Source organism: Phalacrocorax aristotelis, chromosome 3, assembly GCF_949628215.1.
Source record: "Phalacrocorax aristotelis chromosome 3, bGulAri2.1, whole genome shotgun sequence".
Classification (NCBI taxonomy): Eukaryota; Metazoa; Chordata; class Aves; order Suliformes; family Phalacrocoracidae; genus Phalacrocorax; species Phalacrocorax aristotelis.
In genome coordinates, this window is record NC_134278.1 from 48803142 (window position 1) to 48875230 (window position 72089).

Below are 72089 nucleotides of genomic sequence, written 5' to 3' on the forward strand. Positions count from 1 at the left end.
AAGGAAAACCTTGAAGAAGTCCTGCTTCCCAGTCTGGTCTGCCAGCATTAGGCAGACATCAGACCTTCCTTCTTAAACTGCCAGTATTACTGTATTTGATCTCAACTTTCTCCTCTACTTCCCCCACTAGGCCAGGACACACTATTCCTGTTCTGCCTTTCCTCCCCACTTCCCAAAAAGCTAAGGTACAGAAGCAAAACTGCAACTTGGGAAGCGGGGGGGGGGTGGGAGATGACAGTAAAACACCCCTATCTTCCTATCTTTACAGATTATAAGCCCTATAAGGTGAATATTGTCTCCATTCCGGAGACTGCAGTGGTGTTACAACAGGAGCAAAGTATTAAGATAAGGCATTCCTTAATTCTCTAGATGCCTTCCTTCTTCATAAAGGTGCCAAAAAAAGATTTGATTTGTGAATTCACTAGACTTTTTGAAATTATCAACACAAAAGTTGTATTAGAAAGTGGGATACACTAGAGTAATTTTTCAATATCCTTTAGTACTTTCATAATTGCTTGAAACATTTCTTTAATAGGATATTTTATAAGCAGTTATTTACAAAGTCTTTAAAATGGTGACTGGATGGTCTTAGCAAGACTTCTGAGTATGTTGGGCTTTTTTTTTTCTTAAGTCTAGAAGAAACATGAAAAATTTATCAGTGAGAAATTTGCCTTTTGTCAAGATTTGCTGACACACTATCAGTGGTAGCACCCTGCAAGGAATTCAAGGTTACTCTAGACAACAACCAAGCATAACCAAACCCAGTGTCTTTACTGAACCACAAATCCAGAACTCAGCAACTGTATTTAAATACCAAGAATAACTCACACAAAGAACTAAAATAGCGTTATTACAAAAATAGTTAATCCTGTTGGGAGCATGCAGCAGCTGCATTCTTTAGATTCAATCAGTTAAAAAATTTAAGCCTTGATCACTGAGGGAACTCTGGATTTTGCTCTTCAGCCACAGATGCCTGGCTAGCAGAGAGCACTGGGAGGAATGGAAGCAAGCCAGTGCCAGCAGAAGACCTGCCTGACCTGTAAAGGACCTCTGGTGTCCAAGAAGGAGAACTGCAAAGACTACTTTCCTTCAGAGTGAAGGATCAACCATCAACCCACTACGTTTACAAAAGGAACAGCAATCCCTTGGTTCAGTTCTACACCTCATTCCTGGAAAATCTGCTACACATGAAGACTTGGAGGAACACCTCCAGAGGACTGTTCACCTGCATATCATGAGGGACAAATAAGGGCTTGTTTATTTATTTATTCAAAAGGTTTAGGAAAGCAATCTGAGCAATCTTCTTCCCTCTTCCTTGCTCTATGCACCGTAACTCCAGGTTGGCTGTGACTGGAGAGAGCTTCCACTCCTGCTCAGGTCTGGAAGGGGAAGAGCAAGGCTTTTCTGAGGCACTACAGAATTCTACTGGCAGAGCTGAATCAGCTCATTAGACTACAATTTTGAGTTTATGCTCTTGCACAGAAAAGTTCACATGCTTCCAAGGTGTAGGTGGTTCTAATATTTTTTTACTGTATATGTAGAAGTCTCCAAGTGTCTGGAAAATTCAGGCCAACCACCTTCTCCCTCTCATTCCATTTTCAATCTTATTAACTATGGAACATACAGTAGAAGTCATTATGCTACATTTCACAGTTTATGGTTTTAATGGTTTTGCAACATTAGATGCACAACACATTTTCAAGCATCAAAAACTAGGCTTTGCTATCTAACATTTCATAAAGATAATAAAAGTTAATGAGCACTCATGATCTATGATCTGACAAGACATCTTCTGTTCTTTCCGAGATGAAACACTCACCCTGCCTTGCTCCGGCACACTGGGAGAAAACAAATATAAACCAATTAATCATTCTAAACTATAAGCTATATTAAGTTATAGTTTCTCAACAGGCTTTTCATACCCCATTGCTAATAGGGCACAGGTGTCCTAAAAAACAGTCTTTCAACACAATAATTAAATCCTGCTAACTTCACATGGTCAACTGCAGCGGACAGTACTGTTTAGCATTTCAGCAGGGAAAAAAACCTGTTCAAAACAAGCAATAACAAGGTTGCTGTTACACCAGGAGTCCAGTATCAAGAGCTCTGTTCCAATTTTCTACATATTTTCATCATGTTTTTTTATTACAGAAGTATTTTTAAAAAATTTCATTCTGACCTATCACGGGAGTATCTGGCACAAATATTACAAGAAATACTACAAGATACTTCATGCAGAACATGACTAACACCAGTATGGGGGAGGAAGGAGTAGTCTGCTTCGGAACCATTTGTGAGGCTGCAACAGGGAGATCTGTCATAGGGAACTGTTGAGAGAATTAAAATTCTGCACTTTGTTACATTTCAAAACCAGTTGCTGAGTGTTTTAGGAATACTATTTTGAGACCAAATTCAGCTTGTGATACCTTTGTCTATACCCACAGTATAATACAAAAGTATAGGTGCAAAGAAAAATCTGATTCTTTTTTGCCCCTTCACTCAGCCATATGGTATGATGTGTTTTAGACACCACACAGGAGCGTGCAAGATTTCTGATTCCTGCAAACCGCTCTATATTACCATGAAACAGAACACGTGAAATGAAAATAAGAAAAAAAATCAGACTATATAGTAGTTAATGAACAACAGTATTTACAGTAAAACCCTCGGATAAAGATAAAATCCCAGTTTACATAAAGAAAACAAATACGTAACTCCTAACACACACCTTATATTGCTCAAAACACTGTCCTGCAATCAATCTACCTTGCAGAGGCACACAAAGAAATAAGCTATAGAGCCAGGGAACCTTGCACTGCCCAACTGTGCAGAAAAGCAAAGTATTTTTGCTAACTGAAGGATCCAAGATAACTGGGATTTAATGCTAAAACCCCCACAGCCTCAAATGTCTAACCTAAATAGCCTAAGCTTCCTAGAGCATGCCAGAAAGAAACAGCATCTCTCCACTGACTGAAGCAATAGTTTAACCAGCTTTCACTGGATTGCCCTGCTGGAAGAACCTGCTCTTTCTGCTAACTAAAAGCAGTATTCTCCCGTAAACTGCAGTCACAAACACTGCATAGGAATTTAAACCAACATTTATGCGCGCACAGGCACAAACAGAACTGGAAAGGAAATAAAGCTACTAAGTCTATGTATTAAGCTTAGCCCAAAGGAAAGTTACTGTGGCACCACTGAATCAGATGGTCCACAGATTTCTCTCTCAAACCTCAGAGAGATTATGTATGCTTTAGATTAAAATAAATAAATCAGACCTAAAAGAACAGCACCAAGTAAGCAGCCTAGACAGATCAGCTGGTGAAGTCAGGCTACACACATATTAGCACTTACTGTAGGAAAACATGAATGGATTAGTGGCAAAGAGTTTGTGCTGAGGACCTGAACCTTAAAACTTACATGTTGGGGCGGGGTTCGCTATGCCTGAATAACTCTTCATATCACCTCTTCAGATCAGTTAGGTCTTGCAGACATAATCAGATATTCATCCATTAGCATTTGGTACATTTTTGGATCACTTTTTTCTGTTTGGTTGCACCTGGAGAGAATCCAGTTTTCATTTCCTGAAGCAAAAGCATGACAAGCAGGGTTGACCAGAAGAAAAAACAACAAAACCTCGAACAAACCACCACTCAGCCTGAGCCAAAACAATGATGTAGACCTACCCTAGGGTCCTTCGAAAGCAGTTATGTAAATGCATCATCTATCCCAACATGTGCAGCTACTTATCAAAAACACATACTGATAAGCCATTGCTGTGTATTTTTACATATTATTTGAGCAATACATTCTAATTTATACACATTTTGACATGAGATTCTAGTTATTATAGTCTTGCCAATAAGACCCCAATAAGGTCAAGTTCCTTCCTTGTGCATTTGCTTATGTCCATCCATACACTTCAACAATGTCTTCTTCAAATGCTGCTTCCATGACAATTTAAGTTATAGTAAGATGAATAAAATCCTTGGAAGAAAAAGAATAAGCCACCCACAAAGACACACAAACTTGCCACATCCAGATTCTGTTAAAAATATTAAAATTTAATAATACCTTTTGAACATACAATTATGTCAAGGAAAGAGTAAAGGCATTCAAACGAATGGATATAGATCTTAAATAATATTTACAAATTCTAAACTGCAAGTTGGCTATAAAGTCACAAATACTTTAAATATTTAGTAGAATATAGTGTAAATTCTAATATAAATTAGATATTAACTTCATCTGTTATTTTTTCCAGTGATAACAGTCTAATCTTTACATACTATATACATTAAAATACTAAAAAGTTATAAAAATTTATTTGTTACTGTGCAAAGAAATGGAAAATACATCAGATCTTACTGTACAATATCCAAATTGAACTTTCTATCATGTTCTCTGCAAAAATAAACGGCACTTTCACATGCAACAAGGCATAAAGTACAAGTCTGTCCATTAGCAGTATGCCATCTGAGTGCAAAGTAAACTAAAACACAAATGTCATTCAACCATATAGTTGAATATCAAAAGTAAAGTGTGGGAAGAGATTCTGACAAACTTTCTGATTCAGACCAAAGTAATAATGAGAAGCATGTAAACTGATTTTTCCATACAGATCTGTCATTTTTTTAAAAAATGGAAATACAGCATACTGAGAAGTTTGTTGTGACGGTATCAGTTACTTTGACAACACATAACGGAGGAAAAGCTGATGATCCCATACGAATACAGAAGCCCAGCCCTGCCAGTGGGCTGGGGCATCTAAGCTGCTTTTCTATTGACAGTTTGCAAAATTACTTCTGCCACTCTGAATTGCACATCGGTAGCCAGATGAGTTTTCTAGACTTTATTATGCCATTGTGTAACCATAGCTTCCACAGTGCAATGCCACAAGAAGCCTGTCCTTAAGGATTTCTTTGCTTGGGTATTCAGGTAACTTGAGCATGTTGATACTGGAAAAAAAACAAAAGCCACATCACAGTTCAACAAGAAACACAACAGTAAAGTTTTCTGAATAAAAACCCTGAAGATGTCACACTTATATAAGAAAACAAACCTGTGCTGCATTACAGTACCACCGAGCATTCAAATCTATTGCAGGAAATTAAGGGGGCTTTTCACTTCAGCAAATTGTAAAATGACAATTTAATATTCCCTTACTAATCCCACTGCCTTTAGTAAAGCAAAATGAAGTGGTAAAACAATGAGCAAACAATGTAACATCACCACTTTCATACTGGACAGTGAATACTCCACAAATTAAATCTTTTTTTTTGCCTTTTAGTGAAAATAGTCAAAAGAACTGTACTTTTGACTGAGTGACATGAAAAAGCCTTGTTTTTAAGGTATTTCAATGAGACTAGTTAACATACCATGTGCTTGATGTTGGTAAAAGATTTGCAGTATACGGCACAGCAGCAATTGTAAAATTTTGCAAGCCACTGCCACCCATTATATGGGCAAAGCCACCATGAGGCACCCTGGAACTGAGAAAATTCACAGAAATTAGACTATTACAAGAACATTATAAGCCAAAAAATATAATCTCTACACTGCAAATATCTCTTACTGCTAGTAATTAGGCAGTTACTAATACTTTTATCAAGGTTCCCCCCTTCTCACCCATATCACAATTCTCATTGTCCAAATTCTTTTAATTACAATATTGAGTGACACATTTGTTCATTTACATCAGGCATCAAATTGTTCAACTGATACTTAAGAGAATTCTGTTTGCAAAGAGAAGTAATTTCTACAACCAGTTTTCAGAACAAAATGTCATCTCAGTTTAGGCAAACATCTCGTTATTTACATTTACAGTTTAAGAAACACTGTATCATAAAAAAAGTTTATTCCCTGATTACTATCTGTGGGACAACTGACCAAAGCATTCTTGACATGTCTTTTCATTTACTACTTCAGACAAAATATTTCAAGTAACTAATAAAACCATTACATCAGCAAGCAACAACCTATGGCAAAACCAGAACACACAAGAAAATCACTAGCATATTCAGGAAAGCATTCTCAATCATATTACTTTTTTTTCCCCTTTTACCAATATATCATTCAAAGATTACTCAAGGTGAAAATGGCCAATAGCCCTGGACTCTTCAGAGTCCCTCCCTATAATGTTAAAATGACAAACAGAATAGAATTCATATATTTTTATAACATCAACTTAAGCTGGTATGCATTACAAAAAATAAAACACTTACAATGAAGGGATAAGAACTAATGAAGTTGAATGTGAGCCAGCAATGCATCCTTGCATCAAAGAAGGCCAGCAGCCTCTTGGGCTGCATCAGGAAGAATGTCACCAGCAGGTCAAGGGAGGTGATCCTTTCCCTGTACTCTGTGATAAACATCTGAAGCCCAGCTCCAAGCTCCCCACTACGGGAGGGATAGGGACATACTGCAGCAAGTTGAGGAAAGGGCCACAAAGATGGTAAGGGACTGGAACACCTGACACAGGAGGAGAGCAAGCTGGGGCAGTTCAGCCTGGAGAAGAGAAGGTTCAGGGCAATCTGATCAATGTATATAATTTATTCCTCCCTTCAGGTAGTAAGATGGAGGCCAAGTCTCATGAGGGAGCATGCAGTGGCTCCCGGTGACAGGACAGGAGGCAGTGGGCACAAACTGAAATCCAGGAAATTCTGTTTACACATGAGGAAAACTTTTTTACTGTGAGGTGGTCAAACACTGGAAATAAGTTGCCCAGAGAAGCTGAGGGGTCAGCACCCCGCAGAGAGTCAAAACATGACTGGACAAGACCTTGAGCATCCAGCCCTAGCTGACCCTGCCCTCAGCATATGATTGGACTAGACAATCTCCAAAGATCCTTTCCAATCTCAGCTATTCAGCAACTTTGTAGCTAGCAAAGAACCAATCTGATAAATAAAATAGCTTTCCATAAAATACATAACAGCTGTTAGAATTTTGGATTACAGGTACTTACATTAAAAACAATGCTCCCATATTCACAAAATCAAAGTTACTGTAAAAACCAGGAGCAAGAACAGAAAAGAAGAATGAAGTAATGTTCCGCTCACAGTAAAACTACTTGGCAGAAATGCAAAAAGAGTAAGGGTTGCTACTGCCAAATGTTAAGGAGCTAGGACAGAGCTCGCAATAATACTTTTTAAGTATACCTTTAGAGCTGTCTGTAGTATCCAACACACAAATCTCTATCACCTAGCTTAACAGCAGCAATGTCAGGCATATAGTTCTAGCACTGGTAGATATGGGGCAACTACTGTGGAGGGAAGTACTGATTATTTGCAGCATACTATTTCTGACATACAAGCAGAACTGTGCTCACAACCACAGCCCAGACAGTTGTAAGGATTTTACAGTGGCACTCTCTTGTACCATGGATTTGGCTTGCATTTCTAATACAGTGCTGCCTCCCCTGTGGTGACTTTTAACTCCGATGAACCAAGAGAATTCCACATTCAAGTTAGCAATAACACAGACCTAACTGTTGAAAATTTCTCATTCAGCCCACTATTATCTAAAAGTTTTTAAAATTGAACTTATTAAAGTGTTTCTCATACAACACGTCAAAATTGTATAGTATGATCAGGGATTTGAACATTTAAAAGTCAGTAGGTGGCTGCCAACTTATGCCTTCAAGAATGAGTTTTCTTTCCAAGCAAAACAGAGCCAATACAGTAAAGAAACCTTCCAAATATGTCCAAATTAGATCACAAGATCTTATCGCTCTTACTGCACATGCAAATAGCCTTCAGCAAGAGCAATAATATGATTTCATAGCTTTGGAAACTTCAACAATATTAAAATATTTAAGTTTACATCTGAATCCTAACTTTTCTACCTATTTTTCCACTTACAGACTTTGCATAAATTTACTTGAAAACAGTATAGAAGAGATACTTTAAGCCAGTTCCCTTATGTTTTTACTCTTAAAAGTAGTCATATATATCTATCACATTTGTTAAATATGCTGAATTTCCCTTAATATAGCATAAAGCTTTACTCAACAGAAACAATCCCCTAAGAAGTTAAACAGCAATCTGATAACTGCAGAATAAAAAAAAATAGAATTTACCATTGTAACAGTTGGAGGGAAGTGTTGACAGCTTAACTAAAAACCTGATCAAAAGTTGCCAATGGATAATTAACAATTTAGCCAAATGCTATTATAAACACCAAACAGATCAAGAGGGGAAACAAAAAAAAAGTAAAAGCATATAAAATTGGCAATACTATCTCAAGTAGCTGTCAGCAAAGAAAAAGTAGTGGTGCATAAGTAAACTTTCAGATCCCCAACATGAAGCACAAGAATAATTAGGCTTTTTCATTAGTTTGCTAAGACCTCCAAACACACAGAATCTGCTCTTCAAACATTGCTCATGACAATAACTTTACTGTTAAAAGAGGTCTCAAAATGAGTCTCCACTGAAGCTATCAAAGCAAGACTTCATTTCATTGAATAGAAAAAAGTGTAAGAATGGGGGAAAGCGACAACAGGCAAAGTTTAAGAAATATTGAGAGATGTCAGAGAAGCCCTGAAGACAATTTGTGAAGAGACACACACACACACAAAAATCAAGTGAATATGTAGAAGTGATTAAAGGGAAATGGAAAAAAAACAATGAAAGTTTTGAATGCAAAATTTTGTACTGTCAACAAGTACACAGAGAAACAAATTCTTCACTAAGGAAATGTGACACCAGAAAGAGGTCCTAGTTTGAAATCAGGTATAATTTTAAGTGTACAGTTTTACTTAAGATACCAGCCTGTACTAGATGAACTGGTGTTTTAGATCACAGACTACTCAGCATCTAAACCTTCCATGCCCAGAAACTAGGACTGTCTAGGGATTTATGTGCAAAAATGCCAGCTATGTACCAGTATTAGAGGGAACTTTCAAAGGTTAAATTCTTATGGAAAAATACACCTATTACATTTCTCCGGTGACTGAAAAAACACAACAGGTTCCTGCTAGCTGATACAGAAAAAAAGCTAAACAACTTGGGTTTAAATTCCACCCCAGAGTTCTTAAAAGACATACCAAAAATTTCTTTCCTACTCAGAAGAAATGGTTAAGAACAAGTCAGTGTGTGACTTGTAACCAAAGTTAATGGTGCTCAAGCACATATTAATCAAACAATATAATTGTTTACTTGAAAAAAGCATTCCTTAGCATCCAGTAGATTACCCCAAATACCATGAAAATAGTGAATGCAACTTCAGTATCATTTGGAATGTTTTAAGAAGCATTTGAAACACAACCTTACATCTTAAAGATCCTTGTTTGCTGTCTAGATTTAGAAATAGCTTAGTCCACTAAAAATGAAAGACCAGCAGCTGGTTGTGCAACAGATGTGCAGTTAGAACTGCAGGAATCATTTCTGCGGAGAACAGAAAGAAAAGATCCATGTGCACAGAACTAGCTTCTTAAATTGTCTGTGATCCCTAAAACCAATGAAATTCATAATAAATCAAGTGAAACTAATAGAATTTGAAGACTGTCCCTTTTGATGATACATGCATGACTGAAACTCCTTGGTATAAAAGACAAGGTTTGATGATCTTAATTCATATTTCACCATTGCTTAACCACAAAACTTACAAACAAAAGGTCAACTACTCTACTAATCCTAGAATATGAAGGGAACATCAAATTAAGATGGTGCGATCTCTATCTGCCACCAGAAAAAGACATAGATAACACAGCTTAGATTCCACATGTGCATCTATGGATCCACTTTGCAAAATGTCTGCACACACAAACTCGGCAACTCACCCAGCTCATAGGGGCGTTTATTGCTCAAAACCTTCCCCCACTGCCCCCAAACCATGAAGGAAATAAAGTGGCTTTTCCTGAAGAACAACGAGAATTTGGGACAGAAATCCTATATAAGGCACAGCCTTGCATAAGGTTCCATCTTCACTTGATCTTGACATGCTGCACTAATGTTAAATTCAACTCAGCTTTAGGAGAAGGATGTTCTGTTTACACTGACTGAAGTGATACCTAGTTATCTCATATATTAAAGCCTATATTGATTACTGGAGAAGCCAAGAGCCACATAAATATGCAACAGGAAGAAGAATACAAAGCACAGTTAAATTCACTACTGCCTTGTTAAAAATTGCCTGGGACACCAACAAAGGCCTCTCGCAAAGTAGTCAACTATAATAAATAAGTAATCAATCATTTTGCTGGCCATACAGGCAGCAAAGGTATTAACACATTTTGTCTACTTTGATCAACATATAGAACACCAAAGTATGCAAAACAGTTTCTCATTAGGTGATCTTGCATAGTAATCTGAAGTGTCTTGACTTATTTCAGAGTATCCAGACAATATATTTGGTGTTATATAAGAGTTTCTCACCTGCCAGTAACGAACTGTAATAGTAATACTCTCTCTTCCTGAGTTAATTCTTCCACAACATCCCAGAACCACTAAATGAAAAATAAGTTAGTTTGTATTTTCCACTAAATACTCATAGTACTTGAAAAGATAACTGTAAAACAACAAAATGAATGTTTGTGTGTTTGTTACCTAAACGATGGAAGTTTTCATATGAAATTCATACATAACTAAGTCACAAAGTAGAAATACAGTATAAAAAACCTCCACAAATTTCAGCCAAAATAAGCTTCCATAAACACACACAGAAAACAAAAGGACTTTTATTAAAATGCAAGAGTCTACATTATTAAAAAAAATTTTACCTGAATAACTTGGTCTCCTCTCTCATAGCCACTGGTATATTCTGTATTTTTTAACCAGTCATTCACATCAATTTCTGGCATACCAGACAACAAAAGCTCCTTCAGCAGAAACACACAGATTGCAATTAGTCCTCCTGACTAACCATTGATTTCAAGAGTTTATGCTATTTTAAAAAGTAATGCTTTAAGTATAAAAATTAGTGCTTTTTCAGTTTAGTTGCAACCCTTACAGAACCTATGATTTTTAATACAAGAATATTCTTGAATTCAGATAATTTCACATGTTCTGTTTAATTTAAGCACACAGCAACAAGAGAGAAATTATTGCCAAAGAACCTAAAAGAAAAAAGCTCTGAATTTTGGAATGACTTGAGATGTGCTGGTCACAGCAGATCAAAGCACCACAAAAACTTATTGGAGTTTGATTCTGTGACTCCAAAAAAACAACAGACAGCATCTCTTTACTTTTAAAGAACTTCTGTCCTCCTAAAAGAGTATGAAAAGGCTTAAAGGCCACAACATGCTGATTCCACTTTGAAATTACAATGTAAGGAATTTATCAATGGCACGTGAAGTTATATTCCGGGAAGATGGTCATTCTAAGTAATTAGGATAAGCAGGAATACACTTATTGAGATCCTCACTGACAGATGCCCAGGAAGCAAAACCAAAGTGAAAGATACAAAATGTCTATGTTGTGGGTACTGAGCTTTACTTCTACATCATTACACTACTGATGAAGTACGCTGAATGAAGTATTTGAAGTATAGGCATTTCTGCTTACCAGTTCATATTCATCAAAAAGCTGGATCAAAGACGGTGGAATGAACATATGGAAGCCTTGTAAAAAGGCATTTATCTGAGGCTGAATGGCTCTTGTCATTCTAAGCTCTGTGACAAGCTGGACATACTCAGCCTGCAACATAAAAAAATTACATTAAGACATACAATAGCAAAAACATAGTGCTCATGCAAACTCGCACAAACAGAATACATTGCAAATCTCATCTACTGTACGACATTAGGAGTCGCTATGCACTTTCACACACAGAAGCAACCAGCATAATTCAGAAGGCCCCTCAGAGTTCAGAGCCCCTTCTGCTCTTCCCGTTTCCTTCCTTCCAAAAGCAATTCCCAGACAGAAACGTTTACATCGTAACACAAACCAGTCAAAAAAAACAGGGACTTGGACTAAAATAGAAGTGAATAAAACTTAGTTTGTCATGCCTGCATTTAATACAACCACCAATGTGATCATGTAAGGACATAAGGCACTATTCATAGGAAAATACTATATTAAGCAAACCAACATAACTCAGGAAAAAGGGTAAACTTCTGAAGGAATATTTGTGAGCCAAAAAGCTTTCTTGCTTTCCCCCCATCTCTGGAAGTCTAACAGAATATATTATTTATCCCTTTGTTGTCTTAAAAAAATCTAAACTGTTATAAAGAAAGTCTTGAAAGTCTCCTCAGTTTTTAAAAAGGAAAAAAATACATTAAAGCATTTATACGATAACCACGTGAATAGACAATATCACAGTTTGTATGCTTTAGAGATTTCGGGGCTCCATCCCCTTTAAAAAGATGCCAGTTAAAAAAGGAATCCACCAGAACTTTGCTTTTGTTGAAAACACAAAAGCCTAGGAGGCAGTTAATGGAGGAAGGTTCTTAGAATGAGACAGACAAAAGTACCTACATTAAAGCTGTATAAACATGTCTCATCTACCGTGTCGAAACTATGCAAGTTTAGAAGTCTTTACTCAAGAAAAGATTTCTACTTGAGAACAAAAATTATTCCTAGATTATTTAAGGTACTCAGTTTCAAAGCAATGCTTTGACTTCCTAATCGTGATTTTTAATAACAAAATCATAAAACATACCTCCCAATTAAATCATCTCACCTATCACCTTCTCTTAAGACAATAATCTTACAAAAATACTGCCTTGATTTTCAGTTTTAAAAAACATTAACCTAAACTTTTAGGTTCTGAACCTGCACAAAAGAAACCAAGCATTCTTTCTTTCCTCCCTGTCTGAAAAACGGAATGAAGTATGAAACATTTCAAAATAGAAGACTATTTTTTAAAGGCAATTCCTTACATTCACAGAAATATAGAGGGGTTGTCATTTGCTTCGCAGTTGGAAGATATTTTTAAATGCATTACTGCCATTTTGTAAGAGTGATAAGACAACTGATTTGTGAAGGGCTCTGAAGAAGAGGAACACTAAGCATATCTTCAACTGCAAAGCTGTTCCCAAAAATCCAGTTTCAATCTAGTCATCTCCCTAAGTTGCTTCTACTGCCAGTGGAACTGAAGCCACCTCCCTTCTCTACGGAATTAGAGAGGTAGCCAAAGGAGATTAACTGCCACAGACAAAAGTCTGCCTCTCAATACATCTTACGAGCTCTAGGAAGAAATCAGAAACTTCAGCAGTATCAGGAGTAGCAGGAATGTTAACACTGGCCTTCAGCGATCAGAAATACTTGTTTTACATCTTCTAAGTTCCTGTTACATAAGTTAGGCTATTCGGAAAACAGGGTTGTAAAAATTCACAATGTTATTAAAAAAATCCATTAGAAAAAACATGACAGACTTATTTTTCTGTATTACAAAAATACTTGCATTGAACACTGTCATTATGAGAGAAAACAGTTGCTGTGCTTTAGGTATAACAAGAAATGTTTTAAATAGCCTGGAACATCCAAGCATCCTCTCTATCAGCACTGGCACATGCTGAAAGACCTCTACCACATAATTTACATAATATATGCTAGTAAAAAAACTGGTCAATTTGTTTTTCCCTCTGTTCACTTCATTTACATTTTATTCGCTCTCAGAAGCCTTAGGAGCACATTACAATACAGAAGTATCTACATAATTTCAGATGTACATATGCATTCCTACACAGTGCATAAAAGGTACAATCCAGCCTTCTTTTAAGAGGGGAGATTTGATGAGACCAGCATCACAAATACAACAACAAAGTCTGGTTTGGGTGAGGGGTTGTTCTGTATTTCCTTTGAGGTAAATCAAGCACAGATCATGCTTCCCTAATTTTATAACCCCATATACTCTGAGACGAGGATCAATGTTCATTATGATGTTCAGATTCAGAGAGCTGCTCCATTCCAAAGCTGGCTGAAAAACCACCATAATTCTTTACTGCCAAACAGCGCAACCAGCTCACAGGCAGGCAAGTCCTGAGAGGACACAGAAAGCCATAGGATTGTGGAGATTTGTACCATTTTTTAAGATAACATATGGTCAAACTTTGCCTAGCTCTAATTTTTTTTTCCAAAAAAGTAAAAAGCTGTAAAAATACGCACAGCAAAACACAAAGAAATGCACAGCACGGACACGGAAAAAGCCTGACTTTTCACTTTGAAGTCTCCCAATTACCATGACAAAAGGCAGTTAAACCACTACTATAACCAATACTTCAGCTGGAGCTACATGGACACTCCAGTGCAACACTGGAACATTTGCATTGTATGGTCCCACAGCCATTCACCTGTTACGCAGCTGATGTCAAAAAAGTTCCTCGTTCAGAGAAAACACTTTACAAACAGCTATTACTACCACTCCTCAACGGGTCATTTACTCTACTTTGGTTTTCAATAAGAGGGAGATGGATTGTTTGGATGATGGGGGGGGAGCGAATGACGTGGGGGAGGTGATGTGGTTTTGGTATGGATTTTTTTATGGGTTTGTTGGTTTGGTTGTGGTTTGAGGAAGACTCACTCATTTTCATTTTTTAAAAATGTTATCATTTAAACAGGTAATCTGCTAGTGTACGTACGCAGCAAATTCCTTTAGAGGCTGAATTTTCTTCTCCCAGAGGTATAGCAAATACAATGAGTTTTAAACAGCGATCTTTTTATTCTTCAGGTGAAGGCAGGAAAAAAGAAAGCTATCTCAGGAAAAAAACCATGTTTTATAAAGTATACACTTTTCCTGTTTAACCTGTTAGAACTGCTAAGCTAAAATAAACTGCAAAACCACATTACATTAAACAAATTGGGAAAAATCCCCAAATGCCACTAAGACACAGATCTACAGTTTTCAATTTGGTTCACCGTTGTCAAAAATCAGTGAACAAGAGATGGTGCCACCTTTTAACTGTTTGTTCACGTCACATTTTGCAGCTTCAAATTCAAAAGTCAATTAATACTAGCAGTTTCAAAGCTACCACACCAGTCATCTGCTCCTTACCAGCTTTCAAATAAAAGCCACACAAACTCCTTTCCCCTCCTGCCACAGCTGAGAAAGGCTGATGAGCTAGAATGGATGCATCTGTTCTACACACATTCAGTCACCCTTTTTAGTCTGTGCCCGAAGTCAGAAGGTAACAGAGAGAGCAAAGTAAACTCCTACTGACTGAGGGTATCCTCATGCAGGCAAACTTCTAATTTCATGCTAACTGGTAACAGTTTTTAAATAGTTGTTATGAAACCACAATTTATGTCAAGTACATCTATTTTATACATCTAGGAGCTAAGACTGCCCAGTAACAAGAATCAACATCTTTGCTTTCTCTGATAGGTAATAAAGAAATTAATCATCCGCTGCCTTCACAATTAGACTTGTTTTACCATCAGTATTCTATCACGAATTACTATATTGCAGGAAACAGTGCAGAATCAGGCTAATAATATGTATTCTTGTTATTGGAATGACACTCTGCCTTAATGAAAATGAGAATTAAGAATACAAGAATCCAGTGCCAATTGCTCCAACACAAACTAAAATTTTGTTAGAACAAATGCTGACACCAAGTGGCCATTTACCAATACAGCAGCTGTCTACACGACTGGTATTGCTGAATACTGTGTACACAAAGCAAGTTAGGTTAGCTCAACAGAAATTAAAATCAAAATACAAAGCAGACAAAGATCAAGAGAGTCAATGATACAAAAAATAGCAGGTCTACCCGTGACAGTCCTGCAGTTACTCAAAACTATCCAGTGGGTAACTGCAGAATTCGATTAGACTGATGTCTATCTTAATTTCTAGATGATTTTCAAAATCTGGCTGAGCTTTTCCATATTCATTGTTGAACTAATGCTGCAGAGAACTCAGTGACTTTCCAAGCTGTTACTGTTACAGTAAATTCAAAAGGCAGATTATTTCCATACACACTGAGTAACTTGCAAGTGGCTGATAAAGCTTCCTGCAGCCTTTTACTGCGTCAATTATCTACATGTTACTTACTGTAGAGAAATCCAGTGCCACAGACTGCCCTAGCAGGCAGCACACTTTGCAATGTTACCTACAATTTTACTTTTAGCAAGTGCTTCTGTTTTACCTTCCTGGTATATATACCCATGACTTAACTTCAGGAATATTTGTAACTTTTAAAGTAAACCCTTCATTTAAAGAGTTACCTTTCTTCCAAAAGTTTCCAACCTTTCTTTCCAAAAGTTTCATCAGAAAGAAGAACCTCTAACATGAACACTTTGAGATTTTAAATAGTACTATTGCTATAACATGCTAAGCTAGAAAAAAAAAGGGGGAGGAGTGTTGACAACTACTTTGTATATTTCCTTCTAAACAGGTATATCGTTTATGCTTCCAGTTATTCAGAAGGTCAGTCCAATTGCTTTTCTTATACTATCAACTTCTGAATAAACCTGTATACTTACCTTGTTTTCCTGTGTAACAAGTATACTTGCACCCCCTGGCTTCAATGGCACTTCTTCCATTGCTCCAAACACATCAGTCTCAACAGAGAAGGTCAGCTCTAAACCCAGATCGCTGATATCATTATCTAAAATCCACTGCAAGTTCTTTGCATACTCTGGATCAATAGATGCTACATCCTGATAATTTACAGGTATACCTAGAAAAAACAGAGAGACAAAAAACTCAAAAAATAGGATAAAGGGAACAGGGCTCTAACTTAATATACGGTAAAAGACTGCCCTCTAGAGTGAAACCAGAAGAACGCAGCAGTAGGAAAAAGGGGGGGGGGGAAAAGGGGATGGGGGATTCACTGTTATGAACTACAGCAGAACTGTACTGACTACACTTGGAAAGTATTAAAGAATCACATTTCCTTTGTATGTTTTTCTTCCCAGCGAAGAAAGTGGCATACTACTAGAGCAACCACAATTTTCACAATTTTAGCTCACTAATGGATTTGAGTAAAAGCATTAACCTTATACAGAACACATTGTTTTTAATGAGTCTCCTAAAAAAATTTTAAGCTTTCTACATAACTTTTAGAAACCCAAATATATTTCTTTATACAATATCATATTTTCCCCCAGAAAATTATTTAGAACTGGGGGGGTGGGGGGGACAGCCGACGGGAAGACAATCTTTCTGTACTTGGAACACTCTCCTACTCTTCCATTCTCTTCTTTTTAATCATGTCTGCTATGAGACCTGCTATACAGTTGAAAAAAGTTATTTATAGAAATTTTACATTTTCAGACTGAACTTAGTCATTTAGAAGCATTAAGAGGAGAGTTGCTAAAAGCTTGACTTTTATCCAAGTACAGGAACTGCCTATTTACAGCCCCTTTGCAGACATGGCACTCAAACAAAGGTGCCTAGAACAAGGTGACTTTCGTGTAAGAGAACTACCCTATTAACTACACAAGAAAGCAAACCCCAATTACTTTAACTCTACTGAGACAGAAAAATACCTGGGAAAAGGGGCAGTGGATGCGGGTGGTAGTAGGTTTAGAGAAAAGCAAGTTATTGGGATGTACTCTCTTCAACACCATCTGTGCATTGTGAAGTGTCACCAGGGACCCATTAATAGAAGTCTTAGCACACTATGGACTGCAGAAGCAGCACCCCAAAGAGTAATACAAAATTCAAAGGTTAGCAGCCGGTGGAAACGTGCAAGCGCAAACACTGTTACAGTATTTCCCTGGAAGAGCTGACTGGTGCTGAAGTGGTGTATACACAAGCTGTAAGGCATTTTTTTCTAATAAAAATCAAGCAACACTCCCATTTAAGAGAGGGATATATAATTTACTAATAAATTTTTACTGTCAACTCTCTCAAAAAAATCTAACAGCTGTCTAGTAGTTTCTAGAGGACTTTTGCTTTTGCCAACTAGTAAGCATATGTGCATTTCACATATGAAATGTTTACATAACATCTCTGAGGAATATAAGCAAAACGTGGAAAAGAAACAGACTGAAAAGTAGGAATCAGAGACTCCTTTAGAGAATAAACTGAACTAGAGCATTATGATGAGATTACATTCATAGTAGCATGTTGTGAGACAAAAACACTAAGTTCACTCATTTGCTTGATAGATATTTTACCATCAGTAGACTCAAGCCAGACAGTTAAAGAAACTGTCAGATTTATGAGGACAAAATTTGAATCCCATGAAATACTATGTGTATCCTCCTCTTGCTGTACCCTTAAGGCACCTGTAGTTTGAAAAGGAAATTTATCTTAGCATAATTGTGATAAACAGGTATTTCTGTGCAACCCAGAACTTCAAAAAGATACTACAGGTAAGATCTGAGACAAATTCAGTAACTATTCAAGGATTTGAGGCCTCCAGCTCAATACACACTGACCCAGAAACTAATTTTAACTTTTGTTTATATAATCCATTTCAAGGAGTATTTTCTATTAGACTTTAGTCCCCTCTTTCACAGTGTTAACAGCAGATAGCACAGTTCAGAATTTATCTGCTACGTGTCTTTGTGTGTTGGAGGTGGAAGTTTCCTTTTCCAAACAGAAATGTAATTGGCCCCTTAGAAAAAAAATACAAAGTAACTGGACAACAGCACTAGTGAAACTATCTTCTCCTCTGGTAAAGCAGAAGGCAGACAGGTTTGTTTTCAAACCGCCTAAGAGACCTTTTAAATTTCTGACTATATTTCTGCCTCAGTTCTACATCTGTAATAGAGTGCAGCCCTAAATAAACATGAAGTCCTATAGAATAATGTTTGATTTCACAGCACAAAACCCCATGCAAGCTACGTATCTAGCATCTTATAAAGCACATTAATTGTGTGTTAGCTGGGTCATCACTTAAGTTGATTTTTCCTTGCCTACCAGTTCATCACAGTGAAAAAAGGTGGTGTGCCCACCTGAGTCTCAAAAAAGTAGCCACATTTGTTCATACAGGTTTCCGCTTCTAATTAACACGCTTCTGCATCACGTCTGTTGACTGAAGAGTTCCTTTGAAAGAGGCTCACACTATTCCTCAGATACAGGAGGTCTTACCACACAAGTGGTAGAATTGGTGCCACCAACAGGAAAGGCTACAGGAAACAAGGATCTCAGTGCAAGGTGATAAACCAAAGGAACAGAAAAAGTCTCAGGCTTTGAAAGATTTCATAATCCACTACTTAAGACCTGACAAGTAGCTGAAGGGAATCTCTGTATGTAACCTGGTAACTTGTATTTGGCATCAACAGTCAGCATAACCCATAGCTGAACCTGAAACAAAAATAAAAAAACCCTAGGAGCATCTGCTGCTGTGCCACTCGGTTTCCTTAAGCAAGAAGAGGGGAGACGCACAGAGCTGAGGGAGAAAGGCCTTGGAAAGGTTTAAATAAATCACTGTGACTGAGGTGGAAAAAGCAACTACTTTGGGAAGTGGAGGTGTAATTTTTCCAGTTCTGTGTGTGACAAGTTCAAAAGGTTCATAGGTTTTTATCACTTATTACTTAAAGCAGCTGAATGTGCACAAACCTCTAGAGTTCCAGGATGCCTGTTCAGCAAAATGACAAGACCTTACTAAGAGGGACTGGTGAGATCTGAACAGACTACTACTTGTTGCTGTTTGGTTTACAATAGTTACTCTAACAAAATGACAAAAAAAAGTAAACAATAAATCACCTTTTCAGTTCAGAAACCAACAAATCCAGTACATAATCATGATTCAAACTAGAAAAGAATCCAAATTAATTAGTAGTCATTTCCAAAAGAGGCGACAAGAGCAACACTTGACTATTCTCAAGGCGTCACTGAACAGCAGAAAAACGTTTTTCTCGTTTGTGAGTACATCGCACGGAGATTAGCCTGTGAGCATCATTATTCTGCTTACACAGAGGAATCCCTTGATGTCAGAGGCCAACCTTAAGTCAGTACCCAAACTGTGCCACACAAAGATACGTCTACTTTGGAACCACTTTCCTATGTGAAGGAAAGCCTGATGAAGCATTGCCAACGCGGTGCTGCTTCAGATTGGGTGTCCTCCATTGCCTCTTGCCCAGTACACACTCTCCTGCAGCAGAAAGTGGTACTGAGGGAGAGGAGTAAAATGCATCCATTTGTCAAGAAGATCTTGACAAAGATTACTGAGCCTGCACCAAAGTGGAACAGTGTTCCCTGAACACTTTCAGGGGAGAGAAACAGTAAATCTGAAGTTGATCTCTCCTGGACTCACCAAATACCACAGAAAAACTGTAGGTAGACAGAATGATTACAGAAAACCAGAATGAGATGTAAACAATCTCTTAAAAACCTTGCTGGTCTTAAAGTAAGGAGTGGCTCTCGAGGAAAAGTAAAACTTCCAAAATCAAGTTCTTATGCTTCCAAAGATGATTAAAGAATGGTGCTTAAACACAAACAAAATTCTGCATGCAGCAGCAAAAGAATTTATGTACTTAGAGGAGTAACATGAACTCAAAAGGAATTTACCCTTCCATCAGACCCTCATGCAAGAGGGAAAGTTTTTCATGACAATGCAGATCAGGGACATCACATCTGACAATCAAGAGGCACAAAGGTTCACAAAGAAGAGCAGAGGAGATCCCTAGATCAAATATACCACTGGCTATCAGCAGTCCTTCTGTATAAAAGGAAAAGTCACATCTTTATAAAGACTTCTGCCCAATCCTCTTGAGTGCTACAGTAAGCGTATGAACTAACTTTCCTCGTGAAGGAGACAGGATGAACCTGCATTAGTTTTGAAACATTATTTCAGGAAATGAGTAGCGTTTATTGGAGTGGGTAGACAGGGAGGTTCACAACATTATGGATTCACCTTTGCAGAGTCTTTATATGACTCAAGAACTGGAGACATAATAAAGAATGGCTGATAGATTTTGCTAGAGTTCATAAACATTATCAACTTTTTAAGCCTGCCCTAAGTTAACTACGGAATGATTATTTTCATTTCTCAGAAATGACAAGACAGGACGGATGAATTTCACAACTGTGGTGCACATAATTACATGCACCACAAAAACAACTGGCTGCACTAATCTGCCTTTCAGGCTTTCCTAGTCAGCAACCTAAAAGACAACTAAATTATGTGATCATGCTTTAGAAAAATTAATGATGCCTTCTTTGTTTTTAATTTAAGATTCATATTCAAATATAAATTGAAAGATTAGTAATTTTATTAAAAGTTGCTAACTGTATAAAATTCCCACATAGTTTTGCTAATGCATTTCTGTATTTTGCAACTATAACAGCTCCTAAAAGAGGCTCAGACTGGAATAGCAATTACTGCCATATTATGTTGTGACTCTGATGTACATAAGATTAGCAAGACATTCATTTCCACAACTTTTTCACTTTTAATACACACACAAAAGTAAAAACGGAAAAGGTTTACTGCTCAGACAACTGTTACGACTAATAAATGGGATTTTAATAAAACCATACCAAGAATATGTTTGTAGAATGACCTTGTGAAGTAAATGTTCACCAACTGCCTGTGATTCAGAGCTAGCCCCAGGATCTGGCCTGCAAAGCGGAAGTAGTTCAAATGATCTGGATTTACAGAAGAGTTACTGTTGGGCTGGAAAGTTGTTCCTATAAAATAAGAAGATTATCATGTTTCATGACTTGCCTTATTTTTAAGTGCATTTTCTATTTATCAAATACACTAAGCATCTGAAACCCCTGAAAGTTTTATTTTGGTGTTCTGGAAGATTGACTGGGGTTTTTTGTTTACACCAAAAAGACACCAGAAATAAATGTATTAGACTGTAATAACATCCTATGATTACAATGATACTGCTTAGCCACTCTCCAAGGCACCATTCTGAAGTAATCATCATCAACATAAGGGTAATCATGGTCTGCTAAATTTCATCCCAGATATTGCCATGTGCACTTTTTGCTCACTCTAATGGGCCACGCTTCTATCAGCTTGTGAACACGATCAACAGAAGGATCAGAATGCACCCACTTCCTTTCATCTTGCTCCAGACAGATACAGACAGTCCAGTCCTGGTGCCCTTGGAAAAGACCACCTCAAACAGACGTCCCTGAACTTTTCCTTTTAACTGTCTACTGTTAACTGAATTCCTTGCCACTTCCCAAGACTTTGTAAGGTAGAAAGCAAAACATTTATCACTGATGATGATGTGAAATCTTTTATTGATAAAGATTCGCTTTATATGAAGCGCCCAAAAGCCAAAAGTCAAATACAAGGTAGGCGTGTGTAGATCAACATCTGGTTCTACCACATAAATTAACTGATTGAATGCATAGATTTCTAAAAGGAAATAAAGGAATACCTCCACAGTTCACTTGCAGATACAGAAGGAAAACACTCTCTGTACTGCTCTCAAAGTGTTGTGTCCTACTATTACCAGGCAGAAATAGCACGGACTCATTAAAACCAACAACACTTCTTACAAAAAGGGAGAACAAAAATCAAGGAATCTTCAAATTAAGAAAAATATTTCCTCTGTACCTATAAAAACATACAATGAATACATCATTCCTCTATATGAGATCAATTCTGTCAGTGTTGCTTTTAAAAAGCGATACTCATTCTGAAAACAATTAAGTGGCTTTTTTGTTGGATTATGAAAATGGTTTTATAAAAGACAACACTCTAGGAAAAAAGGCAGAGACATACCATCAGCTGACTGGGTAAATAAGGCGTAATCTGGGTTAACTATTTCACTGGATAAGATATCAAACCACTCACGCACCACACCCTGTCCCTGCATGTCAAAAGAATAAAGCATATCAGTACATAGAACTTTCACTGCACAAACGGTTATGCTAGGTAACCACTCATTTATTAAAGTATAAAAGTTATTTCAAATTAGGATTTAGTTTAAAACAATAATTGTGAAAGAATTACTATTTCCATATATAAATACCATGAAGGAAAACCATGCAATTTTACCCACCATGCCTTCTTCTCCATGAAATCTCACAGCAATCCCCTGCTTTAGTTTTGCACAATTTGCTTTAGACACAACTTCACAGCTACTCCTAAAAATAGAATCTAAATACAAAGCACCAATTAGTTTTTTAATCTTAATTCATTAGATTTCAATGTATTTCAAAGATATACTAACTCCTTTTATAACACAATACCTCTGTGAACCAAAAGGATGTCATTTTCATTGACAGGCCTGTGCACCATGTCTGAATCTGGCTGCCCAACATGCAGATGTTCATAGAACCATTCACAGCGATCTTTAAATGGCTACAAAACAAGAGGTAAGTCATATCATATAGATGCATTCAACTGAGTAACTCCTCTCACAAGCATGACTGGAAAATGGTTATGCATACTTCTCAATTCATTTTTTGAAATGCGCAGAGAGATACTTAGTGCTACCTCAATATGCTACACAGTATTTTGGGAAGAGGTAAGAACTAGGCAGGCCCTTAAGTGCTTGCTGAAGTCCAGTATGGAGAAAGACTGGAACACCAGTTATGTAGAAATAGCTATCGGAGCTCACCACACAGGAGAAAAATAGCAAAAAAACTTCTTCCAGGGAGGGGGGAAGGTATCTAGATAAGAAGTCACTGGCTCCCTGTAACACTACTAATTGTCAACCACAGCTGAGCACAGAAACACAAGCGATAAACTGGTCATATTTGCAGTAAAGTTCATTGGCAATAAAACACAGCCCAAAGGAACCAGAAACCTTCCAAAGCAATTCCTAGGTGAGAAAGTCCTAGCTTGTTTGACTCGGTATTTAGATAGCCATCTTGCAGTTCTTCTGAGATAAGTATGACACAAGTATGGCCTCTCATCTATCATGATTCACAGCACATACTTTCAGTTGATCTAACAGGGTATCGGTTCTCAGGGTTTCTTTATTGTTCATAGGTAATGAATTTTAAAAACACACATTTCAACCAAAGGAGAAGAATAAACAAGCAATACTACTACACCATGTCCTAAAAATGAAACTGAATTACCAAAAACAATGTACATCTAAAAATAAAGGTACAGTACTGTTCACAACTGAAAGAACTAAAACTTTTGGAACAGACCCCCCCACAATAATTGGGGGGGGGGGGGGGGGTGAAGTTCTGGTTGGTTAAAGGAATTTTACCTTGGTTTTTAGCAAATTCTGTCTTTGACCAAAACAATTAAATATAAAGGAGCCTTTCTAATAGATAACAAAGCAAAAGTATACCAGTGTGTGCTAAGTGAAGGACTTCCAAATAGCTCATTACCACCCAAAGACCATCTTCATTTGTAACAGAATAAACAAACAGCTCTGTCTGAGCTACATGTAGACAATCTATCTTTTGGAAAACATGGCAGATGTTTAACACTACAGTGTTATGTAAAGCAGCAGACCTCCATAGGGGGGTTTGCTCACTAATTTTTCCACTTAACTACACTAGTCTTCCCTAGAGTAACTCTTCAGTCTTGAATTCATGTCCCATGTTCCACTGAGAAGGGAGTTTAGGTTATGCAAGACATCAGGACTTTACTCAAAAAAAAAAAAGGGAAATGGTAGGAAACAAAGCAAGGAGTAACAAGACAACATGAATTTTCACTGAAGGACCAGCCACTAATTAACTATGGCCTTATCAACTAATAGCGGTACATTTATCCTCTGGTTTGTCTCAAAATGTAAGTCAATTAAGGAAAAAGCATGGCATTTTAAAGCTCAACCTATTAGGTGTCCACAAATAATTTAATAGTAGAAAGTTAGCTCTGTTTAACTGAAAGTTGGACTTGTAAGACATATTTAACATTGGTCATCTCAAATTGACTTACACGTGAATTTTGATAACTGAAGTACAGAAACCTGGCTACCACGTCTGTTTAAATCTGATCTTTCAACATGCCAGATTCAGAAGCATTGGAGGCCACACTTAGTTCTTCCGTCCTCCCCAAATGGATTTTTTTGTAAATACTATTATTTTTAAACAAAACGCCCTCTTTATATTCATAGAAGCTGCAACTAAATATCTTGTGACACTTACCTGAGCCTTTATGATATGCATAAACCTGGACATTAGTTCAGGACACTCAAGAAGAAAATGAAAGTGATCAAAAATTATTTTGGGATTTCTGAAAGCAAAATAAATTAGAAGCCTGTTAGTCAGAGATCTAATAATGCTTCATGATACACGAAGTCTAAATAAAGAGACAATGCAATTAGTCATACAGAAAAGTTCCAACAAATTCTCTTTCGTAATGTTTTCCTAACTCGTTTCCAAATGATTGTGCTACCTCATCCTTTGAACATGGAGGACACAAGCAGCTCCCCAGACAGAAGCAATGTTATAAACCAGGCGGTCCCATTAAAACTCCGGAAACAGTGAAGTGTACAAAGATGGTTTAGACTCCTTTAAGAAGTCATTAAGCATAACACATTTGAGGATGAATGAAAGTTTTCATCTGCCTTAAAAGGGAAGGCTTTATTTGGAACAAAGATGAGGAAAGAATCCGTTAAGGAAATTATTCTGTCGCCCTGTGAAAAAGATTTTGTTCATGAAATTTCACAGAATCTTACAAAAGGATTGCTTACATGTGCGGAAGAGTTCGTTTAAGCCTGAGCTCTGAATCATTAATATACACCCCCCTTGAATTTGGCAGGACCATTAAAGTGCTTATGGTACATGTGTCACAATAGCATAAAAATACAACTCAGTAAGAAAAATATGAGTCTGAATTATTTTTTGGGGAAAACAGCAATTAGAAATTCCATATTTCTTGAAGCTTACCGGTTAACAAAACACTTCAGGACATCATCATGTTTGCAGACAAATTCTATAAAACGAGGCGATGTCATCCTGTTCAAAGAAAATCATAAGATGCTTTTGGGTAATGAAGTTGAAAAGAATTTGAATTATTACATAAATGGTTGCATTTTTTTAAATGAAATACTATGCAAATAGAAACTGATGTTTAACTAGTCAATCATGAAACAAAATATGCAGCGGCATTAAGATTTCATAATAAAATAACAGAAAAGACAAAACGACCAATAGTCAAGAAGATCAAGCAACATGACCACTGACTTATTAGCTATACAAACAAAAAAGTTCAAACTAACGGAGATACACATTTTTCTACTGAATCCTTCCAGCTTTCAGTACAACAATGGAAGTACATATACGGAAGGACTGATACTATATGCAGAATATACTTGATATGCACATTGTTCCATATTCTTGTTCATTATATAAAACTCCCACTATGCACCTTGTAAATTGTGATAAGTGAGGAGAAGAGCCAGGAAGAAGTAGTAACACTACAAACTTAGCAAACTTAATAATGGGGGACAAGGTGGTATTTAATGGCTTTATGAAACAACAAAACTACTTGTCAGGCAAGCACCTCATACACTGTTATGGGATTTTATTTCTTTTATATATATATGGAGAACAAGGGAAAGATTAACATGGATGCAAATTTTACTCCATTTATTTACATCTACCTTTATATGTAAATATCCATTGTTTCCATTTTCCTACATCTCCATTAATCTACATCTTTTAAAAGTCCAGGATAACAATCCTAGAACTGTTGCTGTTTCCCACAGCAATTTAGACAAGAGCTTAGTCTTATATAAAATAAGCAGCTCTTCTTCTCTCCCTTATTATGTTTTGAAGAAACAAGTCTCAATATCCTTCCCCTCAGCCCCACAAAAACCAAATGAACCAATAAAATCTTAGGGAGACCAAATATGAACATTTTAAACATATTTCTGATCTGAGAGGTGATCTGAAAGTACTAAACAACTGAAAAAAGTCCTCCCTGAAAGGACATGAATTTCTCTACCTGTAAATTGCCAAACAAGGTGTAAGATGCAGTATACAGAGAAGGGAAAAAAAACTTAGCATACACTTATCAGTTTTGATGCTGAAAACCTGGAACATTGTATTTCAGTATATTAATAAAGAACGCCTAGATTCAGTATCAGCATTTGCAGAAGAAAAGCAATCGTGGCAAGTGAAAGAAAATAACCTCAATATTTCAAATGTTAACCAGCTAATTTTTCACTTAAGCATGAAATGCCATCTTTGTTGTATGAATATTAGGAATAATGGAAAACTATGAGCTCTGTTTACTCTCCTCCATTAAACAGAGACAGTCAAATCTAAAATTAGAGCCATTTTAAATTATTTTGTCTGAAAAAGTCATTTGTTAAAGTTTCAAGTGTTATTTGAAGATGGCAGTAGTACTGTTACACCATTGTGCTATTTACTCCTACTAATATGAAGATTTCAGTAAAATGGAGTAAGTCTCATGTACCTCTCTACACAGTTCTGAAAAGCCCTGAAGCAATACATAATTTAGGTGTGCTCCGCCTTACTTCCCCACATCCCAGGGAGCCATCCCAGTTGTCACTGAAGCAGTTCTTACTCTCCTGGCTTCTATAACTCCCAATTAAATTTATGCAGTATCCACAGGAGTTCTCCCTAACCTGAAGCATAAATTATGCTTAGGGACAGACCCATTGGGCAAGGTCCATCAGCAAGTCACCTGGACATGGGGACACAGTCACCTCTCCGATTGAATTTTGGTATAAAGACAGAAATTGGTGGGGAGGTAGTATACTTAATCACTTCTATAAACATTTCTGCTTTTCATTTGGCTGCTTTAAATAATACTTTACTGGCATTTTATCTTAGCAAGGTTTGGTGGAGATTTCAAGGGAAATGGCTGACTAGCAGTTGCTTTTTCAAGGTGGAGTTAAATTTAAAGTGAAGGTACTAAGGCACTTGTGGAACACGCTGATCCCCAGATCATCTTTCAGCGTGTCCACAAAGCAGTGTGCCCTAGACAAACAGTATCAGCCAACCTGAAAGCTTTTATTCCACTAAGTTTGGAAGAGAAAGAAAAACCCTTCCAGTGGCTGGGAATAACCAAGAGTTGTCATGTAGTGGGAACCTTGCTTCCAGATTCCTCAGGGAGCTTGTAATACCATCATACTTGCCTAATCCTCCATTCAAGAGGATTCCTTGCAAGTTCACAGATATAATCCATCACAATCTTGGACAGACTGAGACTTCAGTTACAGTGGACACACTTTCTTCCTTTTAAACCAGACACTGATGATATTAAATTTACCTAAGTTGTCATGCCTGTTCCACACAAAACTATGTTTGCCAACCTAGGACAGGATTCCAAGTAAGCATTGCTTTGAACTCTCCTTATTATAAACTTCTGCAATATAGCCAAGCAAGTTTTGCCACAGCTGTCATTTTCATACACAAAAGATAACTCACATTTATTTCTGAGCTTACAGCTGTTGTTCAATAATCACATTAAGTTTAGGGACAATTTCACATTAATAACCAACAGCAGAAACAGCTAAGTTTCAAGAGACCAAAATTACATTTCCTGCAAGTATCCCACATGACAAAAAAGCTATTAGACATTCAATACGAAATCTGCCCCAACACAGTTACATTCATAGCTAGCAGCACTATGGAAAATTTGAAATTTGCTGTGCTCTCTGGTGCCATTAAAGGCCTGCCACCCAGCCCCCAAAAAAAAGCATTAAACAATGGAGCCAGTGAAAGCATTAAAAAGCACACCCTTGACTGTTACTAATATCATCTGATCAGCGTCAGCATTATTCCAAGAAAGCATATATGATTTTAAAACAGTAACAGTTTTGGTAGCAAACAGGATCCTCTCCTTACCCCTGAGGCATCTGACAGGAGCAGCACATATAAAAAGCTTGAATGACAGCACTTAGCCTGTTTGCTGTCATGGAGATAACATCCTGGCAATCAGCACAAGCTTCCTGCTTCCCAGCAACATCATAAGCTTTCGACTCGCCAGTGTCGGAGGATAGCTCTTCTCTGCCCTCAGTTTCTGCAGTGGCAAAGGAAGGCGTAGGAGTAGCATCCTCGTGATCTGGTCCTTTTTGCTTCAGTAAAATAGAAGTAATGTTGGCAGAGTCCCTTTTGTTTTTCATCAGCTCCGTGGCTATAAGAACAAGCCATTCATCTAGAGAATGCCAGAGCAGTTCCAGCGGCTGCAATACACATGCAAAAACAGCCAAAAAGAACATGTTGACATAATATTTATGATGTCATAATTCTCTTAAGGCAAATATCATGCACATTTAAAAACTTTAAAGGATCCTTTAGAAGTCACATTAGAGATGAGTCAAATACTCAAAGAATTCTATACTTGTAGCCATAGAGCAAAGAGAAAATTTCATATAAAGAAAAACAATCAAGTAGCAGATAGAATAAAGATAAAATAATTTAGAAACAGTGAAATGCTGAACTGTTTAACCATTACACAGTTGTTACACAGCATACTGCCTCGCCGCTGCAGTCAAGCGGAGAGATAGTAATACACATGTTGAGCTGCCAGAATAAGCACGTGTCAGGTTTTTTTTAAGGCCCTGGTCAAAGAAGCTCCCTCTGCCAGCCAGATAGAGAAAACCCCAGACACTGCCACTGAGATTCAGACTCATGCACATATCTAATAAGATGTGCTTTATGCACAGTGTGAGCTCATACAGCTAATTTTGGTAGTATCTCAGATGTCTTAAGAGTAAGGGTCACTAATACCTAGCTTTGTGAAATAGAAACAAGTATCAGTAGAATCATGTATCAATTTTTGAAACTATTAAAATTTTATTTTAACAAAGTCACTCTTCATTCGCTACCACCAGCTTAAAACCAATATAATTGAAAACTGGTACAACTCCATCATTACACATTCGGGGCCTACTACAGAGGAAAGGGCTGAGAGACCTGTGGCTTTCTCAAGAGCATTTATAGAAAAAAAAAAGACACCAAAAAAACCCCAAAAGTACGAGGGCTGACTGCTGTCCCTTTGTGGTGTTTAAGGGTATGTTTCACAAGCATACAATCTAGTGAGCTAGATGTGTATCCTACAGGGAGGCAATTCTGACTCAGGTCTTCCATAGCCTTCCAAAAATAAGAGTGAACTTCTACATGCACTCCTTTTCCCATACATTACTGTTGCATCAACACTTTTCGCCACTTAAAGTATTCAAAGACTTAGCAGATACTGAAAATTATGTTCTCATCTTCTAAAGTTGCCTTTAAAGATTAAGAGCTATTCACAGCACACCGTACCAGAAGTCTACACTATCAGGAGCACTGTCAGTACACCTAATGGCAACACACTCAATACACATTGAATTACTTCTCATAAAAGGTGTGTATTAAAAAATTCTGTTGAAATTTACCATTAAGAAGTTTACCGCAATGCTTCCATTTTTTCCCCAAGATGAAACCTGGGGAAAGTCAGCCTGATCTCTAAGACTGGTAGGCTTTGCTCACCATACTGTATGACACTCAATCCTTGTACTTCTAGTGACAACACATTTCTCTAAATGATGATGTGAATTCCTCCAACATAGGTACCATTTTCTACATAATCTCTGCGTACATGATCAAGTTAGCTTCTTTCCAAGACCCACCTGGCAGACCTTCAGCACAAAAACATAACAGAAAAACTTTCTAATAGAAAGTAGGACTCGCTAAATACATGGAAGAATTAAAATGCTGCTGTGTTATTAAAACGTCACTCATTAAAAACTAGGTAGCTATTTACTAGAATACTAAAATGGAGTTTTCTTCTCCTAAACTTTTCAATACTTAGCTTGCTAGACAGCATTTTTCTGCTGATACCTTGTGTTTTCTTTTTATTTCCCACAGGCTTAGCATGCCTTTCAGAACTCTTGCAACTGATTCGTTTCCCAAAGCTAGTCTTTCACAGATTCTGATCACAAACTCATTCAAAAGTGTAGTTAGGCATAGCAACTTCAACATTTCTCCTTTTTTCTAGTCTAACTTCAGCATGTAAAGCACTCCTCTAAATGTTGCCCACCACCTCCATATCCACAGGTGTCAGTTTTTTATGTTAGCATCCATGCTCAGACCTTTTTGAGCATAATATGGACATCTTCAATCAAATCATTAGCAAGATTTTCAGCTATGCAGCACCTTTCTCTTTACCCATCTTGAAAGCAAGACACTAGAAATTAAGCCCACATTCAAACTTCAACGCTGGAGAAAAATCTTTTGCCAGGTGACAGATACACAGTCTTTTAAGACACAGGAGCAGGAGATCACTAATTTATGATGTAACTGTGTCACAGCAGAGAAGTCAATTCAATTCTAGAAAACAATAATATCTGCAATGAGGGAAAACTTTACAGGCTTCCCAACTTTGTTCAACTAGACAGGGAGATTTTGCAGCAAGTTTCCCTAATATGTGATCATACTGAACAGCAGTGGGAAGAGCAATACATGAAAACATAACTAATGTAAACCTGGTCAAAATTACTATTCATAAAGTTTCTCACCTGTAAGATCTCATTTGAGTTAGCAGTAGCTTATTTCAAAATCGGGTGTCTAAATTCAATGACTATTCTGTTTCTTGCAAGATCAGTACAAGAGTGTGTCTTAACTAGTTAGTGTTTCTACTTTAAAGCATTTGGATAGGCTTGAATTGACCAGGCCTGTAATGAATTACATAGCGGGAACTTCAGTAAAACAAAGATGGCCCTGTGACTTTCTTGTCAAGCAATAACATTCCTCAGTAGCCTCAGATGAAGATATGAGCACATTTTCAATCCCTTCCAAGCTAAATTACAGTGACAATTCTTCAAAATAAGTTCAGTCAATATCCTAATACAGAAAACTTTAACACAGCATTAAGAAAAAAGTCAGAAGAAAGTTTTTCTTCATTTCTTAAACTAGACAAAATACATTTTTGCACCAGCTTTTTAAAAGGAGTTATGAAGTACATCTTTAAAGGTCATCAGGTACAGATCTGTTTGTACCCAACGGGAGTGCATTCAGAAGGAAACAATCCCTTATACCATGCAGTAAGGCCTGATAATGCTCCTCCACACATCCTTGGGGGATGAAGGGTACCACAAGACAGAACTGCTGCCACTGCTACACTCAGTCCTCCCCAGATAAATGTTTCTAGGTCCATTCTTGAAAGAAAACAGTATTGAGCAACAGATTAGCTTCCTACGTAGTAAAGAAAGACAACATCTAGAGGTCTTCTTTTGCTCAAATAAACAGAATTCAGAGAGGTTCTGAATTCAGAAGAACTCTGTGATTCTATGGTACATGGATAGTGACCTGTATCACTTTCTCATGCTCTGGAAAGTACTCAAAGCCTTTACATGGGACATGAACTAGCATTCTGAGGGACTTGTTTTTCCCCATAAAACCTGTATCAAAATTTAAATTATCTGCAACATATATCCTCACACAAACAAATTTTAAGATCAGCAGCAAATTCCAAGTTAAAGCTACTTTCCTCTAATATTTTCAAGAAAAAGGAAAGGGAAGACAGGAATAAGAACGGGAAGTCATCCAATTGACTAAGCACTATGTCTAATCTCCCACTACCCAGTTACTGTAAATTCAGGGAAGAACAGGGTAATCCAACCACAACTGAAGATTAATTTAGCATTGTCAGACCTGTGTGCCCCATTCCCAAATGAGAATAAGTTTTCGTCACAGGTTTTGAATTTGACTTTGAAATTTAAACCAACCTTAAAAATATCACAAAGACAACAGTGGCCCTAACAAAGGGCTGCCTTAGTTTTAACATTTCTAAAATAATTTAAAATAGCAATAATAATTTTAAAATAATCCTGAAATTTTTGTTTTGTTAGCTAATACAAGAATAGTATATATTTTGCTCAGTTATTAAAAAACAAATGTTGTCTTTACACAATTAAGAATTACTGATATTTTCTGGGACAACTGTGCCAGCTGGGTAATCTAAGTCTACTACACAAGACTGAACTCCATTCTAACTGAGAAGCAATTCTTTCAGCACACAGAGCAGTTTGGGCACACAGATAAGCGATTCTGCTGAAATACAATTTCCTTTGCAAATTGCGGTTGTATATTTTTCCTTGTTTTATAGTGACTTTTGAAATTATCTGGAGTTCGGAAGCATGAAACCTTTGGATTTTTTCCCTTTTTGGGCTATAAGGAAACAAAATGCAAGGATATGAGGTCAGCTACTCCTAAAACCTTGAAGAAAAAAGGTAGCAGAATATCTACCACAGAAAGGTAATACAATATCTCACTGCAGATAGCTCCTGTATTAAGCACATTTAACATCTGCTTGTTATTTAATCTGGTATATTTAAACCAACTTTAATTAAAACTCTTAGAATATGCTGTCTTTAATAAAATTATTCTTGTGATTAGGGTAAGGCTTTGTGTTTTGAAAATAGAAATCTGGTTAAACTCACAATGTACCAATCTAGCTCTATCTTAGCGTACAACTCTAAAGGACAATTATTAGTTGAATGAGATTATCTCCAGAGGTTCCTTCCAACCCCTACCATTCTGTGTGATTATTACATTGCATACTGTACAATGCACTACATTTGCACACAGTATTTTCATACTCAAGCACGTTTTATATACATTATATATATCATTTTTTTATTAAAACTATTTTGCTATCAGAAAAACATTTGTGCTTGTTTTCTGAATAGTCTAATGCTTTCCTTCTTTCCAAGAGAAGTAGTTTAAACAAAAACTGAGCTGCATAACTAAATAGAGTTAGAATTAAGAGTATCACCTTTCATGAGCTTATCAATACAGCTCTGTCTTAAAAGTCATTAGAAGTAACCTGATGAAAACATATCATCAAATAAATACAGTATTTTCAAAATATCATTTTCACATCACTCTGGAAGAAATGTGAAGGTTAAGGAAAATTCTCCTGTAATCACTGGCATCTAACTTGGGTGATATGAACTGTGACATGAAACAGTATGGAGGAATATGGGGAAGACTACCCTTCAGTTCTATTTAAGTGCTCTGAATAGTATGTCACCCAATGCAGATTGAGTGGCATGCAGGAAACTGGGACTGCTTTACAGAAAGGCGAACTATGATTTTCTACAGAGGGATTCCTCAACCAACAAGTAAAAAAACCTTCAGAAATTAACCACCTAAATGGCAAGTACCTAAAGCAAGTGTTTGAAAATAGCTATAACTCAATAACCTTGCGAGGGTAGTAGTAAGCTAGCATGTTTAGAAGCATACAATAATAAAATTCAAGAATAACTTGGGGAAAAACTTCATGGCCACAGTGAAAACAATAAACAGAAAGAATTCAATAATTTCCATTTATCTTGTGAAGCTGGATAAAACTGAATGATCAGAACTCCCAATGAATCTCCAAATATCATTCTGAAATTATGTTAATACAATCTATTATATCAATATTAACACATTTTGAGATTACTACACTCCTAAAGAACATAATAAAGTTGTTTACCAAAATCAGCTGGGTAACTAAAGCTTTAACATCTAAGAAACAATACATTAAATAAGAAATAAACAGAAATCATAAAATGAGATGTGCATCAGTGGTTAAATGATTCCAGTGATAAAAAAACAATTAAGGAAAAGTAAAGAGGCAGGCTTAACTTAAGAAGGAGTAGGGACATCGACCAAACTTACTTCCTGTTCATGAGATGTCTGATTAATGAATGCATGCTTTGTGAAATTCATCTCTTTAACGTCTATCTTCCTAACAACATCATATACTTTTCTGACCTTGAACACCTGACTTCTTGGAGTTTTATTTCCATTGTAGCCCATGTCATTTCCATTACTGGGAGAGGATGGGCCAATGCGAAAGACATGGCAAAATATCCTCACGATCCTTAAGAGACTCTTCATTTGAGCTTCATAATTACTTGACAAGCTGAGGGGAAAAAATGGAATATTTAAGTTTCTTTTCCTAGATGAAACAATTTAGTGTATTAAGGAGTAAGCAATCTAATGGTAGGGTCTGACACACATGCTGAAAAAAGTCCTAAGCTTTAAACCCTAGTGAATTTTAACTTTCATTTCCTGCACCAGCCCCAAAAATCAAATATAAGCACTATAATTTTACTAATGTGTACTCATAAGTTTAACTAGAAGTGAAATAAGAACAGCAAATTTCAGATCTTGCAAAATACTTCATTTGGTTTTACACACATGTACGTTTCTTATGAACCCCTAGTAAGAAAGTCAACTTACTAAAGTAAGGATCTCAACGTATGAAACAAATATCCACATGAAAATGTTTCAGTCCAGAAAAGACAACATCCAATGGTAAAAGCATACTGACTAATCAGATATGCTGCCACAGCCCATCCTCACCTAGCTATTACTTTAAATGCCCATTAACTACTTCAATTGGACAAGTGATCAGGATGGTACAAACACCACTATTTCTGCTCAAGAGAAACATTGTCTGGATAAATACTACACAAAAGCACCACTATGTTATTTATCTAATAAATACATTAAAACTTTTATGTCTTAACTGAATTGGCCAACACTGAACTCTGTACCAATACAGTGTAGAATCTGAGATATTCATGAGCTCCTGCACAAGCAGAACATTCGCCACCAAATTCAAATGTTTTCTTTCCTTAAACCTCTGATGTAATTAATAATCTGTTAATTCACAAATATGAAACACAGCTAGTTGTAACACCGCAGTACCTTTACCACGACCTCACTCTCCCTATGGCACGGGTAAAAGCAAAAGACCTATTTGTTTTCAGCACTAAATCTTAATGATTTTTTTAATGGCTGCCAGTGAGGTCTTAATTTTAAAAAGCCACATACTAAGAATTTTACAGAACTGATATATAAATATGACTTTCTTGTCACAATCTAGACTTTAAACAGTGAAGTCTTCAATAAATCAAGATAAGAAAGTAACACAAAGAGTAAGTAGTGCAACAGTAGGAATGCTAAGTTTTTAACCAGGTAAAGAAAATCCCTTGACTAGCAGGCTGTAATTATATTACCAGAAGCTCTGGCCACAGCCACAGATTAGCATGTGTAAAATCCTTGCTTATGTACAAAAGGAATCTAGGAATACAAGAAGCTAACCCAAGACACTAACTTAACTATTGAAAAAATAACATTTTGATTGAGGTTTATCATCCCTCAGCATTGTTTTCCTGGTGAAACTTCAGTTTAAGTCTCCTGTCTCCAGGAAGAGGACCCACATATACAGGAAAACCCTAAAGTGCTTTTAATAGTTAGATGAAGCTTTTACTAGCACGTTTGTAAACATTCAGCTAGGCCCAAACTGTACCAGCAAGACCAAATTATGTCATACTGCAATTACTTCTTGAAAAGAGGAAATACACGATGGAGGTAATACTAACTGAATAGGCTCCTTGTTAGTATTCAAGTCCTCAGGTAGAAGCTTGGTGGCATTCCTAGCTACCTGCTAGAAGCATTACGAAAAACAACTTTAGACACTTTTTCACTAAGCAACAAACCCACCCAACAGCAATGGGCTGTGGGTTGTCACCTAGGAAACTAACAGTGATGATACTAGTTCAGCCATGCAAGACTATCATAACTGGAAGTTTTCATGTACAGAGTACATTTTACATACTATTTGTTGGAAGGAAGAGAGAAAGGAAAGAGACACAAGATCAGAGGGTGTATATTCACCAAGTGCTACCTTCATCCTTGTTAATAATAAAGCAACTAAGAAATACTTAGTTGAAGTAGAGATTGAAGCCTCTGACAGAACAGAATTGGAGAGGGCAGAGACACAGTTTTTGTGAAACTGCATCTTGTAATAGGAAAAGAAAATAATTCTTGTGACATATTACAAAGTACCAAAGGGAAGTGGGCCAGTAACAGTCCACAGGACACCCTGTGTACTGAAGTACAGGCATCTCTGGAAATGCCTGCTCATCCATCCCAGTTCAAAGCTTCCAACTTGTCTTCAGCCTCTGCTAGTCAGTCCACATGCAGCAGTACAGGACTACATACTGGCTCAAATTCAGAGACAGTAGGGGCACACAGATACGATTTCTACAGCCATACTGAGGGATCATTGCTCAATACAGAGGAGCAATAACAGTAATAAATCAAATATAAACACACAATCAGTTTATCTCTGAAGATAACGAAATAGAAACAAATACTGCCTCATATGATCCAATCCAGCTACCATGACCTCTGATAATGTCCCCATACAAAGCAAGTTTGAAACCCTTTCCTGCAGAAAGGTTTTACACTTTATCACAGTTTACTTCTAAGAGATCTATTGGCTCTAATGACATCTGGAGACAAAAGGAATGTTACAAGTTAAGCTCATTACACCCTGAAGCCCAACAACAGCTACAGTTCAAAAAGTTACTTTTGCAGCAACAAGATGTCATTAATATGTCCATGAACTTTAACCCCAAACATTTGAGGGTTTTAAGTCTTTTATGCTCATTCAGAGGCAAACACCCATCAGAACAAGACTGTGATTAATGGTATCATTAATTTCCTAGCATTGTCTAGGAGTTCTCACCTGCTATCTACAAGCTCCATCCACATTTAGCATGACTGATGGGAAAGAAAAACCATAAGAGCACCTAGAACTAAGAATGTATTGTTTAGTCTCCATCTAACTGATGGGCTCCTCGCACCTGGGCCTCAACTGAAAAGAAGCATTCAAAGTCTTACTCCTCTAGAACGTATGCTGAAAGGCATATGTTACAGAACACTCTTAAACCACTATTTTCCAAAAAAACATCCAGAGCATGTTAGTAAGTAACTTTCACACCTGCTTTCAGGCTCTTGACCTCTTTCAAAGATTTTCTTAGCTTCTAGTAAAGCACAAAGGTTAGAGCAAATCCTACTAGCATTTGAAAACAGTAAAATGTTACTGGTGTACCAACAGGTAACAGATGAGGTGTTTGGCGTGAACTCCCTCAAACAGGTGCCACAAAAACTGGGAAAGCATACTGGAATAATACGCTTGCCTGTTTTATGTGCTTCCCCAAGTAACCGTTTCTTGCACTGCTGAGACAGCACAATGGTAGATGAAATTTTTGCCTCATATATATTAGCAGCCATGGAAGGCAAACAGAGCCAGCAAACGTGAGACAAGTGTCTGAAGTAACAAAACTCTTCAAACATACTAAGAAAGTGTGCAGAAAAGTAAAGATGTGGAAGAGAAGAAAAAAGGGAGGGGGGAAGGAATGATTCATAGGTGGCTAAAAAGCTTCCCTTCCTAGAACTGACATAGTCAAACTAACAAAACAAAAACCACACTTCTCTGCAACTCAAGCTTCCAGACACCAGAAGCTATACAAGGACAACAGCTTTCTCTCCTGAAGTCCTCATGAAGACAGTGATCTAAACAGACATTGTCAAACAGAATCAGACTTGAGATCCATCTACTCCAGCATGTGTCCAGCATCAGATAGTTTAGATTATTAATACTAAGTGGCACTAACTACCAGGTAGCTTATCAACCTAGTTATGATCCTCTCACACTTACCTAAGCAGTTTGTGACCATTTGTTGTTGCAACTTCAGCAAGACTTGTTAGGATTTTAAGATACTGGCTTTCGCTCTGCTGAGACAAGTGTTCCAGAACTTGCCGCAACTAATACATTAAAAGAAAAGAAATTGCATAGTGTCATGGAGCATCAGATCAATATTTAATTTATAACATTATCACCCAAGCATTAATATCTAGCAACTTCAATGTACATCTATACTGTCCAATGTCTAATCTAACCTCAGTTAACGTCTCATTATAATTTAAAGATTGCTGAAAAGGTACACATTCTAGTGTCAGTGTAGGTACTACAGGGTATATAATATAGAATGCTATGAACGCTGAATGCTTAAGCATGTACTATTAATTCATAAGAACAACTTATTTTCATTTGAAAAATTAGTGGGATACACTTTCAACTTCTGAAAGGTAAGAGCATATTTTGAGTTTCATAATTCATAATTTACCTGTCTCCCCAGTTCACTCCTCAGTTTATGACACAGTGTAAATGAAGGTAGTGAGAGCAAACTGTAGGATTCAAGGTTCATTTTTGCTCAAGATACTGAATGTCCTTCCTTGGACAAGAGGTCATACATACCATGCTAATCAATAATTGTTATGATTGCACTTTTCTCAAAATTCTCCTTTTTCTTGCCAGTACCATCACTTGGCTCACAAAGACTAGATGTTGCAAATGCCCTGTCTCAAAGTCCTTTGTTCAACACTTTTCTCTAGCCTAGACATTTTTTTTTGCAGATAAACTAACTCCTCAGTGGCATTGCTCCTCATGCATTCCTATTGTATCCTCATGTACTCCCTTCTTGCATTTTCAGAAAGTTCAGTAATTCTTCTCACCTTCTCCTGCAGAAAGGTGGAGTGAAAAGGAATCTCACAAAAGTCATCCAGTCCAACACTCTGCCCCAAGGCACTTGTATCTACAAACCAAACTGGCTTACCCAATTTGCCCGCCTGGGTTTCAGAAGTCTTCTACCCTGGAAGTCCAGCTGCTTCACCAACTGATCTCTTCTAATACTTCACTGTCCTTGACCATGTGAAAGTTTTTCTCAAGGTTCAGATGAACCTCTAGCTACAAATGGCTACGGGAATATCCTTCTCCCTGCAGTCTGTTGATAATTTTTCCAGTTTGTCAAGAACATTTAAAATATGAGTCGTGACTTCTAACATACATCCAGCCTCTTCATGTCATCACTTTCAGATAGTATGAACTGGTCATTATACAAAACTTTGGTCAGAACAGCTCAGACTTGACCATAGAAAACCACACTTAAAATATGCTTCCATTTTGGCAATGATGCATAAATATACTGTGTGCTATCTAATATATTTCACATACCCTCTCATTTAGATCTTGGTTTTGCACACACGTCCACCGTTACTCAGATATATGAAACATTCATTTTTCTTGCTTACTGTCTTCACTTCTACAATATATGATAACATGCTTTGCCATTTACCTTTCTGTAGGATGTCTTTTTTGTTCCATGGTTTTAGTTTTCACCTTCTCTTTTATTTTAAATTGTCTAAATCATCTCCCCACGCTTCCAACTCACACTTTGAGAATTCTCATCTCTGTTGTTTTATTTTGTAAACTCAACCCTGCCTCAGAAATTTAAACACTGTTTCTATATAGACTTACAAATCCTCAGTCTTGTAACGGAAAGTAATGGGATTACAAGCAATAAAAACTTCAAAGATATAGCACACCAAGTTCAGTGAAGTGACAGCCAGTACTTTACTAAACCTTTTTTTTTAATTTACAGTCTGTAAGATTATTTGAAGTTATTTTCAAGCAAACAATATATTAAAAATCCACAGCTAGCTAGATTTGGAAGGGGAAAAAAGAACCCTTTCCTTCCCCCTACACAATCAAGAAAAAATTCTTTTCCTTGCTTTTTCTTTGCTTTACATTGCACTATCCCACAATAATAAAAGTAATAAAGTATAGAAGAACCACTGAAAAGGAACAGAATAGTTTCATCTACAGCAATAATAACCAAATGAAATTGCAGCTGCAATCTTTTATACTCTGATTGTAGAAGGCAACTTCATACAGATAAGCGCTCATACTCCAGATGTTCAAGCTCATTCTAGATGATTCAAGCCTCAAGACACATCCTAGAATGGATATCTGCAGATAACCACTAAATGAAGGAAAATAGGCCCCATTACACAAAGTAATTGTATATATAGAATGCTCTACCAACCCCTTTGTATTGAAGCTTGTAGCAAGTCTGTTCTTTCAGCTCTTACACTGTCTAGATCACTTTGCCAAATACGCAGTTAGAACACTAAAATAAAATGGATCCCACATTTAATACCAAATTCTTATGTTTAAAACCATGTGAAGACTGTACATTTTCCACGGGGAAAAGAGAAGTACATAGTGGTCAACTACTGTGGCACTGACAGTCAACTGCTTGTAGTGTCTTCTTATCAGGACACTCATATTAAGCAATCATATCTCCATGATACAGACAGATGGTTAACTATAAAACACATAATACTGTATTACCATGTTTTCCCGTAGATCTTCATTCTGTGTCATTTGAATTATTGTCTGGAAAAGTCGAGGATGGTATTGTATTAAGACTTCACAAGTCTCTCCATAACCACCCTAAAAAACGAAAGTTCAAAAACCATTTTATTTAAAAGAAACATTAGAATTGAGGTTTAAACTACTACAGGCATTAAAACCTACTGAGGATTACAATAATTTTTTTTTAAATGCTGAATGGAGAAATCCACTCCTAAAATAAACTGAAATTCAATAATGCATCAAAGGTAGATATCACAAAACTTTTGGAAGAAGATGGAATCAAATTCTTTCAGTACATCGGCTCATATATCCGCTCCCTTTCTTCTGTTTTTCAAAACACTTTCCTAGTTAGAAAAACAAAGTTATATTTGAACAACACTTCAACTAACAATTTACTAAAGATTAAACACAGTGCATTATTTAGCTTCTCTTCCCATTGCTGATGTTTGACATGCATCTACCTAATTACACCCAGAATCTAATCCTTCAAAACAAGCATTTCCCTAAAAGTTCATAAGGCACAAATCTGACTTGTTAAAAGAAATAGATAAACCCATGAAAGGGTTATTTAACTTTAAAGTCAATACACAAGTACCATTCCACTTGTGCCTTTGGTCAACAGCTCAAACTAACTTCATAACCTTTTAAGATAAATGTTTTCTGAAAGAACAGAACTTGAATTTGCAGTTTATTTGTATCAATAAGAATAATAAGAATTGTATCAATTCTTATTTAACACAGTTGCATTTTTAAGCAGGCACCTAACACCTAAGTACACATCAAATTCTACACTGGAAAGATGACCATGTAACATATTAAGGAGGCTCCTTCTCTTTGCATGACAGTTTATAACTTGCTTCAGTGATAACAGGTTCATTAAACAGACTCGTTTAGTTGTTCCTGGTGCCAAGAAATTTAGTATTAAAATTAAAACCACCTAGAATCAGCAAGAGTTAATGAAAGTCAGCTCGCCAAAATCAAGGTAATACCATGTTGGCAAGAAGTATATGAATTACAGTCTTCTAAAAACATGTATCTGCTCTAAAAAGCAAACCTGTAGGCAAAGAATAAAGAAAACCCTTGATGTAAAAGGAAAGAAAATATTGTTTTCTCCTTTTGTACTTAGTATCATGAACTTGTAAACTAGATGATCTCGAACACAGCAAGATCATGTCGCAAACAGCAAACACTAGGTGTCACTACTCGCACCTAAAAAAGTTCACAGAATTTTGATGTATAAAGTGGTGCCCTAGGGATTGTAAAACTGAGGACTGAAGCAGACATTTGAAACACTAATCATAAAAACTAAGAACAGTACCATTAAGTACACACTGGCATACTTACAAGTCTGTGGCGGCAGAAAGCCTCAAAATTGACTAGACTTCAAGCAGTTTTATGGTAATGATAAGTCATTTTGCCATAATAAAGAAAAAAATTAACTCTGAGCTTCACAGTTGAGTCAGTAGTGAGACAGTATAGTGATCTGACACTTCCAAGCAACCGGAGCTGAGGACTTAAGATTTCTTATATACAAAATGAAATGCTGTAAATAACCTAACTTGATCAAGACCTTCCACAGATAGCCTATGAAATAAATTTTTCAAAATTAAACATTCAAAAAATATCCCATGGGTATTGGAGACAGCATTCTCTACCATATACACACATACTTCAACTACAGGTCTTAGGCACATGAGAAATATTCAAAAATTAAATAACTTGAGATTAAAATAATCTGCTAGTACAGCAAAAGATTTGAACATTTCAACTTTATCCTGCCAAACTAATGACATACACCAAGACAGTGTGATGTCCACTAGGGGCAGTCATTTTTTTTTAGCTTCCAGTTTTCTAATCTGCTGATTACTAGCAAAAGCTTAAAAGCTTCCATTCATTATGTGTTATTTACACACTGACCTTAACCTGATCCTACAGAAAAATGTGTAAGTGTTCACAAATAAAGAAAAGACACCCTAGCAAGCAGAACAAAGAGTATCTGGTATCAAACAAGAAAGACTCAGTTTTGCACAGTAGTTGAAAATGCTTAAGACTTTTGTTCCTCATCCAGATATAGTATTTGGAGTACCTTTGAAAAAGTGAGAGTCAGCACCGTGTAAGTTTTGCTTGTTTTTATTAGTAATATCTCTTCAAGAGAAAAGAAAATCTATTACTTGATTTGAAAAAAAGTCACTCCTCTGCATGCCCTTACCTCTTACCTGTTAACAGTTAAGCACCTAAACAGAGTCTATTACCAATATACCAAGGTTTCCCAAAATTTCTAGCCAAATGGAGTCCTGCAAACTCTTTGTTTCTCATGAGCTCCAATCTTAAAGTCTTTAAAGACATTAAAGACCTTTGCAAACAGTACAAATTGGGAACCTGCCTGTAGGATCAATTTAATTGCAAAAAATTATTTTTGCATTTCTGTTTCACTAAAACACTACCATCTAATATAGGCTTTAAAAAGATGACACTGATCAGGTCACACTGTAGTAAGTGATAGAAGTTCATAGAAAAAAAGAGTGTTGCTAACTCAATACCTGTACACACAGATCCAGTGGAGTAATACCGTTTTTGTCTGGTAAATATTTGGCTCCTCTCATCAAAAGAATTTGTGCAGTGTCTCTCTGACCATGGCTATTCAAGGGAAGAGAAGAGAGTTAATACAGCACTTATACTTAGCTATGAGTGATAAATCTGACTTTATTGCATCTAACAAACAAAAGCAATATAAGCTAGGAGAAAACAGTAGCTGTGGTATGAAAGCAAGCAGAAACACAAATAGTTATGGTATGAAACTAAGCAGAAACACAGAATGGAAGATAATGCCACGTATGTTCTTCTACCACCTTTCAAGACCACTGCAGAAGCACAGTGCAAAATTAGGTATGACCCATTTATCAAGCCAGAGTCACCCTCATCATTCAGAAACGATTAATCTTAGCATAGCATCGTATATACGTATGAGCTGCATTTCCTGCAAAAAATAGAGCTCTTCCTCAATTCACAACCTAATTTACTTGAAAGTTTTCTTCACTGAGTTCTTTGCTCACTCCTGCCAGATTTGGGATAAAGAAATAGTCTAATTGTGCTTTAACCATCAGTAAAACATTACTAAGATTTTTTTTTTTTTATTGATAAAACTTTTTGCACAAGAGTTCAATACATCACTCTTGGCTCTAATTTCTTTTAGCCAATACATGTGAATGTTTTGCCTAGCCTTTAAATGCTAAGAGCAATTAGTTTTACTTTTCCATTCAGAGTCTATTTCAGTCTCATTCATCTATTTATGGGTTGTATAGGACACATATGTTTCCTTGAGTTGAGAATTTCAAACAACTATTCCAACATGCCATCATTGCCTAGAAAAAAGTAAGACCGAAGATTATTTACATCCCTCAACATCTACAGCATACACTTTCCAAAACCCTTTCTTCTGAAGAAAATTAGAAATTGGGTACCAGTGATTAGATGTTGACTTCATTAAAAACACACTGAAAACTAGTGACTATTGCCTTCACCAATATTTAGTGCATACAGTGTCAAACATAATACAGAAGTATCTATAAAGGGTGAAATGAAAGACTGATACAAAAGACAAGGCAATTAAGGTTACCGATACAAGTTTTTCAGTGAAGTTTAAATCACAAGCTAGTTTGCAGTGCACCCTTTACACGAATGTATGAATATTTGCTGTCCTGGAACACACCAAGGCTGCCTGCACTAACAGTTCAGGAAGGGCACAGAAAAAGTGACAATTAACAGCTGAAGGGCAAGAGGTAGCTTCACTGGTCTCAATAGTTCCCAGCTGAGTTCTCCTCACTCATGTCCTTCCAGCCCAGGAAACTAGCAAGTTAACTAACATACCTGACTTTGCCCCAGTGCAAACAGAGTCAGCTACCAGTTCTCAAAAAGGAGCTAAAACTAATGGCCTACTTACAGCATCTCTTCATTGTAGTTCTCTAGACTAAATGCACAACCCAACACCTTGAAAAAATGGGGGTTTCAGAGTCAGACTTTGAGCACCAATACCCTTTCTCCAGCCATCACAAGCCGCTGCTACCCTGTCATCAAGGACCTATAATCTTTCTTCCTGAGTGGCAGCACCACCAGCTGGCACTTCCAACAAGGAGACATTGACTTCCACTACACACCCTGTTCATTCTACCCTGCCAGCCGCTCCAATTTTTCATTTCTAAAGGAACATCACCACAGCACTTGCAACACATTCCCTTCTCATGGGAAACCACCAAGACAAGTTGCTTGCTTCTTTTAAAGTGGATGCCAATACCAGTCCATAAATCAAGCATCAACGCACTCAATTAGCTAGCAGCTATTTATTCTCCACTTCCCTTCTTCTCATCTGCCAAGAAGTCAGCATATACTAGCTCCAGAGACCAGGGCTCCCACAACATAACTCTTGGCAGGCCACCAGGTCAGTCCATTTCTCCTTTTGTTTATATTAACATTTTATCATAGGTGAACTATTTAACCTGTAACCAAAACACAGGGATTATAAAATTGTAAGTGTTCTGCCAGATAGCAGAATGCTCCAATGAAAACAAGTGATTAGTTTTAAAATAAAACTTAAGAAAACAGGACTGATCAAAGCAACAATATAATTACAATTCAACATTGCAACTTCAAGACATGTATGCACATTTCATGTACACTGTAATACCATAATGTACATTAAAGGATAGTCAAACTTGCCTTTTCAGTTTACTCAAAATAATTTAAGTTGGGAGATCTCATTTTCAGAAAAAAGTTCAGCAGTCATTATTTGACTCATACTAGCACATTCACAGCTATGTTTAACATGTCTGCTAGAAAGAGGTATATAAGCCTGCAGTACTAAGATAAGTATTTAGATGAGTCACCAAACTACATTCAAACATGAGGCAAGATTAAATACCAGTCAGCTTTTATGCTTCCTAAATTCTGTGCTTTCTAATCATTTTTATTACAGAAGCATTAAAAAAAAATCAATTTCACTTTTAGCACAGTATTCAAAGTTACAAATATATACCTGCAAGCAAAATAGAGCGGAGTTGCCCCTGACACATTTGGCCTGTTTATATCTGCACCGCTGTCCAGCAAACACTGCACCGTCTAGAACAGAAGAATACCAGCATTAGAAAAAGAGCAACAGAATATTCTATTGGCTTGCAGCAATCTAGTGTCTAGTGACACTGAAGGATTTAATTTTCAGTAATGGTCTCAAAACCAAAATTCTTAAACACTATATGGAAAATCATGGCTGTCAGAGCTCATAAAGCTTCCTTTGAACTTCCCATTTTACTAACAATGCCTTTTATTGAAATTCAGCTAATTCCAAAGACCCCTGGAACTACAAGCCATTTAAAAAGGAAAACGACACTTTGGAGAAGTAAACCTTAAGCTACTGACAGCCATAAACAGCCTTATTACAAGCTGAAGTTTTAAACACACACTAGAGTAGAAGAAATAAGTAAGCAAATTCTAAAATATGAAAACATCAAGCAGATGGTCAAACAACTTCTGCTATATTCCAGTCACATAAAGGAGATAAGTCTAGAGATAACAGTTTCTCATAATTTGGTCTTCCAAAGTTGAGCTCTGACAATGACAACAGAAAGGATCCAGGTATAAAGACAGTAATATTTTTTTTTTAACAGTAAATAGTCTTGGAGACAATCTGTATAATTCAAGATCACTGCTCTACATGTCTGGGTGCTTTACTTGAGGTGTATTACAGCCATGTACCCTGAGAGCAAATAATCAGCCCTAATGCAAAGCCAGATCTAAAGAACTATTCACACAGATCAATAAAGGAAGAGTCTATGTGAACTTGCTTACTTCCAATGTGAAATACCCAAGTGACCCAACTCTGTGTTCAGTTTTTATCAACAGTAAATTAAGAACTTTTCAGATTTCAAAAGCACATAATCACTGGTACAATTATGATTCAAACACATTCTAAAAACATTTGAACATGTTCTTCCTTACTTTAACACTACATCAAAATCTGCCATCAACAAGGCAATAATCATACTACAAGACAGCTGAATAGTATACAGAAGTCACTTAAACTCCCACAAACACCAAGATCAATCATTTGCACAAGAATAAATTAGTTGTTCCCATGGAAGTGTCTGCAGTCAATACCAAGACAAACAATAGAGTTCTTCACACTTCTAACCATTATGTGCACGATTAGCCTGAAGTTTATAAAAAACCACACATGACAACACTGAGGCATTACCCAATTCTTCACAAATCCTATGTGTTAATAAAATTTAGAAACTTACTGTCTTGTGTCCATTTTGACAAGCTACATGAAGGGCTGTCTGTCCCATTGCATCTTCAACATCTACATTACTGACGTGCTGAACAAGATCATGAAGCAATTCTGTTCGTCCATTAACAGCCAACCAGTGAATCTAAGTACAAAATGATGATACGTTTCCTTTAGCAATAAGTATTTCATAAGTACGACTTTAAACCTGACTGTCCTATTGTCAACATTTTCACAAAGAGAAGCTTTGAACACCACTGCCATATGCTTAGGTACTTTGATCACATCTTTTGATTCTTAAGGGCACTGGACACGTGGCAGAAGCTTAAGAAATGAGAATTTTCAAATTCTTCCTTTATTTTAAGACCAACATGAGAATAGATAGCACTTACTGCAGTCAAGCCTTCATTATTACAAATGTTGACATCTGCACTGTATTCCAGCAGCTTGCTCATACATTTCTTCTGGCTATAAACAAGAGGAACACATTAAAACGCAGCCAGGGAAAATAATTTACAAAGACCAAGTATCTTCTCAGAGCTCCACTTACTCTAATTCATCATTGTACAAACCACAGCAGGTAGTTCTACTTTATAAGGAGTATGGCACGGTGCATGTGAAAAAGAGAAGTGATCATCAATAGCACCAGAGACGCACGCATACAGTGCAAGCATAGCATGTGACAGCACGGGACTAAAAACACAGTTGTGCAGCTGAACGGTTCTGTGCAAAGTGTAGAAGTACTTAACCAATACTAACAGCTTTAGCTCAGCATGAACTACACTCTCAAGACAAGAAGCTAGAGTTCAGCTAATGAAATCCATGAAGTTCATCATAGTCTGTACACTTCAGTGAACACATTTACAGTACACCACTAGATCATTATTTAATGAGACACTCACTGTAACACCATGTAAGTCTTTGACAAGGGGTGTTTTTCCTATTTCATGTTTTGTTTGGTCTTTTAATGCTGTAAGCACTTTACCCTTCAAAGTTTATTTCTACTTTTCTTTTTTATTTGGTATCTCTTCTACCTTATTCATGCCTCCTTTCCACATAACTGTCGCCTGTGTACATTTCTGCATTTCATCGTGTACCACTTGACTGCTTCCTTCTCCTACAGATACTCCTCCCACATACCTAGAAGCCAGTAAACACTACCTCCTCCTCATCTGAAGTACCAGCCATGATACAATTCAGTTACTGTAAGACATACATGCTCTAAAAAGACAACGTTACCATTATCAGCTGTGTGTTTCCACACACTACAATTCAAGAAAAAAGATCTTAAAAAGGTGCTTGCTTCACCATTCTGGGGTTCCCCAGTATTGAGCGGGCAAACTTTGTATTCCTTCCCTCATAATAAAAATCTCCTTGGAGACACTATCTGAGAAAAATCAAAAGTCTCTGAACCCTTTCAAACCCTCTAGTGTTCTCTTCAGAATCTGTTCTTACTCGGCTAACTGGAAGGCGAATGTGTCTCTTGTTCGATCACTGTTGTAAGAATCATTAAGCTGCTGCTTAACAGAAAACACTAAAATGACCAGCACTGAAATTGCTACTTCAGACATAATTGCCTATTTATATGAACTTATTTTGTGAATATTCAAAGTACGGATTTTAATCTCCACATTCTCTCTAAGCATGCCATCCCTATTTTCAGAAGTGGAAAAGTATTTTGTTTGAACTATGCAAAAATATTACAGAACATGTCAGCTCAAGTGCACTGTGCACAAAACCTTTATGAATTTTTAAAATTTTTCTTACCCATTCCTTGCTGCTAAATGGAGAGGCGTGCATCCTGAAATGTCCTGATAGTTTGGATTTGCCCCTTTTTTTAATAATAGAACAAGGCATTCAACTGATCCACAGCTAAGAACAAAATAAGGAAGGGAAAAACTGTAACAACAGTATTTACAAACCAAATCTATATCGACATAAAGACAACAGCAATAGTATGTACGTATTACATTCAGTAGGAAATCTTAACACAAAACCGTTTTTACACCCTCATAGTTCAAGATACACAAAGCTAAAGGAAAGACTTAAATGCAGTGAGAACCGACTGATCATAACTTGTACTAATAAATAGGCATTAGCCTTCTATGCTATTTTAGTGACTTTAAAACCCAACAGCTTATCTTTAAGACTGCCAATTGTTTAAAACGTTTTGCTTACTATTTCCTCTCACCTTCCTCATCTTTAATCTATTCACTGAATTTTCCATTAAATGACAATTCCAATATCTTTTTTTGTTACACTTCAGTGTCTGGAAGTTATATTTAAGGGTTTAAATATCAGAAAAATTCTAAAACTCATACAAACGTTTCTTTGCTATTTGTTTTGAATCTGTAACTTCCTTTTACTTTTCATAATATTGCAGCTCTCCAGGATAATCAATGACACCAAGAACAAAAACTTTGCATTGTATGTTTATCTTACTCCTGAACTCTTCAAGAGGAGGAGCTGACTGAGAGGATAAAGATATAGTGGTTTTGTATCCATCACGACAGTCTTCCCAATGACAGAACTGCTACATGAAGTCCAAATAAACTTAAGATCAGCTGTACAATAAGTTGCAAAACCAGCATGTTGACAACCTCTTAATGACACAATAGCCAAGATAACAGAGAATCCAGAAACTAAGTGTAACACAATTTCTTGGGTTTTATGATCAATAAATACACCTTTTCAAAGATACTTCTAAGATGTATGATAAAAGTTTGCTTGCATTTTTTTCTTTAAGTACTTTAAGTAAATTTTATATAAGCAGCGTATAATTCTGAGGTAAGTCTCAGAATTATCTCTGAGCCTGCTAGAAAACAGAACTGCTAGAAACAGTCTGCTGGAAAGCAGAACTTCTACCTTTATTGTGCCCAAATACCTGCTATTTATATGCAATACTACTGCTATTTATTATTTTTACTTTTTAACAGTTTAAATGTAAGAACTTTCAAGATATTTAAAATGAGACCCATATAGGGAACATTCATTCATTATTTTAAAGTTTAGTTTCCTGAAAGGCCATTTCAAAAACTATCTGGTTCATTTCTATTAAGGTTATGTTAATCCGTCTGTTTCTTGGCAATATAGATTTATCCCCATTGAAGAGCTACATAAAATATTAAATAATCAAGTGCAAATTTAAAATGTGTGACCTAAAGTCCTTTATCCAGGTTGCAAAAATTTATTGTAAGTGAGCAGCCAAATTATATCCCCTTCAGTTATGGTCACATGTAGTACTTTGGAGCAGCTGCTTCTCGAAGAACATCGAAGCACTTCCCACTGTTTTAGAATACTTCAAAAAACAAACAGCACCTGCAGACACGGTTTTTCTAAATCTAAAAAGGCAAGAGTAACACAGCTATACAGGATACAAGAAGTGGCTACATTTCTTCACAGACTGAGATTTCACAGAAAAGTAAAAACAGTATCTACAAAGCTTCCTTCACTAGAATTTGGAAAGCCAGTTGATACCATGCGTAAAACCTGTCCTCTCAATAAGGCAGGCACATTGCTAAAAGAACAAACAAAATACGAAAAAAGTGTAAAAACAAAATGTTAACTGATACTACAGAGTTTTCCAGCTTACATTGGTGCCTTAGATTTGTGGTAATACTTTCATTGTTAACTTCTGGACTGGACTCAAGTAAGTCTTACTTTGCTGCAATATGAAGCAAACTTCTCTTCACACGTCCAAATGCATAATTCACATCAAATTTTGAATTTGATAGCAGCTCTGAGACAGACCTTCAAACAAATATAATCTTAATTAAAAAATAGCTCACAATATCCAAGCAAAGTAACTTGCACACAAGTACTCTATTTCTTACTTGATCATTCTTTATTTTCCTTCCAACTAATTTCTGAACAAGAGATCCAACAGCTTTCAAGCACCTGCATATCAACAATACTTTTACTCTGTCACTTCCTACTTGTAAATAAAAAATGAACTGTGACACTGGACAACTGTTTCAAATGTATACTAGTAAGAATTATACCAGACAGCCAAATCACTTTACAAATATGGAAAACAAGCATATAATAGCTTTGGTTTGAAAAACAATAAATTCTCCTTTTTCCTTCTTATCTCAACACAAATGCCCTAATCAGATATCCAGCAGCTTTCCCAAACATAGGCAAAGTACAGAAGGAAGACTGGTATGTGAAATCATCATGATGAAGTAGAAGGACACATGATATGCCAATAAGATAAGAAATGTAAATAGGACCCTTCAAGCCCTACTGAATTAATAAAAATAAAATATTAGTTAAGGTAAAACATTTCAAAACAGGCGAAACTGCAAGTGAACTGGCAATTTCAACCTCCAGTAATGAGCTGATCACAGAATTTAAAACCCTTGCACACAACATCAACAAGATATTATGTAGCGGAACAAATGTCTATCGTAATCAGATAAACAGTTTACAGTTTCAGTAAGAGTTACTACCTGCTTGCCTACAAAACTCAGCAGAAGGTAGCACCACTTAGCTGGCACTACACAGCCCCCAGGTCCCAACCACTTTGAGGGCAACTGCGTAAGAGAAACAGCTGGTCATCTGAGGAACCACAGAAGTATCAATATCATTGTCCAACCCTTATTCCATGTCTTTCAGAAATGTCTGATGAGATTAAGAGCTTCTATGCCATCAATAAACACACAGAGCTACAACCCAGTTACAGAAAAATGCTTTTGTTTCCCAGGGCAAATTTCTCTACGTGCATCAACAGAACAAATCCCAGCTCTAGTCTATGGCATAAAATAAAACCAGTGTCTCAGGTAAGAATATGCTGGGATGCACACAGTCAGTGATTAACTTCAGCTACAGAAGCTACCTCAGCAATTCAGCAGTAGAACTCCTGGAATTGCTCTAGCAGCTACAACTGCAGCAAACATGCTGGGTTTTTTGGACCTTAGGAGGAAAAAAAAGAAATTAAAAAGACGAAAAAGGAAATTTAAAGAAGCTCTCACCTGTGCTGGTCAGCCATAACCATCGGCATTAGTGTATAGACCGCAGTTTCATTATCTGTGAAGAAATTAAATTACTCCATTAACATAAAGAAATCTTTTATGTAAAATAAATTCATCTAGAAACACTTATGTACCTTTTAAAGTGTCCATTGTTCAACAGATCATTCTTATTTACACAGTTTATATGTACCTAAAGCTTCATTATAAAGAAAAAGCCACCATACTCAGACAGCAGAGGTTATCAACAGGATTGCAACACATGAAATTTCAATGTGGCTTTTTTTCTTTTACCAAGTAATAATTACAGCATTTTCAATGGAGCATCAATTTCTTTAAATTGACAATTCTGTTAATTATTACAAAGTGTTAAGAAATGTGCATTAACAAAAAAGTAAACAGCTTTTTTTAAAAAAAGGAAATTTCCGGTGTTCCAACGTGACTTCCATAGCCCTGATACCTATGAGTTTGCAAAAGTGATTTATCTAAGTTACTCGTAATTATTTCTTTTTGTCTCTAAACTTGAATACCTGAATGCAATAATTTTCATTTTCGTTTCTAATTAGTTTTATATTCCACATCTAAAGGCAATGAAAAAAGGCCAGAACACCAAGACCCACATCAGTGGTGGGAACAGAGTGACATTTGGCTATACAGTCTCTGTCAGTACTACTGCTGCACACTGTATGGGTATGACGTGCGTGTTTGGTCACTTACAGACTTCCAGACTTTCTGTAGCAAAATATTTTTAAAGAATGAATATGACAAAACTTAAAAGGCTTTGATGTGTAATAATTATTAATAATAATGTATAGTAATTGTTATTAATTGATGTAGAACAATTATATTTTCTAGCTCGAAGCAAACTACCCATTGCTGGGAGTACAATCTCCACAGACTCTTCATGCAGATGCCAGTTTACGACAGCAGGGACTACACTTTCTGAGAACCCAGGTGTATGGTTCCAGGATATCGAAATATAGGACTGTTCTCATAAAACTTTTAGTTTTAACTTTTTCCTCATTATCTTAATTGGTCCAAATACCAAAGTTACAAAGCAATCAAAACAGGAATAATTAAAACAGGCCAAAAAAAGTATCACTTCTCATACCTTTTATATACCATGATCGTATATGTTCACTACTTTCACTAGATAGGTGAGCTAACACTTGCCAAATATTAAACAAAGAACTATCCAGAATTAAAGTAGAGCCAGAGAAGCCCTTACGATGCTGCAGCTATGCTACTCATTATTTCTCTTTTACAGTGCTGCTACCCACTATTTAAAGCAGTCTGTAGCTAACAAAAGAAAGAAGCTATGCTAATCTGTTATTACTTCTGAACACTGAAAAGAGATAAGTCATATTCAAATTCAAGTAACATTAATTCTGTTATTGAATTTTTTAAAGATTTTTTATAAATGTTGCTTACAATGAATGCATGGTTGAAGAGACACAAACGTCTCAAAACACCATATGATGTTTCAAAGCTGCAGAGAGTAATTCTGACTATCACCAAGTCCAGAATTTTGAACTGTCTATAGATTGTTCCTTACAGCAGAACTCTGAGCATCACGTAACTCCACCCCCAACATGCACCTCTAGAATTTGAGTGCTGGGGGGAGGAGGCAGGCTGGGAGGGAGGGGACACACAGAGGGAGAGTCCTGGAAATAAAATTAGATAGATGCTAAAAAAGAAATACATTGTGAAAATATTTGATCACTTTTTAAAATTGTATCCATGATTAGCCTCCAGTATATACAAGTGAAAAAAACATCTCTTGCTTGAGCTCTGTTCCACAGATCTCTTGGCAGGAAGGTAAAGCTCACCAACTGAAACAAAAAACAACTTGGAAGCGCCAACTAAAACTGAGCATGGCATCCTTACATATTCTTATAATCATGCCCTATTTAAAACAGACCCAAAAAAAGCTTTAAATATACCAGCACACTTAACTAAAATGCTCAATACTGACCCTAATTAAATTTAGCTATATTGCAAGTATAGCAATCTAGAAAAAGACACTAGTTAAATGTGTGTGTATAGCTCGGCCACAGAAGGTTTTTATGATATAGCTACAAAACTAAGCCCTTTGCTATTCCATTAACAGAATCTACACTGTGGAGCATATGCAGATTTTTCCAGAGCTTTTCTGTACAGAAAGAATCAAAAGGGTGTGGGACTAAGGAGCTTTTATACCTATTTTTGGTAGAAGTTATCCCTATTAATAAACAAACTCCTATTGACTTAAAGTAAAACTACATGACACCAGCGAGAGAAGAAGCATTATATACCTCATGCACTTGCAGAATTTATTTGGTATCTAACTCGCTTGTGTTTCAAGTCATGAATAACTAAAAAGAAAAGGCACCCAAAATGTAGAGTCAGAGACAACAAAGGGCCTAAAACCTACAACTCCAGGGTGCAAGGCCTAGTTTTCAGGGACTAGGCCTTAACAGCAGAATCCAGAAATTTGTCTCAAGCTCTTAAGTGCCCAGAAAACACCTGTTGAAGGATACTTCAGAAGAGTGATTAAAAAAAACAATACTATTTCCTATTGGCAAGGTCAGCTCAGGGTATTCACTGGTATTGGGCTCAGGCCCTAATGCTTGCTTAAAAAAACCACTTAAAATTCATCGTCTAGAATCCTGACCTGCCAAGATACACTTAATATTTTATTTCATGAGATATTGGCTTGAATTTGGCAGAGACCACAATCTTAAAGTGTCAGCACCATCTGTATAATAATCTAATGGCTACAGCACATACAAAGGAAGTTAAATACCTGGATTTAGTGCCTTCTATCAGCATAAGGAAGTTCAAACATACATCTCCATTTCCTAAGAGAGTACTATGAATCTTAGTTTAAGGATGTAGAGGTTAACTATATATCTTTCAAATTAAAGCTATTCCAATGTAGGGGGGCAGTGGGGGAAATCATAATTCAAGAGACCGGACACAGTACACATGAAGCCACCAAACCACATGCCATACTAGAATGGTGGCAGTATTTTCTAAGCTGATCCTGTCAGTGCATGTTTGGAGCAAAACACTACAACCCAAACCTGCTTCTCAAGAAGAGTTTGGGCAGGCCTGTATGAACCTAGGGAACACCAAGGTCAAGAAAGAAGATACATAATGAGCTAAGATGCACCCAGAGTTACATGGCCATTGAATGGAGGTTTTCTTGGAATGTAATTCGAGACTTCAGTGCCTGAAGTCCATTTATCTCCTTATTTCAGTCCAACTGTGATTTGTTTCAGGTAATTCTTAGAAGATACACAGGACATTCCTTCTGCACTACAGGGCAAGAGAAGTACTTGTTCCAGAGCTCAGAAGGCTTGCATTTGCACTACCACAGACATAATTACCTCTGAAGTGTAAGATAATAATGCCCAAGGATAGGAAGAAAACAGCTAAACTCAAATTCAGAATGAATTTGCCTACGCTAGTACTGGAGTAAATTTAAAGCAGCTCCAACTGGCGTAGGCTGTGCTAAGCATTATTCATATTGCCATCACCAATTAGTTAACCTGGCACTACTACACTATTTCTAAGTCTGAGTTTACATTAACAGTATTACATCAGTTTTCACTGCTGCCGCTGAAGAACTTCCAAGAAGCAGCAAAATCCATCTGAAAGTTGCTTGTCATTTTGTGAAATTTATGAGCAACTGTACTGGCAGACACCGAAACTGCTGAAGGGCAGCAATAAGGAAAGGGTGTAGCAGCTCACTGTAGGGGAAGTCCATACGCAGCAGCCAGGAAGTCCAAACAGGGAACACATAGAGAAAAGACGACGTTACTCCTTTCCCTCCAACACTGGAAAATAAACCTGGCAGACATGCAGCCAAAGACTCCACTGTAAAAATAAACCCTGAAGAAAACACAATCACAGCACATGACTCACAGGAATAGAAACTTTTGCATATCCAAAAGCTTCTGCAGGGTTAGTCTTCCCAAAGGCCAGACCTGGCTGGAACACTGAACTACTTACTGTAAGAGCCTAAAGATATATTTTCAACTCCATCCCGATATCGGGTGGCTAGCACCCATGAGAAGCAGTTTAGAGCCAAAAAAATTACGCTGTGACCGGTGACAGTGACTTACAACACCTTTTCAAACAAAATTCAGCACTACAGGGGAAAAAAAAAACCCACAACACACACGCAAGAAAAAATAAAAAACAAGCACACAAAATACCAAAGATATGCCATCACTAGTGCGTCACCGACGACGCACCTAAGGAAGGATTTAGAACCGGGTAAGAAGAGGGTGGACCACCCGGGCCCGGGCGCAGCGAGCAGGGGCCCCCCACGCCCCGTGACAGCCACCGCCGGGACACCGGGGGACGGAGCGGCGGGGGAGGCCGCTGCCGCGGCTGCCATCCCCGCTACCAACAAAACGCCCCTGGGAGGCGGGGGCAGGGACCCGACTTCCATCCCTCCGAGTCGCCTCGCCGGGCGGGGCTACGCCACGGCCCCCGCCTCGGCTCAGCTCTGCTCGCCCCCGGCTCGCCTCAGCTCGTCCGCGCCGGGGCGGTAAGGCTGCCGCGGCCCCGGGGGAGGCCGCCGCGGCCCTGGGGCAGACCACCGCCCTGCCGCCCCCCTCTCCTACCGTCCGGCAGCTCCACGGTGCGGGCGCGGCGTAGGGACCTCGTCAGCCGGTTGAGCTGCTCCATGGCTCTCTCCATCCTCGGGGCGCCCAGCCGGAGCCGCGGACACCCCCCGCCGCCACCTCACCTCACCCCTCAGCCCATGGCACCGGCGGCGGCGCGGAGCCTCCCCAGGCCACCTCCGGCCCCCAGGCCTCTGCACATGCTCAGCGGCCAGAGCGCTGCGCGCATGCGCGGGGCGGAGCCGAGCCGGGGGGCGGGAGGCGCGCGCCGCCTCTAGGCAGCGTCTGTGCGGGGTTGGCGGCGTTTGGTTCAGTTTGATTTGTTCTTAGGGGATAAAAGGAAAGGGATGGAGGTCATAAATTTTCAAAACCTGTGGAATAACGATATTTAAACATCTGCTTGTTACAGTTTTTGAGAAAAAGAAAAATTCCAACAACAAATACTGCCTTTTGAAACTGCCGGTGTAGAGTGTAGCATGCCGGTGTGGTCTCGGGGCCTTGGTTTCTCCAGGGTCACAGGAGGTAATGGTGCCTGGCAAAGGCACCTGAGCAGGGTGGGGGACCTCTGCTGCAATCCCCGCCCTGAAATTGCAGCCAGGCTCACCAGAGAAGTCCCAGGCCAGGGGGTAAGTGGGTTTTCACCAGTCAAACTCTTGGAGTATAAGACCTGAGGAGTTACTGAAAATGAAGAGGGAAGCACATAGCAAGGGATGAAAAGTGTGGTTCACTTTACTAGCGCTTCAAAGTAAGCACAGGGAAAAGGAAGATTTAGGACCTGTAACCTAAAAAGCAGAAGCAGCATTTAATAATAGCAATAATACATAGAGTAAGACATGAGAAACAAAGAACAAATGTTCATAAATTATTTGTCAAGTCTTTTTGTGTCTCAGTTGCTACACCCAACTACAACAAAACAGATAAAGCACTTGAATCCAAGGAGAAATTGTTATAGTCTGAGAACAGACTAAGGAAAGATCAGTTAGGTGCTCTCAAGTCAGCTGTGCCTCATGAACTCCCTCCTAAGACTTGTCAAGACCTAGCTGAAATGGATTCATGGAGGACATGTGGATGGATTCATGGAGGACGTGGAGGTTGTGTGGGGGAGGAAAATCTGGCATTTATTGGCAAGTCCTTGTAACTTAAATTCCAGAAAAAGTGCCAGAACTGTACATACCTAGAAGTCAACAAGGAAACAAATGCCAGAGTGAGCCTGTCAATTCATTTCTTTTTCTGGCAGGGTAATACATGTCATCAAGTGTGAAGAAGCATTTAGTGCCGGGTGTTTTGGCCTTAATGATGCTTCAGGTGTTAATGTAACCTTGGCTGGGGAAGTATGGGATTCATGAAAATGCTGTAAAGTAAGAAAGTAAAAATGGTGGGATAATCATACCTCAACAAGTTCTTATTAATGGCCTGCTTACAAATACAAGGAAGTGGGTGGGAATCCACAGGGATCTGTCATGATCTGATTCTGTGTAATGGTTTCAGTGTTTCATTCTGTACAATGTTTCAGTGAAATAGTAGCATAACATGTTCCAATGACTCTGACCTGGAAGGATGAATTGGAGAAAAAAGATCTGAGAATTGGAAAAGGTTCAGAAAGGACAACAAGGACAATCAAGAGATGTGGATTGGCTTCCATGTACATGGGAACTGAGTTGGAACTCTGCTATCTAGAAAAGAAACACTGGAGAGGACATAGTAGAAGTGGAAAAATTATGAGTAGCATGGAGAGAGGAGATGGGAATCTGTTGTTTACTCTCTGCCGTCAGACAAGGGAACACTGAACAAAGCTGGTAACAATTAGTTTCAGAAACAAATAAAAAGAGATAGTACAGCTGCAGTTCTTGCCACATGATGTGATGATTGCTGAAAACTGATGTAGTAACACTGAAGAAGTTCATGGAACAAACATCCACAGAAGACAGCTAAATACATAAAAGTCATATCTGCCTTAGGAAGACCCTAACAGTCCTCAGATTATTTGGAGCTTAGATTTAGCTTTGATACTACAAAAATATTTCCTGATAGCCGTAGTGGTAGTAAAATAGGTTGTCTGAGGAGATGTATGATTAGATAATTTGCAAGAGGAGGATATGACAGGAGTGATGTAGATCCATTCATCTTGCTTTGGAATGAAAAAATGACTAGATGACACCTTGGAGTCCCTTCCTAAAATTCTGTAGAAAATACTAGGTATTTATTACTTACATCACAGTAACACTGAGCATTCTTTGAACAAGGATCCCCAATCCCTATCACAAAAATAAGCAACTTACATAATTCAAAAAAAATCCAAAATGCAAGGAGGATAATTTTAAGTGAAAATACAGAATTGTTTAGGAGGAATAAAATTATACAGTGAGTTTTAATGTTGTAGCAAAAAGTGATAGAATGCTGTGAAAATGTAAAAGAAAAACTATTCAATTTTTCAAAAATAAATGTTCCAACTACCCACAGCATTGTAAAAAAGAACTTTATAAGTTAATTTGTGATATGCAAATTTTCTATTTTGAAAATACTAATCAGCTTAACAACATATGAAGCTTTACCATTAATGTATAAATGAGGTACCACCTAACAACTTTATTTTCTCAGCAGAATTAATTATTTGAATGCAATTTTAATAACTCTTGGTTTGTTGCATGTATGTTTCTACTGGTTATCATTACATCGAATACTGTAGTAGACTAGAAATTATCTCATGTACCAGAATACCTAGTTCCATGTGACAAATTTAAGTACCTACCTGCTGAAGGTTTACTTTTTTGATCTGTCAAAAAAGAGGGAAAAGAAAGATTAGTGTCCTGCATCAATAAGATCCTGTCTGAAACTAAATCCTAGTAGACATGTGGTGGCTAGACTCCAGTCTTCTCCAAGAAATTATCAGATGGCTTCCAGTCCTTTTATCAGATTTATTTTTCACAGTGGTTTTTAAAAGATAAATTGAGATGTTGATTATGCAGACAAGACTTGTGAATTTAACACACCCCAATGATGAATGAAAGGAGTTTGTGTTTCCTAGGGATCAAACTTAGTTTACAGATAGCAGATGAAAAAAAAGAAGAGTAGTTGTTTAAATTCTAAGACAGCCTTTACCAATAGAAAAACAAAAAAGAAATCAAATGGAGTTTCAGAGGAGGAATACAGGTTGCTAACCTGCCTACACATCTTAAAAAGAAAAAAAAAACCCAACATATAATAACACTGCCTGATCTTCAGAAAGCTCCTAGGTACCTGGATGGCAACATGAACTCACCTGGTAGATGATAGCAGCTGAGGTATTCCATCTAAAAGTCAGTCGATTAAACTATCTGGAGAATGCTAAGAGAGCATACACAGTGAAAGACCTTCAGCACTGGAATTCATTGTCTCCATTGGTCTGACAGTCAGAATATCAACTTTCAGGAATGTTGCAAAGCCCATCTGTTTTCTCAAGCCTTTGTTATATTGGTGATGGAAGAGTATTTTTTAGTTTTAATTATGAGTGACAGCATTTAGAGCTGTTGGTTTTATAGCTCTGCAACATGTAAAAGCAATCAAGAACAGAAAAAAATTGTGTATTTTGAATATTAGGTGCACATCTCAGGTCAACCTGGCTCTGAAATAAAGGGTTTATTACTTTACTTTTAACTGAAAAGTAACAAAGGGAAGCAAGAAGAATGGTCAGTGATGTGAAGTGGATTGTCTATAAGATAAAGCAAATAGGACTAGGACTCTTGCATGTAAAAAGGGTGGATTCAAGAGGACATGATAAAGACTTATAAAATCTTAAAATCTTATGCCAATGTGACTAGGAAACAAAGTTAACAGGCAACAAGTTTAAAACAAATGTGTTGCAGAGGCCAGGGTGCAAAGCGTGTTCCAGTGAAAATTAAGCAGTTCGTGGAGTACTGAGTCACCAGCAGATTTTAAACATGATGGGTGTAGGTGCAATCTGACTCAGTCAGTTGCTGAACTACAGAATTCCACAACCGGGCTTGGAGACCAGGAAAGATCATACTGTGCACACCTTGTTCCCTAAACTCTGTAAGTATGCAAGAGATGTAAGAGACTGTATTCATCACCCATCATGGTCAGGCAAAACAAGCCAGACTGGCCTTAAGTGGTATGACAGTTCTGACCAGGAACAGCATGTGCTCTGGTTGGGCATTTTTAAATCCATGCAGATGCCTTCACTGATCTCCACAGAAGAGCAAATGTGCTTATCCCTAGATGCGTTGCCAAAACAATGCTTTCTCCGTCCGTTATTCCAGGTTCTACTACCTGGATCTTGCCACACTTCCTTCCTTCCTTTCCAGACCTGTATGATATTGTTCCCAGGATGATATTCACCTGCAGCACTTGTACAGAACACTTTCTTTCACTGTGGAGGCTTGGATGCAAGATGAAAACTGGGTCCTATACACGCTTTGTAGGGCACAAAGATACTTCTTTAAATATTATGTGGAAAAATGTTATTTATTTTGCTGCAAATACTTGATGGAATAGAGGAGCCCTTTTAACAAAATGTTAGTCCAACTTGAGTTTATAACGCGTTTCTTCTGGCAGATAATGGAACAAGCAATAAGATGTAAATGAGGTGTCATCATGTTATTCATGGTTTTGAAATCCATCCTGTGTTACAGTCTGCCTCTACTGGTCCAAAACTTTTTATAGTTGTCTTTTTCTTATTTCATTGGTAGTAAGAAAGAAAAAGGACCAACTACAGAATGTCTCCATACTTAAGCATTCCTTAGAAAAATTAGTATGTGAGTTCTTTTTAAGTAAAATAAACAGTATAATGCAATTCTCCCCTCCTTGGTCTGCTTCTGTAAGGTGAGTCGGCAACCCTTCACATTCAGCTTCACCAAAGGCTGATGATGCTGCTAATAGAAACAAACAGTATTAGCACACTATTAAACAGTGATAACCTGTGAACACATCCACAGCTTTTTGCTTTTATTCCAGGTTTTGAAGAACTAAGGTTGTTCAGGGGCTAAGATCAGAGCTTGCTCCAATTTCTAAATTAGCCAAGCTCCTTGACTAATTTTGCTCCTGTAATTTTTTACTCTCTTTGAAGTTCTCTTGCACAAACTCATTCTACTTGACACGATGTTCCCAAAAAGATAGGACATATTGATGGGCATTTGCAGCTTTGAGGCCTTATTCTTTCCACTGTAGTAGGAAGAAGTCTACAAGGACAAGTGTCTCCTGAAGTCTAACAACTCCTTTGGTTGATGGCTGTATAAAAATTCCAGGAAGGAAAATCCAGTGGAGGCCCAAAAGCAAACCAGTTAGTGGCAACGTGGTCTCAGTGGAAATGTCAGTGGTCACAAACTTCAGTATCACATTCAGAGGCAGACTTAAACTCCACATCCACTCAGCTGGTTTGAGGACTGCGTAAATGGCTACGGGTCTTTCTTTTTAGTAGAGTATTTTATAGTAGACTTCATCATCCAAAGAAACATCACCTCAACCCTATGAGCTGTTAGTATATCCTGGGAAATTGCTGCTTTACGAGTGTGCTCCTCCAGTGCTATTGCTACTGTCAGTGCCTGTATTACTGCCATGGAGAATTGGGCACCTTCAAGTGGTAATTAATTCCATCGAGTTTAGGAATTGGTATTACACAGGGATGAAACACCTTCTGAGATGTGTAAGACACTTGTAGTAAGACTAGGTCTCAAACTTAAAACTTTTAAGTGACTAAAAATAAGTGAAAATAGTAAAATTAGCTAAAATTAGTTGCACCATGACAGGTATCATCAATAATACTTCCAAATTTTATTAACTTCCTTGGTGTCAAGGAAGAAAATATCAGCCCAAGGAAAGACTAAGATTCCCAACTTGCCACTTAACAGATTTTAAGTAATTTGCTGATCGAATGCAGTCAGCAGAGTTCTCTTCAGTGCTGAGATAAGCAGACACTAATATATCTATCCATTGAACTCGCATATCTAAAGATGTTATGCTCAACTGCCTAAGAGCAGTTGGTCAAATTTGTCTTTCACAGTGAATGACATCAAATCAATTATCAGCCCTGCGAGAGATACAGTGTCCCTGGATTTTTCAGGAAGTTCATTGCCATGAGCATTCTCTGGGGAGACCATCAACAGACTGTGTTTCTTTTCAAAAAGATAATACCTTCAAAACAATTAAAACTGTGGAGCTCATGGCATTTATTTTGTTACGAGCAAAGTTTTCTTCAGAGATAATGATTGTTTCATTTTCAGGATTTGGAATAATGCAGGTTGTTGTCAGAAAAGGAATGCAGTACTAAGTAAAAATAAAAACCTTCAGCTCTTTCACTCTGTTTTTCCTCTGTACACTTCACACAGAAATATAAAATTATAACAGCTTTAAGCTAGTTAGCCTACAGCATAGAAGAGAGAGAGTGATTGATATTGCTATGTCCATTTTTAAATCCCCAGAGAAATTTGTGGCATAAAGACTTCAGTGAACTTTGGGTCTCATTTATTGTTGCATTTTGTCTGTCATTAGATTGCTAGGTATTCACAGAGAGTCTTCTTTGGACAGTGCAGAGCCCGAGCATCCAGTCCTGAACTGTACCTTTTTGGCATCACTAGATGCCAAAATATAGGAATTAATTCAATGTGTGAGAAAGTGCATTTCAGCTATATACTGTTGTCTCCTTTTACCAAAAAACAGAGATTCTGCTAAAGTTCAGATTCACTTTAGCAGGCCCTATTCAGTTACTGGCAAACTATGAGACAGCGCTACTTGAAAAGAAGATCAAATCTCTTCAGAAAGGAAAAATATCATTAATTATTTTCAAATAGGTAAAAGAATATCTTTCCTTTTCATCTGCCACTCGTACTGAAGGAGCAGATAGCATGGTAACTCACGTATTCTCAAGGAATGATCTAAAAACCTAACAGTATGATATTTTTATGGGATAGTCCAGATGAGCAGGCATGATCCGATCTGCTTCCCCCTGCAATTCCATTAGCCGTGATTCCCTTCCCTAGCAGTGGACTCACGAGTACAGTTTAAGTTCTTCCTGGAAGCTGCTCTGCCAGCAGAGATTTTCTTCGCTGCATTGCAGTGTTAGGAGTCAGCACATCTTCGGAGCGTGGCTTGGAGCCATTTTTCCCAACAGCCATGTGGTCCTTGTGGGCTAAGCCAGCTTCTTCTGGCCGTGCCAGCAGACTGAGGTTGGAAACTGCCTGCATCTGTGCAGGAACTTGCCTGTGCTGAAGATGAGGCTATGTAACGGAGGACCTTTGCAGAAATATAGTAGAGATGAACTTAATTCACAGAGGCCTACTTGAGCTACCTTCCTCTTTCCTATCTCACCGCCAAAGAACATAAACACAGAAAACAAGTCCATGCTGCTTCCCCTCTGCTCTTGAGAAGACTGATCTCATTGCTGGATAGATGCTTTTAGGGACTGAGGAAGTCAGATCAAGGCGCTCCAGGCAGAGAACTGTGCATAATCCCAGTGAAAACAATGCTGAAGGATCTATAGGTGTCTCTGTGAATTCCAGTACTAGCGCAGCTGCATGTCTGCACTGTACACTAATTCATAGGGCTGTATTTTAGTACATCTGACCATGCTACCACAGTTAGACTTAGAGTAACCTTTTCAGGATATATTAGCTGTGTCTCATTGGATAGATAGGCTTTATACATATATACATGAATCCTTGTTTTTCCAGATGCTTTTTGGATTCTAAAATCTATCTTTAGTCTTGTCGTCAATACTATTGAGGGTTAGAAAATGTAGCATTAAGCTGTTTCACTTTTTTCTGTTATCTGGACTGGAAATCTATTGTTTCATTTGCATATCCATCTTAAGAGCAATCAATGCAACCTTACTTTGTTGTCAATGGGATTTATAAGCCAATAACAATATGGATTCTGTCAACATTTATTTCTACTGCCAAATGAAACGTGAACTTGGCTGTATTCAGATTTGAGTTCTAAGCCTCATTATTTGTGCTGTAGGTGATAAAGCAATACTAACAGACAATATCTTGCAAAATAAGTGTCCTGGTTTCAGCTGGGATAGTGTTAAATTTCTTTGTAGTAGCTAGTATGGGGCTCTGTTTTGGATTTGTGCATTATTTCCGTATCTTGTCTTATTTTGAGGAGCATTATCCTATCTAAAAAATGCTGATTTTATAATCACTTAAACCCATTTTAATATTTTCTTTTGACAGATGAAGTTAGTTCCCCAAATAATACTGAAGGCTATGTTCTGGGAAGTGCAAATTCTGTATACTTCGGCTGGGTTTCTTTTCATTGTACTATGAAGAGATTTCATCAAGGGGGGAAATTCACTCAGAGAATGATCTGAAAGCACTGCAGTTGCTTTGATTCTGCCAGTTGGGTGTCAGGACATCAGAGAAACTCCCCATCACTTTTTCTGGTTTCATTTTATCTGCATTGTTGAACTGTTGAATTCTTTCCTTCTATTTCATTCCTGCTTTGCTATATCCACTATATTAATTCCTGGTTTCTCTTTCTGAGACTTTTAACAGTGCTGCAAAAGAGGAACAGACCTTTACTTAATGTGTTTTAATTCTAATTAGAACCTAACATAAGGTTAAAAACGTTATTGTCTATTTTTATGACCACATGATTTACACTGACTCTCAACAACATTTCTAAACTAAAGTACCATCAGTTACAGTTTGTGTAGCATCCATTTCTATTCTCTGTAGAGCAGTTAGTGCTAATTGACGCCTACCTATATTTCCTTAAAGCTGAGTTGCTGAAATTTCTCAGTAATAAAGAGTCCAGACTTGGAGATATATTTTTAACTCTCTCTTTGTCTAACACATCTATGCTCCTGGTCTTAAGCAACTCTGTCAGTTCTGTTATATTTCTCGCTATTAATTTCTCAAAAGGAAGTTTTTCTGTGCCTTGAAACAAATCCACAGTGTTCAAGGATTAGAGTGAAGATACTTTGAACTATCTCCATAATGTCATAGCCCTTAACTTTGCAAGATCTTCACTGGAGTTTGAAAAGCTTACAACTGTCTTCTAAAACAAAACAAAACAAAACAAAACAAAAAACCAGCATCACTCTTCTTTTAGTAAACCCCATATTCTGCACAAAGCATTTTTGAGCAGAAAATACAGAGAGGTAAGACACAGAAACAAGCCTTTGTTTTGCTAAGCATTATGCTTCTCTCTGTATATCAGCCTAGGTGGAATCAGGGAAGAGCCGACTATTTAAACATCTGCTTGGGCAATAAGAAGTCAATAATTATTCTATCGTTGCCTCTCTAACTCTGGTGGTGCTGTTCATGTAACAGCCTTGCTGGCTGTCACATTTTCCCTACAGCTTCTTTGGTTAGTTGTGTTGCAACTTTATTCTGTGCAGCTGCAGCTCTCTACAGATGGGGTGGAGGGGGGCTCCTCCACATAAAAGAGCACGCATATTTACAGTTCTGCAATGGTGATCATGACTTAAGGTCCTGTAATTAATTATCTCTATACTGATCAAAGGTCACAATAAGGAAATCTGAAAGGACGCCAATGCTGAAATACTATGTTACATCCAGAACAACAACCAAGACATATTAAATGATCAGTGGAGCTAGTAATTTTCTTGAATTTGCTGCAAATTTAGACTTTACAATATACTGCGATTTTCATTATCTATTCACTATCTATAGATTTCATTATCTATCCCTAGTTTAGGTCCTCTTTAAGTCTGTAAAAATTGCAGTCAGGCTGATGCTATTTGCTGTCATTCAAGAATTTATTCTTTTTTGAAGGACAAGCAAAATCTATTAATCTATTCCTGATCAACTGATTTCCTTCTTGGAAGTGTACTAAAACTGGGCTAATTTTAGTTGTTGGGAGACAAGGGAGCATTCTGTCACTCAGAAAAGTTCAAAGGAAGGCAATTTCCTTGCTTTTCTCAAATAAATAATTAAAGAATTACATACACATCAGAAAATACTGGGTTGTTCTGTCCTTACTGAACACAATAACTGGAGATAATTGATCTGCTGTTTCTCTGCTACATGCTGCTGATGCTATACAGATGGCCTCCTCTTGGTATCCCAAGCCTCCTGTAAGGTATTGCTGCAGTTGTTGATGCCTGTGAACCAGCTAATAGAGTACCAACAGATCAGAAGGTTTCTGATAAACATCCAAATTACTTTCCAGCTTTGTATCAACATACTGCAAGTTGCAAATTGCTATCTAAGAAAGAAAATTCTACCTTTAAATTCAGAATAATATGAAGATGTAGCCTCATATTATTACACTATCCCTGAGATTAAAAAGATAATGAAGTTATTGCTCCACTGTTCGACTGGCAATAATAGTATTTCATGTCCTGAAATGGAACCTGTTTTGCAGACATTGGCAGTGTGTCTTTTGTACTTGCACCACAATAGAAGACATGGTGAAACCTCAGGGAGCACAGCGGTGCTCCCAGTAACTCTCTTGACTATACACATGCAGAAGGCAGGCCTCGCTATGCACATTCTGCTGCTCCAGCTGGACGCTGGTAGCTTTTAACTCACAAAAGACAGAACATCAGTAGAGAGCTTTTCAAACTAAACTCTACTCCCTTGTTACTCTAGCCAATGCCTTTAAGTTTGTTTAGTGTTCTAGGGTAGGATAGCTATCAGTTTTAAAAAAATTTAAGCTGATAAATATCAGTATGTAGAATGCTATTGTACATTAGCAGTTCAAAGCCATAAAGCTCTGACAAAAAATGGAAGCAAATTTTGATACCAGCATTACTTCTTTTCTCAGCACCCTGTTGAGGTTACTGAATAATTTACAGAATCGTGTAACTAATACACAATCAGTGACATAGAGAAGGTGTACAATAGCTATTTAAGCCAAGGGAGAAATTCAGTCTTCTAAGAAAGTCAAGCAGAAGGCAGCATACAAAAACCAACCACAAGGTGTCAGCCTTAATGAATTACAGTAGATTATTCATATTGGCTCCTTCCTGATAAGTAACTAGATAGGGAAAAGCTATTTATCGTGTTGAAGATTTTGTGAAGAAAGTAATCTAAGAATAATATTTAGTCATAAACATATTCAGAAAAAATGAATTATCAGCTCCAAATATAGTCTTTATGCACATTTGTTTCTACTAGAAAAAAAAAAAGCTGAAGATACAACCCTTTTGCTTGAGACTCACAGGAAGGACACAGCAGGGATCTGTCATTCCCCACTTGCCCTTTTTTACACTTTTTCTCTAAGCATCTGCTGTCAGAGCTGGGGTATCAGGCTAGATGGACTTCTGGCTTTTTCCTGTACAGCTGCTTTTATTTTCCTGATAGTCTTGACCATGTTCTCATCCCACAGTTCTGAATGCTTGTAAGATAATGACAAAGTCCAATTTCCATTTCCAGTCCAGGTTTGGACACATCCGAGTGACAGATAGTGATCATTGTTCCTGGAACACTTTGCAAGCTATTCCCCCATAGTTTGCCATTTGAAAACTGACAAAGGAGTTGTGCTCTCAATTGCTTTTTTTGAGGGACGCTCTGTTTGCCTCTAGGTGCTCTCACTGGCAATGTTCTTGTGTTTGGTACCAGTTGCTCACACTAACCAGGTTTACCATTAGCTGCTGCCATCAGTCACAACCTCCTGTTGTTTCTGCCAGTTGTTCAAGCTGTTCTGCTCTGCCCCGCTCTGTTCTGCAGCAGAGCTGATGACTGCTTCTGTGTCCCTGCTCAAACCTTTCTTTCTGCAGTCCATACAGTCTTTCAGTTGCACTTAAGAAGTTGAAGCGATACCCAGGATCTGCACAGAGGCTTTGCCACAACAGGCAAATTTCCCAGCAGGATCTTACCCAGGCTCTGAAAAAACAGGCAAAACACCAAAAGATGCTTTGACCCAGATTTGCTTTTGGTGCCTTTGTTGTGAGACAAGCTGCAGCATTTGCTTCCTCAGCAATCACAGATAGGTTGCCCAGAACACAATTAAAACCCTTACAAATCAACTTGTAGCTGAAATACCCTGAGGCACCGCAACACTTATCAGGAAATTAAGCCCTGAACATTTAGTTCCTTCACTGGCTCTCAGCTCGCTGCAGGCAGATAGGGTCTAGGCTCCCATCTTACAGGGTTCTTACACATGCTATCATCCTACCCTGCACCTCACACCTCCAGCCTTATAAACCACCTAACTGAAGGGGACCAACTCTTGTCATTCAGCTATTAAGTGAAAGCACTTTTACCAAAGTTACTCTGGCCTTAAAATTTAATTAATCTGCTGTGTCTTCAGGTTTCATAATGCACTGTTTGATGGTTGCCAGTCTCCCTTGGGCATTTGCTTCTGCTTTCTGAAGAGAGCAGGCACCCTAATATGGAGATTAAAGGTGCTGTGGGACTTGGCTCTGGGCTTCCCAGGGGTAAGAAGCCAACATCAGAGACACCACCCTGCAAATGCCTAATACTACCCCCAAAGCACACTTATACGGGGCAAGGGAGGAGATGCACTGGTGTGGAGCCTCCAGAAGTCTGAATCTGCATCCCACGGCTGAAAGTTACCTGCCATCTGGAACAAGCACGTCTGCAAACATAGGTTATTCGTGTGTGTGACTGAAAGATGAGTCGTGTTCTACTTCGTAAAATGAACATGTTATAGTAGTATGTTTCAAAATTTAGGAGAGAAAATGTTTTGGGGTATTAAAGCTTCTTCCTGATACATCACTTACTATAACAGTATCCTTTACTTACAATAATCCTTTGCAAATATTGGAAGTAAAAAGGTAAAGGATGAAAAGCTGTTGGTTTTTGTTTCTCCCAACTTCTGTCTTGTAACTTGACTGGAATCTGTCTGGTTTTTGGTACAAAATCAGTTCCTTACTGTGTACTTTCTTTGAAAAGCAACTAGACATATTGACCTCTACCACAGTCACAAGGGATATAGAATCATAGACTCAGGAGTTAACATAGATTGATTTAGTACTTATCAATTATTTTGTTATGAGTACCACTGGAGAAACACAAAATGTCAGCAAGACAATGAAATACCAGAACTTATCTAAAAGTATATCTGACATAGATAGGTTCTGCAGAAACTCCAATGCTTCCAATATATAAAAATAAAATTTTTAGACCCGTCAGTTGATTGTATTTATATTTTTCAACATTTCTAAAAATGGTCTGTCAGAATTTGCCATTTAAAAAGCTTGTTTGCGTCACAAAATTGATTCTTGTAGCTCCTCAGCTCTTACTCCAGAAGCTCCCAGAGCGCTTGGTTTCATGGGTAACTTTACATTAGACAGCACCACAGGAGCTCAAATTTCATTGAAGACAGCTACGAGAGTTTCGGTATTCCATTAAAGAGAGTTTTCATTCCTTGCCTGATGCTTAATCAGCTTCTTAAATGTTATTCACTTGTTCACCTGTTCTCAGTATGTGATTTTCTAGTTTTAACATTTTAAGACAACAATATAGATTGACGTTTCTTTCAACATCAGTTTTAACCAGTGACAGTGATGGTGATAGACGACATATACCTTCTCCCCATGGCAAGATGCTAATTCACAATCCATTCCCTGCCCTGCATTCCTACACTTACCCATCACATTCCCTATCTTCCTATTCTGCCACTTTATTTTGATTTTAAAAACTTGCCCACCCACAACCACTACCCTCATCCTTCTCCCCTGCCTCAGCCTCCAGGATCACTTCAGGCCTTCAGAACATGCACTTACGGGCAGAAAACAAACCAACCCAAGCCCAACAAGACGCACAGTTAGCAGTTTTCTGCTGCAGTCTCGTTTTCCTCCTTGCACTGGAGTATTTCCCAGAGGGCAGGATATGGTTTAGTAGTGTGCCTAAACAGCTAGCCAGGCAAATGGGGGTGATGAGTACTTTAAGGTAAGGTTTCTTTTGAACAGCTCATGGCAAGGCCATGGAAGGATAGGATTCTTGGTGTTATCCTGGTTTCAGCTTCCAAAAAAACCACAAAAAGCTGGTTTTCCAGATTTCTTTTTTGTGTTCTCCTGTACTGCATGAAACCCATATTTGGATTTTTAAATTCTCAGACCTCTTGACACCTTCATCAGAAACTTTTTGCTCCCTGAATTTGGACACGTGGCAAAGCTCCTGTGGCTCGCTCTCTCCTTGAAGCACTGGATCATACAACAAGGGACCTGCTGAAGGGCAAAAATGTAGCTGGGGAGTCTGTTTCTGAGCACGTACTGCTGGCTGCTCCTCAGCCTTGCAGCCTCCCTTGTCCTCTTTGCCATATGCAGCTGGTCCGTTGTCCTTCCAGCTGCACAGGGCCTGTGGAACCCTGGAGCCAGAAGGCAGATGCAGGTTAGCTTGGGGATATGTCCTGGAGGCAGCTGATTGTTTGGGAACATGGCTTGGGAACATGGGACAGGGGGAGGTTAAGCGAGCATCAATTTTAAAGGATAATTTGACATATCTAGATTTGAGAGGAAAGTCTGTCTCTGATAGTCTCTAAGCACCTGCCAAACTTTGAGCACCAGAACACAAGTAATAATGATAATAAATGGTAATTTTATTATTATTCCTTATCATAGTGTTTTCTCTTTCTTATAATATCCATTGTTATTCAGAGAGGTCTATCATCGGAATGCATCTGCTGCCAAAGAGTTCAACTTTATGAGTGAAAGCAACTTTGTAAATTAAGAGTTAATCATCTAAAACATATATATGCTTGGGAAAAATAGCTGTATAGAATACCCAGTCTTGTCACCCTTGTTTATGTCATCATGTCATTAACTTCCTCAGAGCAAGGAGGGGGTGTGGATCCTGGGAAGAGAGGAAGGGGTGTGCAGGACAAGAAGCAGAATGTTTTACATCACTCTGAGCTATTATTTTAGGCTGTTACTCATTTCCCTTTTTGGGCTCTTTGGGGCCACCTACAAGAAATCAGTGAGATGAATGGTCTACTTTGTACACTTTGGAAAAAAACTCCCTATTTATAGGTCAGTTCTTCTGAAGACAACATATGTATAAGATTTACCCATAGAAAATGAAGCTATAATAAAAGCAGCTATGGTAAAGTGCTAGAAGATGTAGCCATAACCAAAAAGTGGCACACAGCAACAGACCGTTTGGCAAAGTTTTCTCATATGTTGGTTATTTGTAACTTGAGTTACAGAAATGAGGAAAAGTGACACTCTCCAGTGAGCTGCTGCCTGCAATATGTGGGATGCCAGAGAGGGCACCTGACAGCGAAGAGCAAGGGCCCATGATGTTAGTGGTGGCGTGGGACAAGAAGACAGGAATGCACAGGAAACAGCAGCAGCGGAAGGCTACAGGGAGATAAGTGCTACAGAGGAGTTCAATTTATTGCCTACTGCTGTCTTCCAGGGACTGGAATGAGTTTCCCATGAACAAAACACTTCCAGCAGAGCCCTGTCCACAGGCCACACGTCCTGGCTACATTGCAGAGCTGCGTGGAGCACCAGGACCGCGCTCTGCAGAGCTCACCCAGATGGACAGAGCAGAAACCTTGCATTTTGGAACTTTAATGTGCAAGGCAGTTTAGGGCATGAGGTCAAGAGCCTTCTGAGCTGTCATGTAGAA

The 72089-nt window shown here is 37.7% G+C and overlaps 1 protein-coding gene across 5 annotated transcripts; it reads right to left on the reverse strand.

Moving 5' to 3' along the window:
- Positions 1-4040: 4040 nt before the first annotated feature.
- On the reverse strand, positions 4041-56816 carry HACE1 (HECT domain and ankyrin repeat containing E3 ubiquitin protein ligase 1). Of its 5 annotated transcripts, none has more exons than XM_075087357.1 (24): positions 56590-56816; positions 51977-52031; positions 50664-50753; positions 48771-48875; positions 47396-47471; positions 47017-47148; positions 45756-45838; positions 43267-43363; positions 40703-40804; positions 38168-38274; positions 34423-34573; positions 28525-28862; positions 25594-25662; positions 24850-24937; positions 22990-23101; positions 22800-22897; positions 22520-22607; positions 21313-21462; positions 16359-16555; positions 11499-11630; positions 10715-10813; positions 10371-10441; positions 5376-5489; positions 4041-4955 (listed from the first exon to the last, which is right to left on the reverse strand). In XM_075087357.1, exons 1-24 carry the CDS (start codon positions 56663-56665, stop codon positions 4853-4855), a joined length of 2733 nt encoding a protein of 910 aa, XP_074943458.1. In that variant the 5' UTR covers positions 56666-56816; the 3' UTR covers positions 4041-4852. The 5 variants fall into 5 exon arrangements, with proteins under 5 accessions (XP_074943458.1, XP_074943456.1, XP_074943454.1 ...); XM_075087355.1 differs by having other exon boundaries at positions 21313-21393; positions 34327-34573; XM_075087353.1 differs by having other exon boundaries at positions 34327-34573.
- Between the last annotated feature and the right edge of the window lie 15273 nt (positions 56817-72089).

What these genes read in the sequence shown, in the direction of transcription:
- HACE1 (XM_075087353.1), bottom strand. Translation starts at nt 56,665, where the DNA reads ATGGAGAGAGCCATGGAGCAGCTCAACCGGCTGACGAGGTCCCTACGC. An exon ending in AATGGTCACAAACTGCTTAG is followed by an intron (nt 34,574 to 38,167) that starts GTAAGTGTGAGA and finishes TTTTCCCCTCAG; the next exon opens with CTTGTCAAGTAATTATGAAG. An exon ending in TCCTGTCAGATGCCTCAGGG is followed by an intron (nt 25,663 to 28,524) that starts GTAAGGAGAGGA and finishes TTCTTTGAACAG; the next exon opens with GATGACATCGCCTCGTTTTA.